We start from the raw sequence: 72,089 nt of genomic DNA, 5'->3' as shown, positions 1-72,089 counted from the left end.
ATGGGAGTCACAATGGTTGTGTCGTTTTATAAATATACAGATGCTACAAGTGTGTGATTTTTGTGTTAGAGGGAAGACAAAAATGTTTTTAGATTCAGTATCTTGATTTACAAGTAGACCAGGCTCTCTTTGTAAAGGCCACTTAAAAATGTCAGACTGAGAAGGTAGTGCTATACGTCGTTTGAACAGCTAAACTGAATTCTCTCTAGCGGTGTCAGAATACTTGTACTTGCATCCCAAATAGAATGCTTTGTGTGTATGCTAAAATATAATGTTTTACAGTAGGTGAAAATTGGAATATTGAGTATGCTTTAAATGCCAGGATATCATACTCATTCCTGCTTTTCATCTACTAAACTAATTATATTTTCAGACCCACGTGTGTTTGGACAACAGCTAATAATTAGATATGGGAACTTACTTAGTCCTCTTCATACCTATGTGGAACATAAGGGGAGAAAATGAACGAATTCGGGGAACAACCCAATTGCGCATTACAGGACCCATTCTCAGTATGGACGAGCCAGTATGCTGATATTTGACGCTTGCTGCATACATTTGTACTAAACAGTATGTTCTAAATAGAATAAGTGCATACTGTTATTTAAGTAAGCAGTAGGCAAGAACGATTTCAGATACTGCCTCTGACACATTATGTACAGTATGTACTCACTTCATTATCACGATTGTAGCTAACGAAAATGTGTGAATTACAAAGAGAGTGACTCTGTCAAACATGATATACCTCTGAATCCAAGATTGCCATTCACAATTATATTCAAGTCAACATAGGCTATGTGCCAATGTCCATTACTTCATTCTTAGTAGTATGCGAGTGTAAACACTGAACCAGAGGCTAGAGGCTAGATACCCTTCATTAAGTGAAGAACACTCCATGAAGGTGATAGTCAAATCATCCCTGGTGTGGTCGGGATATCTCTAGTGCTTGACACTTTACATTAAACCTCTGAACATGGTTTGCAGATATACTGTATCACCACCACACATGGTAAATTGGAGAGGTGTTACGCTGTAGCTCTTATCATGATTGGCAAGGAACAGTGAGTGGGTGGGTAATGCATCGATTCAGTTGTCACTATTCATCCGTTGTATGCCAATCAACTCATCTTTTCCATCTGCGATCTGCCCTACAGTTTCCAATTACCCTAACATCTTTCAGTGGAGATCAACTATTTCAAACCAAGTGTCATACAATTGTAGACTAAACAGCTTACTTTTTAGCACAAACAGACAAATTATTAGACGGAAGATTTCGAACAAGGGTAGGAAATTAAGCTCACACACACACAGCAGTATTCAGCCATATCACTGCCACGAAGATGATCCCCAAGGGATCTCCCAAAAATGCTTTTTTCCTAATCAATCTGCATGATGGGGTGATTATGTGTTTGTTTGTTGACATCTTTACTTATTTATGGGTGTTCCTAGTGCAATGGAGGATGACAAGAAACTTCCTGATGTAAATTACAGAATCAATATTTGGTTTTAGCTGCCAGTATTTCCTCTGTGGAGACTTGGTTTCCTGCCATACAGTTTACCTACACTACACTGATATGAGATGCACCAAACCCCCACTCCAAAACCCCCACACAATACTAACACACAAAGGGAAAGAATAGGCTATCTGTCATGTATGAAGTTATTTATCATCATACAGTGTGTGTGGCCACAAGCTATAGGCATGCACTCTACCACTGAGCTGTGACGTTTTGTCTTGAAATGTGTTTGCAGTTATAATCTCTAATAGCAAATTTTAGAGCACGAACAATGTTTGGGCTGCCTCAGTACAAAAGCTGAAGAACATACGCACATCCAGGCACTTTTTTGCAGGTGCTGGAGTTATAGGTGAACTCATTAAATATAAAAAATAAAAACGCTGCACACTCCTCATTAAGGCCAAGAGGAGACAGTGTGTTGAGCCTGTGGATCCAGAAAGATTCCCTTTGAAAAGTTTCCTCTCAATGGCCCCTCTCCTGCGTGACATCTTGACCATTTCTATTCCAATGTATATCAGACAGCTAATAGGATGTCCAGCTTGTGCAAAATGAACATCAACAGTGGTTTTTGGCTCACCTGTCCGTATATTGCTGCGGTGCTCACTGATCCGTGTCTTAGCTCTTCTGCAGGTTTCGCCTATTTAGGACAGACCACAGGGACATTTCAACATGTAAACATTGGTGGACATGCAGGTCTGCCACAGTGACACGAGAGCGTTCTCCAAAACTTCTCACAACAACTAAACATCAAAGAATGATCATCCAAAAGATTCAGATTAAATTTATATGAATTCAGTTGTCATTTTTATTAACTATGAATGTGCCTTACCATTGGGCACATACTGATTGAACATTGTTTCCACGTCATTTCAGTTAAATTACGTTGAACCAACATGGAATTGACGTCTGTGCTCAGTGGGTAGTCAACTGGAAAAAACAATGGATGTAATATGCATGTGTAATCATCTCATGCTCTCACTTCACTAAATTCACTGTTCACATTTCCATTAAAGGTTTCATATTATTTTCATGTATGGTTTAAGAATAGGGATAGCTAAAAACATATTGACACATTACCTCTGGCTCCCACTATCCCTGAACCACCACTCCCCTTTACCAACCTCTAGCAACCCATCTATCTGTCTCTCCCTCTCTCTGTGGCCCTTAGGATTCAAAGTCCAATATAGCCCCTGCCGCGAGGCCAGACGCATACACCTCCATTCCTCAAACTCAGCAGGAAGCAGACACCACATTCACCGAGGCCTGCTGGGAGCCTGAGCTAGCTCAAATTCGAACATTTTATTACGAGAAAGCTACCTGCCACCCTCCCAGGGTGTTTAACAAAATTTAACACACTTCCAGGCGAGTTGAACAAGTGAAGTGGGGGCCTTTATTGTTCGCATGCCCTTTTCTCTTTCAGTGCTACTGCTTTATCACACATTTCAGTGTTGCTGTGGGATTCTGACATTAAACTGCATAGTAAAAATGATGTAAAAATACCTTCTATAAATATCGCAAGACCAGTTCTTTATGTCCATTACAAGCACACTGCCTACCGTATTTCATGTAGTTCTTATTGTATCCCATCTTTGCCTTCCACTTGATCCAAACCTGATTTTAAGTCCACATAGTCCAATGTTCCATATTGCCTAAGTAAAAAAAATCATACCCATTTCGCCTTCCCATAAGTCCAACATAATTTTAAGTCCATATAGTCCACGGTTCCATACTGCATGAATAAAACGTCTTTAAAAAAATGAGTCCATCATTTATAAAAAAATTGGAGGAAAAAAATCTAATAAAAATGAAAAAATAATCCATAATCGCAATGTGTAATGTGGTGCAATGTGTATCGGGGACTACCTCAGCAGGATGTAGCTATCACTCACAGCCACGTTGTAATCTTCAAGTCTTTCAACACTTGGTTTATCTAAGGTTTGTGTGGTTGTTGGTTTAGATTTCTGTAACTTTGTAGCAATAAGCGGAGGATCAACTTTCCTTAACCCATTGAGTCCCACCATAACGCCGGCACGTTTTGGACATCTAACCCCTTCTTACCCCACCTTGTGTTTGAGCTACAAACCTCTGCGGGGTAGGCTACACAAACTCAAAACTTCACACAGTTGTCACTGACTAGTTGGATATGCATTTCCCGATGAGCAAACCATTTCATTCATATACATTTTTTGTTGTTGCTTTGGCTGACCTTGTTTTTATTGACATTTGTCAATGAAACCCTTTGAATGCAACTGTTTATGTCCAATCTACTTGTAGCCCTGGTTGTCCTGAAAAGAAAATGGTAAAACACTTCATTGTGAGTCTAAATATAAGGGCTGGACATGCAGATTAATGAAAGTCAGATAAATGAAAAGCGATTATTGCTGGGGTCTCGGGACTGATAGCTGATGTTAACCTATCTGAGAAACTGCCGTAAAAGCAAGGTCACATCCCACAAGAAATAAGTCTACTAATCCACTGCTCAAGCCATTACTCTCTGAGCAGCACTGACCCCCAGAGCAAAGCATAGTAAGAAACGAAGAAAGCAAAGGTTGAACCAAAATTACCACCAGAAGGATTACAGGCCTCCAGTGGCTTCCTCACGGCAGTTCAAAGGCTTGAGCACACACGGACAGGGCCAAGGGGCCAGCTATGAAGTATTCATCTCCTCCCCTGCTCGTTTTGACAAGTTTTGACCCAAGGTATAAAGCGACAGTTATCAAAGAAACTAGCTGAAACCCACTTATCTGCAGGAGTGAAGGGACACGTGGAATTCCATTTCAGCTCGTCGCAACAAGCCTAAACCTGCAATGATGAGTGCAGATTATCTATTGATAAATGCGATTATGAATGTGATTATATCTCAATAAAATAATTTTGGGTTTTCCCCCATAGGCTGACGAATGATTGAACCTATATAGGATCTCAGATATGAGAATAATATCCTCAAATATCTCTAATATAATGTAATCTATATGAGAATATTATTACAAGGCATGTTTAATATTGATAGTTTCTTTCTTCCCCGCATAAGTGATAGTGATCCTGAAATCAATGATAGACTTTAACATTGACATCAGGCAACTGGAATGACATCAGGCAACTGGGGTTCATGCAGTTTTAGTGGAACCGAAGATTAGCTAAAGTAGACCCGAATTGATTTTTTTTTCTTATCTTTTATGAAGATATTTGTTTTAGAATGCTTCACAAAGAGCCATTGTTTTAAACCCGTGATAAAGCAAGTCTAAGGGGAAAAAGACTAGAAAAGAATCCATTAAAGTGAGTCCGGTAAAAAACTTCAAATGAACCAAACACATACAGAGAGACCACCCTCATCTGGTCCTGTATTCACAGTGTCTCAGAGTAGGAGTGCAGATCTAGGATCAGGTTGCCCATGTCCATATAATCTTATTTATAATATTTAAATGGAAAAACGGATCCTAGATCAGCACTCCTACTCTGAGACACTTTGTGAATACGGGAAGGCAGGCATTTAGCTAAGTAGTGAGAAGCCTGAGTAGTAGGAAGAAGTCTTTATCACCATCTATTTTTAGAACCCACATTTGCAAGAACCTTTGCCTACTGTATAAAGTTCTGGCACGTTCACATGGCATCAGCTGATATTGCACCAAATAGATCACTATAAGTTAATATGACAGTCTATTTAGTCCACCAGGTTCTGCACACACTTCTCTGATGGCTGCCACACGCAAGCTATGTGCTGGTGTTCTTGGTGATGTGCTACTGCTGTTTTCTGTTTTATTTTCTTTGCAAATGCTCGGCTAGCCGTGTTTGAACATCACCTGCGTCGTTCTTATGCTTCGCGTGCAATGTTTGGTGGCTTCATGTGTAATGTAAGGGAGGACGTCACTAAATGATGAACTAATTGCTCGCACCTGTGCCTGCTTGCAAGACTCTGCCCGGGACTCAGAGAAACTGATATAAGGCAGAGTGGAGAGCCAGGCAGGGTTTGGCGGGATTGCTGTGCTTGATGAACTTTGGGCTTGTAGCCTTTGCAGTTATCTGCATTGCACTCACCTTAACAGGGAGGTGTTGTCGTTCGCTGCTGGGTAGGGCAGCCGGCGACGAAGAACAGTAGTGAGGTTAGAATTTGGGGAACCAGATAAAATCGTGGGTTTGCTAGGGGTGTGCCGTCTCCCGGCTTTTGGGAAAAGACCGTACTGTGCTTTGTAGGGTGTTCTTGGACATGCAAAGGCTATACCCCCATGGGGGGGTCGCGACAGCTGGGATAGCATTTTTTTTTTAAATGTTCAATAATATGTCGCCTTTCATTGGCCTAGTCTTGTAAAAAAAAATTGAATGTATGTGTATGTGGGGCGAACAGAACGGGATTGCAGACTTGGTAACTCAGTGGGTTCTATGACTTTATTATCAAGCATGGATCTTGAGACCATGCGTAGGCTATTACGCCCCTGTGTGCAGTGAATTTGCAAGTTCGTAAAATTGCGTTTCATTGAGCTAGGCCCGGTTTGCATTGAAGTAGTAGTAGACCCTTGGATGTTCAGTTCTCTTTAACTGCATATCTCACTAGTGTGTGTAGTGTGACCTTTAAATGAGTTATCACATTTAAGTGCCTTACACCTTCTTTGGGGTCATTGCAGACCTCCTGATTGAGTTACAGAGACTGCAGGAATTTACTAGGTCGCCTAGCATTTCGTGCACACTGTCTTATGAAATTGTGTATTTAATAAAGATAATTGTTGGCTATATCTTTTTTTTATTTTTTATTTTTATCCCCTTTTCTCCCCAATTTTCGTGGTATCCAATCGCTAGTAATTACTATCTTGTCTCATCGCTACAACTCCCGTACGGGCTCGGGAGAGACGAAGGTCGAAAGCCACGCGTCCTCCGAAGCACAACCCAACCAAGCCGCACTGCTTCTTAACACAGCGCGCCTCCAACCCGGAAGCCAGCAGCACCAATGTGTCGGAGGAAACACCGTGCACCTGGCCTCCTTGGTTAGCGCGCACTGCGCCCGGCCCGCCACAGGAGTCGCTGGAGCGCGATGAGACAAGGATATCCCTACCGGCCAAACCCTCCCTAACCCGGACGACGCTAGCCCAATTGTGCGTCGCCCCACGGACCCCACGACAGAGCCTGGGCGCGAACCCAGAGACTCTGGTGGCGCAGCTAGCACTGCGATGCAGTGCCCTAGACCACTGCGCCACCCGGGAGGCTATTGTTGGCTATATCTATGAGTTTTGGTGTGTCCTATCCTCTGATGCAGGACCATACCGGTCAAACAAAGGTGGTGGCAGCACCATGCTATTCTGCTCAATCCAGTACTTGGCCCACCTCTTGGGTGGTCTAGCAAGCTTTATTACAGTATTGTAGCTATGCCAGTTTCGGGCAGAGTCTGTGCACTTGGGTACACAGAGAAATCACCCCCTATCCATACAAGGAGGAAGTATGTTAGACCATATATGTCGATACAAAGTAATTTGTCAATGTTTCGATAGTATTTAGCCTCTTTGCGGCCGCTTTTTCGTTCAGTGCAGCAACATTAATATTGATAGTAGCCTATGTTTACTGTGTGTCGTACAGCTCACGAGACAGGTGCAAGACACACTATTAGCGATACGTTTAACATATGATTCAATGGTATAATTTCAGTAGCGTTGTTAGTGTATAACTTCAGCATTATCTGCAGCAGTAGGTTTAGACTTTGCATTTCATCTATGTTTTTACTCATGTTTCATGCATATTACATGGGTAGTCCCTCGCTGTCGGTCCATCTGTTGGTTCTACCAGTAGTAGGCTAATTATTCTATTGACATAGTGACAATTATTGTATCCATGTGCTATTGTATTGTAAGCTAGTGTAACAATGTTAACTTGTATTCCCAATTTTCTTCATATAACTTCAACACAATTAAATTCCCATAACGAGCACCCAACTAACTTATTATTCTTCTTTGGATTTTAATGGCGGTGTACAGACCAATTTTAGTTGCATTACCGCCACCAGTGTTGGGGAGTAATGAACTACATCAGTGTGGATGAGGCTTGGCTTGGAGAGTCATCATGTCATGCATTGAACGTGGAACGAGAGCGAGCTCGGTTTGTTGTTTTGAAGGTCTCTAAAAAAGTGTTCTATTGAAAAAGTTTGGTTACTAGCTACCTGTTGTTTTTTGGATCCCGCAACGTGGTTAGCCTCAGCTGCTGGGACGACTTTATCTGTCTAGGGAAAGCTTTATCTGCCAACCAAAAGTTTGAAGAGCTGCTTGGCGTAGCAGCTAGCCTTGCTGCTAATTAGCTATCAAGTTAGCAAGATTTCCTTGACAGCTTGAACACAACACACGCACCTGTAATATGACCCAGATTATCACTCAACCAACTAGAGTGCATATTTGTGACATCCACTTGTATTCATCATATATTCACTAATGCGGCCGAGCTTTGCTCCAAAGCAATATCAGTTCCCATTTTACTGTAGTGACCATAACATTGTGGCAATAAGAAGAAAAGCCAAAGTGCCAAAGATCATACAAAATGTTTTCTCAGGTTTCTTTTGTTGAAGATGTTAAAACATGTATTTTTGTCTGATGTGTATGTGGAAGTGAAGCCAGATGCAGCACTGGAAGTATTTGTAAAATGTTTCATTCCAATTGTTAACAAGCATGCACCTGTTAAGAAACTAACTGTGAGAACAGTTAGAGCCCCCTGGATTGATGATGAATTGAAAAATTGTATGCTTCAAAGAAATTATGCAAAAGAGGTGGCTCAGCTAATTGTTTGACATGAATTGAAAAATATTGTGACTGAACTGAACAAAATGAAGAATAAATTGTATTACTCAACCAAGATAAATTATATAAAACACAATGGAAAAATACTTTTGAGTACCTTCAATTATTATAATGCGCAGAAAACTCAATTAATCTCCATCGTTCATTAAAGTTGATGGGTCATTTGTAACAAAACCTTTTGATATTGCCAATCATTTAAATGACTAAATAATACTTCTCATAAAAACCAGAACAGAGGCAGTTAAATTCTTGTCAACCCTCAACCAGGAAAGATTGGCATGCATGTTGTTGATCTTAGTTCTGTATGTGCAGATAAGGGCTGCAGATTTGCTAGGTCTTTCTTTGCAACACTTGCCCATATTACTGGACAGTAAGCAAGATGGAACAAAACCAAAGCCTGAACAACTACTACAGTTGATTTGTGTCAAAAACACAAAACAGCTTTTTATAAACACCCATACCACTCCCCATCTTCACAACAACGTTGTCAATACAACTTCAACATAATAATTTACCATCCAATGTTACACCTAGGAGTTTAGCTTCCTCAACTTGCTCAATGATCACACCCTTTATACACAACTCCAGCTGAGGTTAAGGTCTTAGAGAATGTTTTGAACCAAAAACAATGCTTTTAGTTTTAGATGTATTTAAGCAGTTTATTATTAATTCCTATACTGACTGTAACTCCATATTTACAAGACATGCCACCAGGGGTCTCTTCACAGTCCCCGAGTCCATAATGAATTCACAGCAACGCACAGTTTAATACAGAGCGATGATCACATGGAACTCCTTTTCAGCTCCAATTACTCAAGCAAAGAACAAAATTACCTTTAAATAACAGATAAAGAGGACACACACTAACACACACCTAATTGTTATTGTTGTTGTGTTTGTATACTTTTTCTGTTGCATTTGTATATTGTTGTATTTTAAATATTTGTGTAGCAGTGTTTTGTGGGGGGGGGGGGGGGGGTTTGTGGACCACAGGACGAGTTGCTGGGGGATCCAAATAAACAGTAGTTCACCTAGTAATTTAACTGCATTTTGCAGTAGCTTTGTGGTAGTTGAACTAAATTAAAATCTTGGTTGTGTTTTCAGTAGTTAACTTTTTATGGCTGCAGGGGCAGTATTGAGTAGCTCTGATTAAAGGTGCCCATTTCAAACGGCCTCGTACTCAATTCTTGCTCGTACAATATGCATATTATTATTACTATTGGATAGAAAACACTCTCTAGTTTCTAAAACCGTTTGAATTATATCTGTGAGTCAAACAGAACTCATTTGGCACAAACTTCCTGACCAGGAAGTGGAAAGTCTGAAATCGAGGCTCTGTTCTTCTTCCTGCCTATACATGGGCATGATACGTAAGAGTATACGTGCACTTCATAGACCTTCCCCTGGATGTCAAGAGGCTGTGAGAGAAGAAATTTAGTGTTTATCTTGGTCTGAAGTGGAATACAAGCTCTTTGTATGACGTGTCCCTCATTTCCGGTACTCTGGGGAGCGCGAGGTGGAGAGTGGGATTGCCTTCTGTTTAGCTGCCGTTATAGGCGACTACTATCTCCGGCTTTGATTTTATTTGATACATGTGACCATATCATCGTAAAGTATGTTTTTTCAATATAGTTTAATCAGATTATTGAAATTTTTTCGGGAGTTTTGCCGTGTTCCGTTCTCTGACTTTGTTGACGTTGGAGAGATCCGTGCCACTTGGCTAGTGCGCATGCTAAATGAAGAGGGAAAGTTGCCGTTCTAAATCCAAACAACGATTGTTCTGGACAAAGGACACCTTGTCCAACATTCTGATGAAAGATCAGCAAAAGTAAGAAACATTTTATGATGCTATTTCATATATCTGTCGTACATGTGAACTAGTCGTGGGCGCCCAACGTTTGGGTACTCTAGCTATACCGAAGCTGCATATCGTAATGAAGTTATTTTTAGAATTCTAACACTGCGATTTCATTAAGAACTAATGGATCTATCATTTCCTATACAACATGTATTTTTTAGTTATGTTTATGAATAGCTATTTGGTCAGAATATGTGTGTCAGAAAAAGTGTCAGGAAAAATCCGGACGTAGTGGGAAAAAGTAGCTAAGTTAGCACAATGTGTAACCATTGATTTCAGCTCTAAATATGCACATTTTCGAACAAAACATAAGTGTATGTATAACCTGATGTTATAGGACTGTCATCTGAGGAAGAAAATCAAGGTTAGTCAAAAATTATATATCTTTTGCTTGTTTGTTACGATCGCTTACTTTTGCTACTGGGAAATTGCTTGTGTTTTTGGCTATTGTGGTAAGCTAATATAACGCTATATTGTGTTTTCGCTGTAAAACACTTGATAAATTGGAAATATTGTCTGGAATCACAAGATGCCTGTCTTTCATTTGCTGTACACTATGTATTTTTCAGAAATGTTTTATGATGAGTATTTAGGTATTTGGCGTTGGTGTCTGTAATTATTCTGTCTGCTTTCGGTGCAATTTCTGATTGTAGCTGCAATGTAAACTATGATTTATACCTGAAATATGCACATTTTTCTAACAAAACATATGCTATACAATAAATATGTTATCAGACTGTCATCTGATGAAGTTGTTTCTTGGTTAGTGGCTATTTATATCTTTATTTGGTCGAATTTGTGATAGCTACTGATGGAGTAAAAAACGTGGTGTCTTTTGCTAACGTGGTTAGCTAATAGATTTACATATTGTGTCTTCCCTGTAAAACATTTTAAAAATCGGACATGTTGGCTGGATTCACAAGATGTGTACCTTTCATATGCTGTATTGGACTTGTTAATGTGTGAAAGTTAAATATTTAAAAAAAATATATTTTGAATTTCGCGCCCTGCACTTGAGCTGGCTGTTGTCATAAGTGTACCGACGTCGGGCTTGCAGCCATAAGAAGTTAATTGCTTTTTTTCCCCGTGTAGCTAACTACTGGAACTACACACTACCTTTTTTTGCAAAGGAAAAGCAAATATGGAGGAATTAGGCAGTCATGTATTAAATTGTTCAGCTAATTCATGTATTAGCCTTTTTATGGCTGAGATCCCGCTAACGGAATCGATATGACAACAGCCAGTGAAAGTGCAGGGCGCCAAATTCAAACAGAAATCTCATAATTAAAATTCCTCAAACATACAAGTATCTTATACCATTTTAAAGGTAATCTTGTTGTGAATCCATCACAGTGTCTGATTTCAAAAAGGCTTTACAGCGAAAGCACCACAAACGATTATGTTAGGTCACCGCCAAGTCACAGAAAAACACAGCCATTTTTCCAGCCAAAGACAGGAGTCATAAAAAGCAGAAATAGAGTAAAAATGAATCACTAACCTTTGATAATCTTCATCAGATGACACTCATAGCGCTTCATGTTACACAATACATGTATGTTTTGTTCGTTAAAGTTCATATTTATATAAAAAAATCTCAGTATACATTGGCGCCTTATGTTCAGTAGTTCCAAAAACATCCGGTGATTTTGCAGAGAGCCACATCAATTTCCAGAAATACTCATAAAAAACGTTGATTAACGATACAAGTGAATTTTAGATCCACTTCTCAGTAATGCAACCGCTGTGTCAGATTTCAAAAAAGCTTTACGGAAAAAGCAAACCATGCAATAATCTGAGTACGGCCCTCAGAGCCCAAACCAGCCAAAAAGATATCCGCCATATTGTGCAGTCAACAGAAGTCAGAAATAACATGATAAATATTCACTTACCTTTGATGATCTTCATCAGAATGCACTCCCAGGAATCCCAGTTCGACAATAAATGTTTGTTTTGTTCGATAATGTCCATAATTTATGTCCAAATAGCTACTTTTGTTAGCGCGTTTTCTAAACAAATCCAAAGTCACGAATCGCATTCACTAGGAGCAGATGAAATATCAAAAAGTTCAGTTACAGTCCGTAGAAACATGTCAAACGATGTATAGAATCAATCTTTAGGATGTTGTTAACATAAATCTTCAATAATGTTCCAACCGGAGAATTCCTTTTTTTCTTCAGAAGTGCGATGGAACAGAGCTCCACCTCATGTGAACGCACATGGTCAGAACATGGTCAGCTCATGGCAGACCTTACTCATTCCCTTCTCCTTCGGTCCCACTTCACAGTAGAAGCATCAGACAAGGTTCTAAAGACTGTTGACATCTAGTGGAAGCCTTAGGAAGTGCAACATTACCAATATCCCACTGTATCTTCAATAGGAGCTGAGTTGAAAATCGGCCAACCTCAGATTTCCCACTTCCTGGTTGGATTTTTTCTCAGGGTTTTGCCTGCCATATGAGTTCTGTTATACTCACAGACATCATTCAAACAGTTTTCGAAACTTCAGAGTGTTTTCTATCCAGATCTACTAATAATATGCATATTCTAGCTTTTATGGCTTTGTAGCAGGCCGTTTACTCTGGGCATGCTTTTCATCCGGACGTGAAAATACTGCCCCCTACCCCAAAAAAGATAACAGAACTGGCAGGCGAAAACCCGAGGACAATCCATCCAGAAAAAAAGTAATTCAGCTCACTCTTGATTACTATGGCTGTCAATGGGAATATAAAAGGAAGACCTCCCAGATTGCAGTTCCTAGGTCTTCCACTAGATGTCAACAGTCTTTAAAAAGAGTTTCAGGCTTGTTTTTTGAAAAATTTGCTAGAATTTGTAGTTTTAGTAAGTGGCTCCCATTTTGGCTGTAGTGTTTGTAGCGTGTTCCGGTGAGTGTGCGCACTTCGTTATTTATCTCCGGTAATGGTCTCCGGTATTCTCCGTCTTAAATTTGATTGTTTATTTACATATTAGGGTACCTGAGGATTGATTAGGAACGTTGTTTGAAATGTTTGGAAGAAGTTTATAGAAGTTTGTAGAAAAAGCAATGGAACGCGAGCTACCTTTCACGTGAACGAGCGTCACGAGCCTGTGGCACTCTGCCAGACCACTGACTCAAAGAACCCTTATGAGCCCCTCCTTTACAGTAGAAGCCTCAAACAAGTTTCTAAAGACTGTTGACATCTAGTGGAAGCCGTAGGAAGTGCAACATGACCAATATCCCACTGTATCTTCAATAGGGAATGAGTTGAAAAACGACCAACCTCAGATTTCCCACGAAGTGCGCACACTCAGGTTTTTGCCTGCCATATGAGTTCTGTTATACTCACAGACATCATTCAAACAGTTTTAGAAACGTCAGATTGTTTTCCATCCAAATATACTGATAATATGCATATATTAGCAACTGGGACTGAGTAGCAGGCCGTTTACTCTGGGCACCTTATTCATCCAAGCTACTCAATACTGCCCCCAGCCATAAAAATATATTATTCCCTGTATCATCTGCACATTATTGTCATAGCATGTTGCTTGTATCCCTGGCAGAACATACGTTGAGGTCGTGGTGCTACAAGTATATTTATGAATGCTTTGTTCTTTCACTACTGGAACACCTTCCTAATATTGAGTTGCACCCCGTTCTGCCCTCAGAATATCCTCAATTCATCAGGGCATGGACTCTACAAGATGTCAAAAGCATTCCACAGGGATGCTGGCCAATTGTTGACTCCAATGCTTCTCATAGTATTGTTGAAAGTTGGCTGGAAGTCCTTTGGGTGGTGGACCATTCTTGATACACATGGGAAACTGTTGAGTGTGAAAAACCCAGCAGCGTTGCAGTTCTTGACACACTCAAACTGTTGCGCCTGGCACCTACTGCCATACCCCGTTCAAAGGCACTTACATATTTTGTCTTGCCCATTCACCATCTGAATGGCACACATACACAATCCATTTGTCAATTGTCTCAAGGCTTAAAAATCCTTCTTTAATTAAAACCTATTCACGTGTGAATTTTTCAAATATTGCTAACAGTCACACCAGAGTGAGGTTTCTATGCGTGTGATGTCAGAATGCACTCACTATTCCAAAATATGATTGTTAGTCAGCAGGACAGTTAACCCGCACTGCCCTAAAACCAAGGCACGCTGCCTGCTAATTATCTACAGGCTATGTTTCAACTTGTCAATATCAAATGTTGAATGTTCTAACAACAGTTTGAATTAAGGTGGTTTGAATTTGGTGGTGGACCATTCTTGATACAAATTGGAAACTGTTGAGTGTGAAAAACCCAGCAGCGTTGCAGTTCTTGACACACTCAAACTGTTGCGCCTGGCACCTACTGTCATACCCCGTTCAAAGGCACTTACATATTTTGTCTTGCCCATTCACCACCTGAATGGCACACATACAGAATCCATTTGTCAATTGTCTCAAGGCTTAAAAATCCTTCATTAAAACCTTTTCACTTTTCACTCCTCCCACATTCCACTGAAAAGGCAGAGCACGAAATTCAAAAGATATTTTTTAGAAATATTTAACTTTCACACATTAACAAGTCCAATACAGCAAATGAAAGATACACATCTTGTGAATCCAGTCAACATGTCCGATTTTTAAAATGTTTTACAGCGAAAACACCACATATATTTATGTTAGCTCACCACCAAATACAAAAAAGGACAGACATTTTTCACAGCACAGGTAGCATGCACAAAGCCAACCTAACTAACCAAGAACCAACCAAACTAACCAAGAAACAACTTCATCAGATGACAGTCTTATAACATGTTATACAATAAATCTATGTTTTGTTCGAAAAATGTGCATATTTGAGGTATAAATCAGTTTTACATTGCAGCTACCATCACAGCTACCGTCAGAAATAGAACCGAAGCAGCCAGAGTAATTACAGACACCAACGTCAAATGCCTAAATACTCATCATAAAACATTTCTGAAAAATCGATGGTGTACAGCAAATTAAAGACAAACATCTTGTGAATCCAGCCAATATTTCCGATTTTTTAAGTGTTTTACAGCGAAAACACAATATAGCATTATATTAGCTTACTACAATAGCCTACCACACTACCGCATTCATTCATCAAGGCACGTTAGCGATAGCAATAGGCATGTTAGCGATAGGGAATAAACCAGCAAAAGATATATAATTTTCACTAACCTTCATAAACCTTCATCAGATGACAGTCCTATAACATCAGGTTATACATACACTTATGTTTTGTTCGAAAATGTGCATATTTAGAGCTGAAATCAGTGGTTATACATTGTGCTAACGTAGCATCTTTTTCCCAGAATGTGCGGATATTTTTATGACACTCAACTATTCTGACCAAATAACTATTCATAAACGTTACTAGAAAATACATGTTGTATAGGAAATGATAGATACATTAGTTCTTAATGCAATCGCCGTGTTAGAATTCTAAAAATAACTTCATTACGACATCCAGCTTAGTTATAGCGAGAGAGTACCCAAAATCTGGGCGCAAACGACTATTTCACATGTTCGACAGATATATGAAATAGCATCATAAAATGGGTCCTACTTTTGATGATCTTTCATCAGAATGTTGTACAAGGGGTCCTTTGTCCAGAACAATCGTTGTTTGGTTTTAGAATGTCCTCTTCTCCAGTCAATTAGCACGGAAAGCTAGCAAAGTAGCACGAAGCTCTCCTTCCTGAACAAAGGCACACAACGCAACACGCCTAACGTCCCGAATAAATTTCAATAATCTAATAAAACTATATTGAAAAAACATACTTTACGATGATATTGTCACATGTATCAAATAAAATCAAAGCCGAAGATATTAGTCGTCTATAACGGCAGCTTTTCAGAAGGCAAAACCAGGTCCCTTCACGCGCTCTCCAGAAAACAGGAAAATGGTGACACGTCATGCCGAGAGCTTTTATTCGACCCCAGATCAAGTTATTCACTCCATTTCTTCTCTCACTGCCTGTCGACATCTAGTGGAAGACGTATGAAGTGCATGTATACTGATATATATGAAGCCCATTTATAGGCAGGCCCTAGAACAGAGCATCGATTTCAGATTTTCCACTTCCTGTCAGGAAGTTTGCTGCAAAAGGAGTTCTGTTTTACTCACAGATATAATTCAAACGGTTTTAGAAACTAGAGAGTGTTTTCTATCCAATAGTAATAATAATATGCATATTGTACGAGCAAGAATTGAGTACGAGGCCGTTTAAATTGGGCACGATTTTCCCCCAAAGTGAAAACAGCGCCCTCTGTCCTCAACAGGTTAAGCCGCACTGCCCTAAAACCAAGGTACGCTGCCTGCTAATTATCTATAGGCTATGTTTCAACTTGTCAATATCAAATGTTTTATGTTCTAACAGTTTGAATTGAGGAATGTTCCGCCTCCTCATTAATTCACGTTGAAGCAGCCCATTTCACTGTTGCGGACAATTTATGTTTGAGACTTTACTGAGCTGGACAAACTTCTCTCTTTGACTAGAGCCCAAGGACTTCCCCAGTGTTTCCTCAGATCAAGCATGCATACATTTGCGCATCTCCACTCAGAAAAGAACTTGCACATACTTTTCCCCTCTAGCACATTTTCCAGCTGGCACCCGGAAAATGTGCTAGATGTGTTTCCCTTACTAATAAAAACTTTGGAAATGTGTGCGTTCCTATCAAAGTAAGTACCTTATTTTTATTTTTTTATGTATTTTTTTTTACGGGCTAGATTCGTTTTAATATTGCAGATAGATGGGGGCTTCCATCAATGTAATTGTCTGCATAATTTCCAATCCCCAATAAAGATTTTTGTAAATATATATATAATTTATTTGTTTTATTATATTTTCCTTTATTATTGTCCCCTAACCCTACCATCCCTCCCCTAATTGGAGTAAACTAAAGGACAACAGCACTTAGGCTTCTCAATCAAATCAAAGTTTATTTGTCACGTGCGCCGAATACAACACTTGTAGACCTTACAGTGAAATGCTTACGTACAGGGTCTAACCAATAGTACAAAAAAGGTATTAGGTGAACAATAGGTAAGTAAAGAAACAACAGTAAAAGGACATTGAAAAAAAACAGTAGCGAGGCTATATACAGTAGCGAGGCTATAAAAGTAGCGAGGTTACATACAGACACCGGTTAGTCAGGCTGATTGAGGTAGTATGTACATGTAGATATGGTTAAAGTGACTATGCATATATGATGAACAGAGAGTAGCAGTAGCGTAAAAGAGGGGTTGGCGGGACACAGTGCAGATAGCCCGGTTAGCCAATGTGAGGGAGCACTGGTTGGTCGGCCCAATTGAGGTAGTATGTACATGAATGTATAGTTAAAGTGACTATGCATATATGATAAACAGAGAGCAGCAACAGCATAAAAGAGGGGTTGGGGGGGCACACAATGCAAATAGTCCGGGTAGCCATTTGATTACCTGTTCAGGAGTCTTATGGCTTGGGGGTAAAACCTGTTGAGGAGCCTTTTTGTCCTAGACTTGGCACTCCGGTACCGCTTGCCATGCGGTAGTAGAGATAAGTCTATGACTGGGGTGGTTGGGGCCTTTGACAATTTTTAAGGCCTTCCTCTGACACCGCCTGGTGTAGCGGTCCTGGATGGCAGGCAGCTTAGCCCCAGTGATGTACTGGGCCGTACGCAGTACCCTCTGTAGTGCCTTGCGGTCTTGAGGCCGAGCAATTGCCGTACCAGGCAGTGATGCAACCAGTCAGGATGCTCTCGATGTTGCAGCTGTAGAACCTTTTGAGGATCTGAGGACCTATTCCAAATCTTTTTAGTTTCCTGAGGGGAAATAGGCTTTGTCGTGCCCTCTTCACGACTGTCTTGTGCGGCCCAGTACATCACAACATCACATACATCTGACACTGTGAGGACGATCAGCTGTCCGTCCTGTCTCCCTGTAGCGCTGTCTTAGTCGTCTCACAGTATGGACATTACAATTTATTGCCCTGGCCACATTTGCAGTCCTCATGCCTCCTTGCAGCATGCCTAAGGGACGTTCACGCAGATGAGCAGGGACCCTGGGCATCTTTCTTTTGGTGTTTTTCAGTCAGTAAAAAGGCCTCTTTAGTGTCCTACGTTTTCATAACTGTGACCTTAATTGCCTACCGTCTGTAAGCTGTTAGTGTCTTAACGACCGTTCCACAGGTGCATGTTCATTAATTGTTTATGGTTCATTGAACAAGCATGGGAAACAGTGTTTAAACCCTTTACAATGAAGATCTGTGAAGTTATTTGGATTTTAAAGAATTATCTTTGAAAGACAGGGTCCTGAAAAAGGGACGTTTCTTTTTTTGCTGAGTTTATTTAGGGTTCTGATGGGGAATGACAGTTGATCTAAGCTCATGAGGCATTTATAAGTTATATTCCTCAAGAACCAATGGGTGCATATCAATAATTTACAAGTCCAAAAATGGATGTAGCAACTGCTGATTGCCCCTTTAAAGCCTAATGGCACTCATCTGCCATACACATAGTTTTTTGTCTGGTAGTTCTGCTGTTTTGGGGATTGGTATAGCTTACCTTGCTCTTTACCTGTAATTATTATTATTATCTTAACATTATGCATGTATCTATAGCAATCTTTTCTAATAAACGGTTAAATGAACATGTGGCGTTTCCTGTCTGAAATCAATTACAGAGTACAGACAGGAAACCCGGGTGTTGCATCATCACTCTGTTAGTATGGTGGTCTTTTTAGTCCACCAGGTTCTGCACACACTGATGGCTGCCGTGTGCAAGCTAGATGTATGCGGTGGTGTTACTCGCATGCATGTTTGTATTCTGCTTTCCTGCCGCACACCCCAGCCATCACCTGTTTGGTTCTGCGTTTCCTTCCTGCAGGGGGATTGGTATCATATACCTTGCTCTCTGCCTGTAAGTATTATTATCTTAACAAAATGAATGCTCTGGCAGTGAAGGAGCAGAGCGTAACGGCAAGACGAACGTATTGCATGTATTGTAATATTTCCTAATAAATGGTTAAACGAACACGTAGCGTTTCCTGTCTGAACCAACAGGTTGATAAAACAAGTTGGTTGAAGATAGAGGAAGGAAGAGGAGGAGAGGATTACAGTCAATAGCAGGGGGATGGAACAAGGGTTGGAGGGAGGAAGGAGGAAGGAGATGGGGGGGCAGGTCTCTTGATTATATGATTATCGCCATGTAGACTACTTCCATGCAATTTGCTAAGACTAACACATTTTGAAAGTGTCTTGGCTGTGCATAGTAATGTGGCTAGTCGCCCGGGGACTCAGAATGATGTAGGAGGTCAATGGAAGAAAGTGCTGTTGGCGCTGCCAAGCCTCTCACATAATAAGAAAACACTATGTTCCAAATGCCACCTCCAGGTGTTAAATTGTATGGGGGTTTCAGATGATAGCGAAATATACAAATACAACAACCAGAGCTGAATAATACGACTTAGACGGATACATTTCTTTCTGAAAATATTCAGACCCTTTCACTTTTTCCACATTTTGTTACGCTACAGCCTTATTCGAAAATGTATAAAATCATTTTTTTCGTCATCATTCTACACTCATTACTCCACAATGACAAAGCAAAAACAGGTTTTTAGACATTTTTGCAAAAAATAAACAAATTAAATATCACACTCAGTACATTGTTGAAGCACCTTTCACAGCGATTACAGCATTGAGTCTTCTTGGGTATGATGCTACAAGCATGGCACACCTGTATTTGGGGAGTTTCTCCTATATCTCTCTGCAGATCCTCTCAAGCTAGGTCAGGCTGTTTGGGGAGAGTTGCAGCTATATTCAGATCTCTCCAGAGATGTTCGATCGGGTTCAAGTCTACGCTCTGGCTGGGCCACTCAAGGACATTCAGAGACTTGTCACCAAACCACTCCTGCATTGTCTTGGCTGTGTGCTTAGGGTCATTGTGCTTTATGGTAGTGGCCAGATGGAAACAACCACTCAGTAAAGGCCTGATTGGTGGAGTGCTGCAGAAGGTTCTCCCATCTCAATAGAGGAGCTCTGGAGCTCTGTCAGAGTAACCAGCGGGTTCTTGGTCACCTCCCTGACCAAGGCCCTTCTCCACCGATTGCCATGTTTGGCCGTGCGGCTAGCTCTAGGAAGAGTCTGGTGGTTCCAAACTTCTTCCATTTAAGAATGATGGAGTCCACTGTGTTCTTGGGGACCTTCGATCCTGAAGAATTTTTTTGGTACCCATCCCCAGATCTTTGCCTCGACACAATCCTGTCTCGGCGCGCTACGGACAATTCCTTTGACCTCATGGGTTGGTTTTTGCTCTAACATGCACGGTCAACTGTGGGACCTTATATACAGTATCAGTCAAAAGTTTGGACACACCTACTCATTCAAGGGTTTTTCTTAATTTTTTACTATGTTCTACATTGTTGAATAATAGTGAAGACATCAAAACTATGGAATCGTGTAGTAACCAAAAAAGGGTCAAACAAATATATTTTTTATTTTAGATTCTTCAAAGTAGCTAGCCTTTGCCTTGATGACAGCACACTCTTGGCATTCTCTCAATCAGATTCACCTGTAATACTTTTCCAAAAGTCTTGAAGAAGTTCCAACATGTGCTGAGCACTTGTTGGCTGATTTTCCTTCACTCTGCAGTCCAACTCATCCCAAAGCATCTCAATTGAGGCCAGGTCATCTGATGCAGCACTCCATCACTCTCCTTCTTGGGCGAATAGCCCTTACACAGCCTGGAGGTGTGTTGGGTCATTGTCCTGTTGAAAAACAAATGAAGAGTGGCTACTTTGAAGAATCTCAAATATAAAATATATTTTGATTTGTTTAACACTTTTTTGGTTACTACATGATTCCATATGTGTTGTTTCATAGTTTTGATGTCTTCACTATTATTCTACAATGTAGATAATAGTAAGAAAAACCCTTGAAATTGTAGGTGTGTCCATTCTTTTGACTGGAACTATAGATAGGTGTGTGCTCAATTTTATCAATGTAATTTACCACAGGTGGACTCCAATATAGTTGTAGAAACATCTCAAGGATGATCAATGGAAAAAGGATGCAATTGAACTCAATGTCGAGTCTCATAGCAAAAGGTCTGAATACATGTATTTATTTGGTATAAATTTGTAAAATTGTCTACTAACCTGTTTTCACTTTCTTATTATGGGCTATTGTGTGTAGATTGATGAGGAAATGTTTTTATTTAATCCGTTTTAGAATAAGGCTGTAACTTAACAAAATGTGGGAAAAGTGATGGGTCTGAATACTTTCCGTATGCACTGTATGCACCGTAGTTGGCAACGTTAATTTGCAAGTGAGGGATTTGTGTTTGTCGGTTTGTGTTATAGGGTTAGAGGGCATATTCCTTTTGATAATTGATATTGCTATTTGGAAATTCTTACACTTTGAATACTGACCATGACTTCCAATACAAATATTTTAATATATATAAAAATACTAGGTCCGGTCACATTAGAACAGTGCTGATTACTGCCAATGTTTTGAACCAGATAACTTAAGAGGAAATAAGATGAGCACTACCAAGTTTTCCCACCAAGCCATAATCACAATAAAATTGATTTGAATAGGACCACCAGCCTTCGTCCACTGTCACAGAATTGCAGCTGAACAGAGCTAAGAACGTTGACATGTGGTAGAAGGAGGCACAGGATGAAGCAGCTGCATGACTCTGAACACACACGCATGCACACAAAACCAGTTGGGTGGGACTGGTGTGCATTCACAGTGACTGGTCTCCCATCTTATTGCCCACAGCACACTCCTGGCACATCATGAAACACTGTGACCAAATCCAACTCGCTCCATTTTTTCATAAAATAAAGTGTCTATCTCATAAATGTCCAATGATTTTTGAAAATGAGGATATCTAGTCTCCTAGTTAGCAGTTTAAAATCTGGGTGAGTGAAAAGCCAAGTAAAAAGCAGAGTGGACTGGAAAAAAAGTGAATTCATTAGAGATTGGCATTGGCAATCATTACACATTCTATGTTATATGTTATATCTGCTTGTATTGGACGCTAAATAGTGAATGGAGCATACCCATGCCTGCTAAAACTACTACTACATACACACACACACACACACACACACACACACACACACACACACACACACACACACACACACACACACACACACACACACACACACACACACACACACACACACACACACACTACCATAATGAATTAAAGCCCATGAGATGAGTCACAAATGCCACTTTTCAATTAAGGGAATATGCCTACTAAGTGAGCGTAACCTGCTTCCTGTTGACTTCCTGTTGAAGTCAGAGAGAGGAAGTCATATTCATATCACGTGGGTGTGCTCCACTCACTCTCACACCTCTAGGCATTAGCATCACTTATTCATCAAGCCAAAGACTAACCAAGCACAACACAAAGACGCACGCACACACACACTTTCTATCTCTTTTCTACTTCCAGTACAACATTGCAACCTGCCTAACAAACTTTCACACACTCATGAATGGACACGTGTACATTGCACACACGCATACACCCATACAGTACACGCAAATATGGCCACTCACCATGAAGACTTAAATACTAACTAGTGTGACAGGGTTGATATTCAGTATTTTACTGGTGTTTAATGTGCTCTGGGTTTGATTACGTTTGTCCGGTTACTTTCATGTTAATGAGCTGATTTATCGCTTGTGGGGATATTTAATATTTGAACGATGCCTGACAGACAACACTGTCTCCCAGGCCGCATACCGTCTCCAAAACCTCTGCTGATCACATGCAAGGAACAACGCAGCTAACTTGGCTAGTCTTGTGAGATAGCTAGTTAGGTAGCTAGTCCTGTTAGCTAGCTAGCAAGCTAGCATGTAACCTTTGCAGGTTGTTAGCTTGCATAACTGATACAGTTGAAGTCGGAAGTTTACATACAGTTAGGTTGGATTCATTAATTAAAATTCGTTTTTCAACCACTCCACATATTTCTTGTTAAGGACAAAAAAGTCAAGGTATTGGAGTGGCCATCATAAAGCCCTGACCGCAAGCCTATAGAACATTTGTGGGCAGAACTGAAAAAGCGTGTGCGAGCAAGGAGGCCTACAAACCTGACTCAATTACACCAGCTCTGTCAGGAGGAATGGGCCAAAAGCTTGAGGAAGGCTACCGGAAACATTTGACCCAAGTTAAACAAGTTAACTTCTTCTGGCTGCAAGCCCGACGTCGGTACACTTATGACAACAGCCAGCTCAAGTGCAGGGCGCGAAATTCAAAATATATATTTTTTAAATATTTAACTTTCACACATTAAGAAGTCCAATACAGCATATGAAAGGTACACATCTTGTGAATCCAGCCAACATGTCCTATTTTTAAAATGTTTTACAGCGAAAACACCACGTATATTTATGTTAGCTCAACACCAAATACAAAAAAGGACAGACATTTTTCACAGCACAGGTAGCATGCACAAAGCCAACCTAACTAACCAAGAACCAACCAAACTAACCAACAAACAACTTCATCAGATGACAGTCTTATAACATGTTATTCAATAAATCTATGTTTTGTTCGAAAAATGTGCATATTTCAGGTATAAATCATAGTTTACATTGCAGCTACAATCAGAAATTGCACCGAAAGCAGACAGAATAATTACAGACACCAACGCCAAATACCTAAATACTCATCATAAAACATTTCTGAAAAATACATAGTGTACAGCAAATGAAAGACAGGCATCTTGTGATTCCAGACAATATTTCCGATTTATCAAGTGTTTTACAGCGAAAACACAATATAGCGTTATATTAGCTTACCACAATAGCCAAAAACACAAGCCCTTCCCCAGCAGTAAAAGTTAGCGATCGTAACAAACCAGTAAAAGATATATAATTTTTGACTAACCTTGATTTTCTTCATCAGATGACAGTCCTATAACATCAGGTTATACATACACTTATGTTTTGTTCGAAAATGTGCATATTTAGAGCTGAAATCAATGGTTATACATTGTGCTAACTTAGCTACTTTTTCCCACAACGCCCGGATTTTTTTCGGACACTTTTTCTGACACACATATTCTGACCAAATAGCTATTCATAAACATAACTAAAACATACATGTTGTATAGGAAATGATAGATCCATTAGTTCTTAATGAAATCGCAGTGTTAGAATTCTAAAAAATAACTTCATTACGACATCCAGCTTCGGTATAGCTAGAGTACCCAAAAGTTGGGCGCCCACGACTAGTTCACATGTACGACAGATATATGAAATAGCATCATAAAATGTTTCTTACTTTTGCTGATCTTTCATCAGAATGTTGGACAAGGGGTCCTTTGTCAAGAACAATCGTTGTTTGGATTTAGAACGGCCACTTTCCCTCTCGATTTAGCAAGCACACTAGCCAAGTGGCACGAATCTCTCCATCGTCAACAAAGTCAGAGAACGGAACACGGCAAAACTCCCGAAAAAATTTCAATAATCTGATTAAACTATATTGAAAAAACATACTTTACGATGATATGGTCAAATGTATCAAATAAAATCAAAGCCGGAGATAGTAGTCGCCTATAACGGCAGCTAAACAGAAGGCAAATCCAAGTCCCTCTTCGCGCTCTACAGAAAACCGGAAATGAGGGACACGTCATACAAAGAGCTTGTATTCCACTTCAGACCAAGATAAACACTAAATTTCTTCTCTCACCGCCTCTTGACATCCAGGGGAAGGTCTATGAAGTGCACGTATACTAATACGTATCATGCCCATTTATAGGCAGGACCTAGAAGAGAGCATCGATTTCAGACTTTCCACTTCCTGGTCAGGAAGTTTGTGCCAAATGAGTTCTGTTTGACTCACAGATATAATTCAAACGGTTTTAGAAACTAGAGTGTTTTCTATCCAATAGTAATAATAATATGCATATTGTACGAGCAAGAATTGAGTACGAGGCCATTTGAAATGGGCACCTTTATCCAAGTTACTCAATACTGCCCCTGCAGCCAGAAGAAGTTAAAGGCAATGCTACCAAATACTAATTGAGTGTATGTAAACTTCTGACTCTCTGGGAATGTGATGAAAGAAATAAAAGCTGAAAAAAATCATTCTCTCTCCTATTATTCTGACATTTCACATCCCTCAAAGAAAGTGGTGATTTTAACTGACCTAAGACAGGGTATTGTTACTAGGATTAAATGTCAGGAATTGTGAAAAACTGAGTTTAAATGTATTTGGCTAAGGTGTACGGTAACTTCCGACTTTAACTGTATGTGTCTAATTGCAAGGGGCACTTCATGTTTTTAGGATACTATTTATTATTACAGAGTGGGTGAGCTCCACCTCTAACAGCTTGATCAGATTCAATTTCAGTCTCAGACCTTGATAAGTGTCATGACGTTGCCTGTTTGGGTACATCAAGCCCCATCCCCCTCTCCCTGCCACTCCCTGCCTCCCCCTTTCCTCCTTCAACCCATGCTGTGGTCACAGAGAGACGTCGTAAATTCCTGAGAATCTCCTCATGGCCAAACAGTATTAGAGAGAGGGTAAACTTTCAGGACAAAGGGATTTCTTCCACCTCACAGAACTTGAGGTACGAACAGATTTCATGTTCCGGAAAAAGTATAAAAGATCGGTGAAGATTCCAGCTATTAACTGGTCCGTTTGTCACAACTTGGGAAACTCATGGGAGACTGTGTGGCTACATTACCATACCGCTGTTTATATAATAAACTCAGATATGAGGTTTACATCTAATTGTTGTATCATACTCACTCATTCATCTTACTGTTTGTATAATTGTGTAATATGATGTTGGACTGTTTAATTAAGAAAAATACAATTCCTTTTGATTTGAACTAAATCCGAGGACCCGCCCCTGAGCCCAGTTGGGTCAGACATCCTGGGACAGCCCCTTTCTGCAATCCTAATAAAAACCCAACTCTGAGAAATTATCACTAGACCATGTTTTTTCTCCATTAGGAGGAGAACGAAGGTTGTGTACCATTGCTGAATCTGTTAACCATACCACGTGGTTAAACTCTTAGACGAATAAGAACAAGTCTTTGATATTGACTACTAGTCTGCAGCTAGGAATTCGGTATCATTGAACGTGAAGAACGACAACCGCCGAAACATCCATTCTATAACGAATGTCACTCTGAACTATCTCCTCTAACCAAGACAGAGAAAGACGGACGAAACTCTCCAACAGAAACTAACTTTTCTCCAGCGATCAAGACGACACACTGAGCGTAAATATATATATATATTGATTGCAATTGTTCCCGAATGAGTGAGCGTTCATGTGTAAAGGATTCACATTTTAATTGTTATTATTATCACTCTGTAGTGACTTCTTAGTCGACTTCCCCTTTTTGTTTAACAAGCCGCCATGCCGGTTCAGCCCACTAGGGCATATTTCTCCTATCATTTCATGTAACCATTTTAAGTTTGTTTGTTTGTTTATGCATTTCTGTGAATTACTTAGTAATAAATAAATGATTTAAGACAATTGATGTATGGATGACTCATAGTGAAGACTGGGTTCGTGCAGATAACCAACCATTTACGATGTTTGGAATGAGACTAACGTGAGGTAAAAATAAATAAATCATTAATCAGAAGACTATTGATCAGATATGAAAATATCTGAAAGGTTATATTGGGAAATTATAACTTTGTAATCTGAACACTTTCCCTGGTGCCCCAAATTCATAGTTAATTAGTTACGTTATTAATCAGTTGATCGCGTAATCCCTAATTACAGGAATCTTTGATAAAAACTAAGTCTTCAATTTAATGATAGCAAAGACACGACATAAGATTCAGTAGGTAAAGCTCCATGCAGGCATATTAAAAACCTCTTGGCAATAGGGGGTGCTATTTGCACTTTGTAATAATTTCGTTTCCAAATTAAACTGCCTCGTACTCAATTCTTGCTTGTACAATATGCATATTATTATTACTATTGGATAGAAAACACTCTCTAGTTTCTAAAACCGTTTGAATTATTTCTCTGAGTGAAACAGAACTCATTCTGCAGCACATTTCCTGTCAGGGAGTGAGATTTCAGAAATCGAGGTCCCTGTTCTGAGGTCAGTTTATAAGTCCCCATGTAAGCCATCGGGCTACATGCACTGCATACGCCTTCCTCTAGATGTCAGTAAGCGGGGAGAATTTGAATGGAGTGGATTGCGCAATCTGGGGCCCTATATAAGACCGTGGAACGGAAGTACCGTTCTTTTCAACGGTGCGCCTGGCGCATCAGGGACATCACAATGGCCTCCTGCAAAGCTTTCGTTTTAGCAGTTCTGTATCTCCGGTCATGTTTTTATTCGTTATAGTTGTTAAAGACATCATAAGGTAGTTACTTTAACCTCTAACGAGCCTCAACCCCGGATCCGGGATCACCCCCCACCCCCCCCACACTGATTAGCATCGCTAGCATAGCGTCACAATTAAATAGTAGCATCTAAATATCATTAAATCACAAGTCCAAGCCACCTAATGAAAGATACAGATCTTGTGAATAAAGCCACCATTTCAGATTTTTAAAATGTTTTACAGGGAAGACACAATATGTAAATCTATTAGCTAACCACGTTAGCAAAGGACACGATTTTTTTACTCCCAACAGCTTTTTCCTGCGTCAGTAGCTATCACTAATTCGACTAGATAAAAATATATATAGCCACTAACCAAGAAACAACTTCATAATATGACAGTCTGATAACATATTTATGGTATAGCATAGTTTTTTTTGGGGAAAAATGTGCATTTTTCAGGTATAAATCACAGTTCTACATTGCAGCTGCAATCTGAAATAGTGCTGACCCAGCCAGAACAATTACAGAGACCAACGTCATATAACGAATTACTCATCTTAAAACATTTCAGAAAAATACACAGCGTACAGATATTGAAAGCCCAACATCTGGTGAATCCAAACAATATTTCAGATTTATTAAATGTTTTATAACGAAAACAAAATGTAGCGCTAAATTAGCATAGCTATACAAGGCAGATTCGGCTAGGCGCCCACGGTCAGTTCACATGCACAACAGATATGATATAACATCGTAAATTGGGTCTTACTATGGCTGATCTTTCATCAGAATGTTGATCAAAGTGTCCTTTGTCAAGATGAGTCGTTGGTTCCGTTCAGAAATCTTCCTTTCCCACTCCATTTAGCACAGGTACCGGTCGAGTGGCACAGATCTCTCAAATGTAAATAAATTGTGACAACGGAACACCGCAAAACTCCCAAAAAAATTCAAATAATCTGATTAAACTATATTGAAAAAACATACATTACGATGATATGGTCACATGTATCAAACAAAATTCGACACGGAGATAGTTTTCATCCATAACGCCAGCAAAACAGTACACAATCGCAGCTCCAACTCGTGCGAATCAGCAAACCGGAAGTTGTCGGTCACGCCAAAGAAATAGGTCTTATTTCACGTCAGTACCAGATAAACAAAGAATTTCTCCTCTGACGTCTTCTTGACACCCAGAGGAAGGCGAATGAGGTGTGTTTCGGGTCATAGGGGGCACGACCATATATAGGCAGAGCTTTGAAGCCAGCATAACACATCTTGATTTTATGTTCTTGGTCATGGAAAGTGCTGTGAAATGACTTCTGTATCACTCAGAGACAAAATTGAAACGGTTTTAGAAACTAGAGATTGTTTTCTTTCCAATGGTATTATTTATATGCATGTAGTAAGAGCAATAATTGAATAAGAGGCAGTTTAATCTGTTGAGCAAATTATGCTAATGGGAAAATAGCACCCCCTGTATTCTCAAGAAGTTAAACCGATTTATAGCAGTTTATATCAGTTTATTGCAATTTTCCTGGATTTCTTTGTGATGCGCTTTCACGAGTTGGACACCTCTCCAGTGGGTGGCTAACGTTAGCGGCTATTTCGACAGGACAAGAGGACATCTTTCAACCAAAAGACGATTGTTCTGGAGAAAGGACACCTTGCCCAAGATTCTGATGGAAGCTCAGCTAATAGTAAGCAGTCTTTATGCTGTTAATTCGTACTTATGTTGACAAATGTCAAATAATTATTCCGCCATGAATTATGGTGCGGTCTCGCTTTAGCGCACGCTGTATTGCGCAGTAACGTTAATTTTAAAAATCTAACACAGCGATTGCATTAAGAACTAATTTATCTTTCATTTGCTGTCCAATCTGTATTTTTTTGTCAAGTTTATGAATAGTTTTCGATTAGAATAGGTGCCTCTCCAAGATGGCGCCGGACAGATTGCTTGAAGTTTTGGCCACTAATCACATTGTATAACCACGATTTGTGCCGCTAAATATGCACATTTTCGAACAAACTCTATATGCATTGTGTAATATGATGTTATAGGACTGTCATCTGAAGAATTCTGAGAAGGTTAGTGAAAAAATTAATATATTTTGGTGGTTTATACGTTATCGCTATTTTTAGCTTGAATCAATGCTGTTGTGATGTTTGCTATTGTCGTAAGCTAATATAACGCTATATTGTGTTTTCGCTGTAAAACACTTAGAAAATCTGAAATATTGTCTGGATTCACAAGATCTGTGTCTTTCATTTGCTGTACGCTGTGTATTTTTAAGAAATGTTTTATGATGAGTAATTGGGTAATACACGTTGCTCTCTGTAGTTATTCTAGTCGCTTTGGTGAGAGTTGTGATGGTGGCTGCAATGGTAAACTATGATTTATACCTGAAATATGCACATTTTTCTAACAAAACATATGCTATACAATAGATATGTTATCAGACTGTCATCTGATGAAGTTGTTTCTTGGTTAGTGGCTATTTATATCTTTATTTGGTCGAATTTGTGATAGCTACTGATGGAGTAAAAAAGTGGTGGAGTAAAAAAAGTGGTGTCTTTTGCTAACGTGGTTAGCTAATAGATTTACATATTGTGTCTTCCCTGTAAAACATTTTAAAAATCAGAAATGATGGCTGGATTCACAAGATGTGTATCTTTCATCTGGTGTCTTGGACTTGTGATTTCATGATATTTAGATGCTAGTATTTACTTGTGACGCTATGCTAGGCTATGCTAGTCAGCTTTTTTACTGATGGGGGTGCTCCCGGATCCGGGTTTGGGAGGAATTAGAGGTTAACAGTCAGTGCATTATAGGCTGATACAAATTATCCAGAGTGGGTGAGCTCTATTCCTGGCAGGTTGATCAGATTCAATAGCAAACTCAGAGGCTGATGTCAGGATGGTGCCATGTAGGCTGTTTCATAGGTCAAGCTCCTTGCAGGCAGATTAGCCTTATAGAGAGAGAGTGCAGAAAGTCTACAAGGCATCCTGACTAATATCAGCCTCTGAGTCTGCTATTGAATCTATATTCCAGCCTGCCAGGAATATGGCTCACCCACTCTGGATCATATGCATTAGTCTATAAGGCACTGACTGCTTGGCCCCAGTGATGTGCTGGGCCGTACGCACTACCCTCTGTAGAGCCTTACGGTCGGTCAGATGCCGAGCAGTTGCCATACCAGGCGGTGATGCAACCGGTCAGGATGCTCTCGATGGTGCAGCTGTAGAACGTTTTGAGGATCTGGGGACCCATGCCATATCGTTTTGGTCTCCTGAGGGGCAAAAGTCTTCATTACTGTCTTGGTGTGTTTGAACCATGATAGTTCGTTGGTGATGTGAACACCAAGGAACTTGAAACTCTCGACCCGCTCCACTACAGCCCCGTCAATGTTAACCTTTTCTCAATAGGGGGGGCGCTGTTTTCACTTTGTAAAAAATCGTTCCCAAATTAAACTGCCTCGTACTCAATTCTTGCTCGTACAATATGCATATTATTATTACTATTGGATAGAAAACACTCTCTAGTTTCTAAAACCGTTTGAATTATATCTGTGAGTAAAACAGAACTCATTTTGCAGCAAACTTCCTGTCAGGAAGTGAGAAATCTGAAATCGAGGGCTCTGTTCCAGGGTCAGTTTATTAATTTGCATGGAATCTATGGGTCTACATGCACTGCATACGCCTTCCACTATATGTCAGTAGGCAGTGAGAGTTGGAATGGGGTGTCTAGCTAGATCTGAGGCCGAACAAGACGTCTTGGAACGGAAGGTCTGGTCTTTTCACCGTTTGGCCTGACGCAAGAGGGACCTCAGCATTGCGTTCAGAAAAGCTTTCGTTTTAGAAGTTAGATACATCCGGCTCTGATTTTATTTGATATATGTGTTAAAAACATCATAAGGTAGTTATTTTAAACCGAGTTATATCAGTTTATATCAGTATACTGCGATTTTCGGTATTTCCTTTGTTAAGCGTTATTGTGAGTTGGGCACTTCCATGCCGCATGGCCATCTTTGTTAGCTAAATTGACAGATGAAGACGACATTCTACAACCAAACAACAATTATTCTGGAAAAAGGACACCTTGTACAATATTCTGATGGAAGCTCATCAAATAGTAGGAACCATTTATGATATTATTTCGTATTTCTGTCGAAAATGTTTAGACTATATTCCGCCCAGATTTCGGGCGCTGTCTCACTATAACGTAAGCTGTATGTCGTAATAAGGTTATTTTTAAAAATCTAACACAGCGGTTGCATTAAGAACCAGTGTATCTTTCATTTGCTGTCCAACCTGTAATTTTTACTAAAGTATATGATTAGTTATTTGATTAGATGATGTGAGTGTCAGAAATATATCCGGATTATTTTGTGCTGTTTGGCTAGTATTCACATTGTTCAACCACGAATTGTACCGCTAAATATGCACATTTTCGAACAAACCATATATGTATTGTGTAATATGATGTTATAGGACTGTCATCTGATGAAGTTTGAGAAGGTTAGTGAAAAAATTTATATCTTTTGCTGGTTTATTCGCTATCGCTAACGTGCCTTGAATGAATGCGGCTGTGTGGTAGGCTATTGTAGTAAGCTAATATAATGCTATATTGTGTTTTCGCTGTAAAACACTTAAAAAATCTGAAATATTGGCTGGATTCACAAGATGTTTGTCTTTCATTTGCTGTACACCGTGTATTTTTCATAAATGTTTTATGATGAGTATTTAACGTTGGTTTCTGTAGTTATTCTAGCTGCTTTGGTGAGACTACTGCAATGTAAAACTATGATTTATACCTGAAATATGCACAATTTTCGAACAAAACATATGCTATACAATAAATATGTTATCAGACTGTCATCTGATGAAGTTGTTTCTTGGTTAGTGACTATTTATATCTTTATTTGGTCGAATTTGTGATAGCTACCTATGCAGTAAAAAAATGGTGAAAATATGCGGTTGGGTCTTTTGCTATCGTGGTTAGCTAATAGAAATACATATTGTGTTTTCCCTGTAAAACATTAAAAAAATCGGAAATGATGGCTGGATTCACAAGATGTGTATCTTTCATCTGGTGTCTTGGACTTGTGATTTCATGATATTTAGATGCTAGTATTTACTTGTGGCGCTATGCTAGGCTATGCTAGTCAGCTTCTTTACTGATGAGGGTGCTCCCGGATCCGGGATGAGTACCAAGTAGAAATTAATGTGGGCCTGTTCGGACCACTTTTTCTTGTTGTCCACGAACAGCTCCTTTGTCTTGCTCACATTGAGGGACAGGTTGTTGTCCTGGCACAACAATGCCAGTTCTCTGACGTCCTCCCTTTTGGCTGTCTCATCGTTGTCTGTGATCAGGCCTACCACTATTGTGTTGTCAGCAAACTTAATGGTGGTGTTGGAGTCGTGTTTGGCCACGCAGTCGTGGGTGAACAAAGAGTACATGGGGGACTGAGCACACACCGTTGAGGGGCCCCCGTGTTGAGGATCAGCATGGCAGACATGTCGTTGCCTACCCTTACCACCTGGGGGCGGCCCATCAGGAAGTCCAGGATGTTCAGTCCCAGGGTCCTTAGCTTGGTGATGAGCTTTGAGGGTACTATGATGTTGAATGCTGAGCTGTAGTCAATTAACCTGTTTGGGCTGCAGGGGCAGTATTGAGTAGCCGGATAAAAGGTGCCCATTTCAAACGGCCTCGTACTCAATTCTTGCTCGTACAATATGCATATTATTATTACTATTGGATAGAAAACACTCTCTAGTTTCTAAAACTGTTTGAATTATATCTGTGAGTAAAACAGAACTCATTTTGCAGCAAACTTCCTGACAGGAAGTGGAAAATCTGAAATCGATGCTCTCTTCTAGGGGCTGCCTATAAAGGTCCTTGATATTTATTAAAATACATGCACTTCATACGTCTTCCACCAGATGTCGACAAGCAGTGAGAGAAGAAATGAAGTGTGTAACTTGATCTGGGCTCGAATAATAGCTCTCGGCATGACGTGTCACCAGTTTCCTGTTTTCTGGAGAGCGCGTGAAGGGACCTGGTATTGCCTTCTGTAAAGCTGTCGTTATGGACGACTAATATCTCCGGCTTTGATTTTATTTGATACATGTGACAATATCATCGTAAAGTATGTTTTTTCAATATAGTTTTATTAGATTATTGAAATTTATTCGGGACGTTAGGCGTGTTGCGTTGTGTGCCTTTGTTCAGGAAGGAGAGCTTAGCTGTCACGTTCCTGACCTGTTTTCTGTTGTTTGGTATGTGTTTAATTGGTCAGGGCGTGAGTTTGGGTGGGTAGTCTATGTTATGTGTTTTCTATGTTGGGTTTATGGGTTGCCTGGTATGGCTCTCAATTAGAGGCAGGTGTTTGGCGTTTCCTCTGATTGAGAGTCATATTAAGGTAGGTTGTTCTCACTGTTTGTTTGTGGGTGATTGTTCCTGTGTCAGTGTATTCCACATGGGACTGTTTCGTTTGTCCGTTCGTTTAAGGTAGTCTGTTCCTGTTCTTGCGTCCTTCGTCTATATGTAAGTTCGTTTGTTTCAGGTCTGTTGCCTTCGTTTATTGTTTTGTAGTTTGTTCTAGTGTTTTGTCAGTGTTTCGTCTGTTTGTAATAAAGTCAGTATGTATTCATCACCCGCTGCGCCTTGGTCCGTTAATACACCACCAGACGAACGTTACATTAGCGCCACTTTGCTAGCTTTCCATGCTAATTGACTGGAGAAGAGGACATTCTAAATCCAAACAACGATTGTTCCCGGCAAAGGACCCCTTGTACAACATTCTGATGAAAGCTCATCAAAAGTAGGACCCATTTTATGATGTTATTTCATATATCTGTCGAACATGTTGTACTAGTAGGTTGCGCCCAGAGTTTGGGCACTCTCTCGCTATAACTAAGCTGGATGTCGTAATGAAGTTATTTTTTAGAATTCTAACACGGCGATTGCATTAAGAACTAGTGTATCTATCATTTCCTATACAATATGTATTTTTTAGTAATGTTTATGAATAGTTATTTGGTCAGAATATGTGGGTGTCAGAAAAATATCCGGACGTTGTGGGAAAAAGATGCTACGTTAGCACAATGTATAACCACTGATTTCAGCTCTAAATATGCACATTTTCGAACAAAACATAAGTGTATGTATAACCTGATGTTATAGGACTGTCATCTGATGAAGCTTATCAAGGTTAGTCAAAAATTATATATCTTTTGCTGGTTTGTTACGATCGCTAACTTTTGCTGCTGGGGAACGGCTTGTGTTTCTGGCTATTGTGGTAAGCTAATATAACGCTATATTGTGTTTTCGCTGTAAAACACTTAATAGTATTCTCACATAGTTGTTCCTTTTGTCCAGGTGGGAAAGGGCAATATTGATTGCAATAGAGATTCCATCATCTGTCGATCTGTTGGGGCGGTATGCAAATTGGAGGGGGTCAGGGTTTCTGGGATAATGGTGTTGTTGTGAGCCATGACCAGCATTTCAAAGCATTTCATGGCTACAGACGTGAGTGCTACGGGTCGGTAGTCATTTAGGCAGGTTACCTTAACTTCTCACGAGTCACCATCCCGGATCCGGGAGCACCCTCATCAGTAAAAAAGCTGACTAGCATAGCCTAGCATAGCGCCACAAGTAAATACTAGCATCTAAATATCATGAAATCCCAAGTCCAAGACACCAGATGAAAGATACACATCTTGTGAATCCAGCCATCATTTCTGATTTTTAAAATGTTTTACAGGGAAGACACAATATGTATTTCTATTAGCTAACCACGATAGCAAAAGACCCAACTTTTTTTTCCCACCATTTTTTTACTGCATAGGTAGCTATCACAAATTCGACCAAATAAAGATATAAATTGCCACTAACCAAGAAACAACTTCATCAGATGACAGTCTGATAACATATTTATTGTATAGCATATGTTTTGTTCGAAAATTGTGCATATTTCAGGTATAAATCATAGTTTTACATTGCAGCCACCATCACAACTCTCACCAAAACAACTAGAATAACTACAGAGAGCAACATGAATTACCTAAATACTCATCATAAAACATTTATGAAAAATACACGGTGTACAGCAAATGAAAGACAAAGATCTTGTGAATCCAGCCAATATTTCAGATTTTTTAAGTGTTTTACAGCGAAAACACAATATAGCATTATATTAGCTTACTACAATAGCCTACCACACAGCCCCATTCATTCAACATAACGTTGGCGATAGCGAATAAATCAGCAAAATATATTAATATTTTCACTAACCTTCTCAAAACTTCTCAAACTTCATCAGATGACAGTCCTATAACATCATATTACACAATACATATATGGTTTGTTCGAAAATGTGCATATTTAGCGGCACAAATCGTGGTTTTACAATGTGACTAGTAGCCAAACTGCAAACAAAATGTCGGGAGAAATCTTGGGAGAGGCACCTAATCTAATCAATAACTAATCATAAACTTGACTAAAAAATACAGGTTGGACAGCAAATTAAAGATACATTAGTTTTTAATGCAACCGCTGTGTTAGATTTTTAAAATTAACGTTACTACGACACACAGCGTACGTTAAAGCGAGACCGCGCCGAAATTATTGGCGGAATAATAGTTTAACATTTTTCTACAGAAATACGAATTAACATCATAAATAGTTCTTACTATTTGATGAGCTTCCATCAGAATCTTGTACAAGTTGTCCTTTGTCCAGAAAAATCGTTGCTCGGTTGTAGAATGTCGTCTTCAACTGTGGAATTAGCAGCAAACGTTAGCCATGTGGCGCAGACGTGTCCAAATCCCCAGAACGCAGCACAAAGAAAATACCAAAAATCGCAATATACTGATATAAACTGATATAACTCGGTTTAAAATAACTACATTATGATGTTTTTAACTTCTTATGGCTGCAGGGGCAGTATTGAGTAACTTGGATAAAGGTGCCCATTTCAAACGGCCTCGTACTCAATTCTTGCTCGTACAATATGCATATTATTATTACTATTGGATAGAAAACACTCTCTAGTTTCTAAAACCGTTTGAATTATATCTGTGAGTAAAATAGAACTCATTTTGCAGCAAACTTCCTGACAGGAAGTGGAAAATCTGAAATCGATGCTCTGTTCTAGGGCCTGCCTATAAATGTGCTTGATATTTATTAGTATACATGCACTTCATACGCCTTCCACTAGATGTGAGAGGCAGTGAGAGAAGAAATGGAGTGTATAACATGATCTGAGGTCGAATAAAAGCTCTTGGCATGACGTGACCCCAATTTCCTGTTTTCTGGAACGCGCGAGAAGTGACCTGGTATTGCCTTCTGTAAAGCTGTCGTTATAGACGACTAATATCTCCGGCTTTGATTTTATTTGATACATGTGACAATATCATCGTAAAGTATGTTTTTTCAATATAGTTTTATTAGATTATTGAAATTTTTTCGGGACGTTAGGCGTGTTGCTTTGTCTGCGTATGTTCAGGAAGGAGAGCTTCGCGCCACTTTGCTAGCTTTCCGTGCTAATTGACTGGAGAAGAGGACATTCTAAATCCAAACAACGATTGTTCTGGACAAAGGACCCCTTGTCCAACATTCTGATGGAAGCTCATCAAAAGTATGACCCATTTTATGATGCTATTTCATATATCTGTCGAACATGTGAACTAGTAGTTTGCGCCCAGATTTTGGGCACGCTCTCGCCATAACGTAAACTGCATGTCGTAATGAAGTTATTTTTAGAATTCTAACACGGCGATTGCATTAAGAACTAGTGTATCTATCATTTCCTATACAACATGTATTTTTTAGTAATGTTTATGAATAGTTATTTGGTCAGAATATGTGAGTGTCAGAAAAATATCCGGACATTGTGGGAAAAAGATGCTACGTTAGCACAATGTATAACCACTGATTTCAGCTCTAAATATGCACATTTTCGAACAAAACATAAGTGTATGTATAACCTGATGTTATAGGACTGTCATCTGATGAAGCTTATCAAGGTTAGTCAAAAATTATATATATTTTGCTGGTTTGTTACGATCGCTAACTTTTGCTGCTGGTAAATGGCTTGTGTTTCTGGCTATTGTGGTAAGCTAATATAATGCTATATTGTGTTTTCGCTGTAAAACACTTAAGAAATCGGAAATATTGGCTGGAATCACAAGATGCCTGTCTTTCATTTGCTGTACACCATGTATTTTTCATAAATGTTTTATGATGAGTATTTAGGTATTTGACGTTGGTGTCTGTAATTACTCTGGCTGCTTCGGTGCTATTTCTGACGGTAGCTGTGATGGTAGCTGCAATGTAAAACTGATTTATAGCTCAAATATGCACATTTTTCGAACAAAACATAGATTTATTGAATAACATGTTATAAGACTGTCATCTGATGAAGTTGTTTCTTGGTTAGTTTGGTTGGTTCTTGGTTAGTTAGGTTGTTTTTTTTGCATGCTACCTGTGCTGTGAAAAATGTCTGTCCTTTTTTGTATTTGGTGGTGAGCTAACATAAATATACGTGGTGTTTTCGCTGTAAAACATTTTAAAAATCGGACATGTTGGCTGGATTCACAAGATGTGTACCTTTCATATGCTGTATTGGACTTGTTAATGTGTGAAAGTTAAATATTTCTAAAAAATATATTTTGAATTTCGCGCCCTGCACTTGAAGTGGCTGTTGTCATATTGTGCCCGGCTTCGGGCTTGCAGCCCAAAGAAGTTAACACATATATCGAATGAAATCAGAGACGGATATATATAACGCATATAACGACAGCTTTTCAGAACGCTATCCTGAGGTCTGCCTCGCGCCATGACGAACGTTGAAAAGACTGCACCCCCGGTTCCAAGAGCTCTTGTTCGGCCTCAGATCTAGCTAGACACCCCATTCCAATTCTCACTGCCTACTGACATCTAGGGAAAGGCGTATGCAGTGCATGTCGACCCATAGATTACATGCAAATTTATAAACTGACCATGGAACAGAGCCCCCGATTTGAGATTTTTCAGTTCCTGACAGGAAGTTTGCTGCAAAATGAGTTCTGTTTTACTCTCAGATATAATTCAAACGGTTTTAGAAACTAGAGAGTGTTTTTTATCCAATAGTAATAATAATATGCATATTGTACGAGCAAGAATTGAGTACGAGGCAGTTTAATTTGGGAACAAATTTTTACAAAGTGAAAACAGCGTCCCCATATTGACAAAAGGTTAATGTTCTTGAGCGCAGAGATCATGCTTGAAACATTGCTTCCTCAACAGAGGTTGAAAATGTCAGTGAAATCACTTGCCAGTTGGTCCGCGCATGCTTTGAGTACATGTCCTGGTAATCCATCTGGCCCCGCGGCTTTGTGAATGCTAACCTGCTTATTAAAGGTCTTGCTCACATCGGCTACCGAAAGAGTTATCACACAGTCGTCCGGAACAACTGGTTCTCTCATACATGCTTCAGTGTTGCTTGCCTCGAAGCGAGCATAAAATGCATTTAGCTCATCTGGTAGGCTCTCGTCACTGGGCAGCTCACGTCTGGGTTTCCCTTTGTAGTCCGTAATAGTTTTCAAGCCCTGCCACATCCGACGAGTGTCAGAGCCAGTGTCGTAGGATTCAATCTTTATCCTATATTGGCGCTTTGCCTGTTTGATGGTTCGTCTGAGGGCGTAGCAGGATTTATTATAAGCGTCCGGATTAGTGTCCCGCTCCTTGAAAGCGGCAGCTCTAGCCTTTACCTCGATGCGGATGTTGCCTGTAATCCATGGCTTTTGGTTGGGATATGTACGTACGGTCACAGTGGGGACGTTGTCGTCAATGCACTTATTGATGAAGCCGATGACTGAGGTGGTATACTCCTCAATGCCATTGGATGAATCCCGGAACATTTTCCAGTCTGTGCTAGCAAAACAGTCCTGAAGTGTGACATGTATCAAATAAAATCAAAGCCGGAGATAGTAGTCGCCTATTACGGCAGCTAAAGAGAAGGCAATCCCACTGTCCACGTCGCGCTCTTCAGAGTACCGAAAATGGGGGACACGTCATTCCAAGATGATGTGTTCCATCTCAGACCAAGATAATCACCTCATTTCTTCTCTCACAGCCTCTTGACATCCAGGGGAAGGTGTATGACGTGCATGTATACTAATAGATCTCATGACCATTTATAGGCAGGAAGTAGAAGAGAGCCTCGGTTTCAGACTTTCCACTTCCTGGTCAGGAAGTGTGCTGCAGAATGACTTCTGTTTCACTCAGAGAAATAATTCAAACGGTTTTAGAAACTAGAGAGTGTTTTCTATCCAATAGTAATAATAATATGCATATTGTACGAGCAAGAATTGAGTACGAGGCCGTTTGAAATGGGCACCTTTTATCTGGCTACTCAATACTGCCCCTTGCAGCCCAAACAGGTTAAAAACCTCTTGACGCTAGGGGTCAGATTTTTCTTTTATTTTTAAATAACGTTCCCAAGGTAAACGGACTATTTCTCAGGTCCAGATCGTAGAATATGCATATAATTTACAGATTAGGATAGAAAACACTCCAAAGTTTCCAAAATTTTAAAAATATTGTCTGTGAGTATAACAAAACTGATTCTGCAGGCGAAAACCTGAGGAAATCTAACCCGGAAGTGATGTTTTTTAAATCTGTGTTTCCTGGCCCGTCTTTCTTCCATTTAAAGGGGTATCAACCAGATTCCTTTTCCAATGGCTTCCTCAGGCTGTGACCAGGCTTTAGACATAGTTTCAGGCTTTTATTTTGAAAAATGAGCGAGATTTAAAAAAAATTGTCAGGTGTCCTCTGACTACTTCCTGCGCGCGAGAGGGGTAGCCCCCCATTTTCTTTTTCTCTCTTATTGAATAGGTTACGGTCCGGTTGAAATATTATCGATTATGTTTTTTAAAAACAACCTGAGGATTGATTATAAAAAACATTTGACATGTTTCTACGAACATTACGGATACTTTTTGTAATTTTCGTCGAACGGAACGAGGCTTTGGTTTTCTGAACATAACGCGCAACCCAAATAGCGTTTTTTTTGTTATAAAAGTAATATTTATCGAACAAAAATAACATTTGTTGTGTAACTGGGAGTCTCGTGAGTGCAAACATCCGAAGATTATCAAAGGTAAGCGATTAATTTTATTGCTTTTCTAACTTTCGTGACCATGCTAATTTGGGGCTAGCTGTTCTAGCATTGATTGATACACTCACAAAAGCTTGGATTTCTTTCTCTGTAAAGCATATTTTCAAAATCTGACACGATAGGTGGATTAACAACAAGCTAAGCTGTGTTTTGGTATATTTCACTTGTGATTGCATGATTATAAATATTTTTAGTAATATTTTGCGCCCTGCAATTCAGCGGTCGTTTAGGAAAATGATCCCGTAAAAGGGATCCGTAGCGCAGAGAAGTGAATATATTACCTTACCAGAAATCAAACTCAAATGTGGATTGTTGAACAAATTTGACCTATACAGTACAAAACTTTTGACGAGAGCCCCAACGGGCTATAAAGGGAATATGGTGCAATTTGGGTTGCAGTCAAGGTACAGGGGCATACTTAACTTTGCCTCGAGGCTGACATCTCTCAGAAGCACTTTGCAATGCAACCAACATCCTTGAACAAGCTCTAAATAAACATGTGAGATCCATTCTCAAGGGATTTAATACTGTTCAAAACCGAACCCAACGAATGACTAATTTGAAAATGCAAACTGACTCGTTTTGTCAAAGTTCATGTCGAAATCACGGTTAACAAGCGCCGTGGTGAATTCTGCCAGCTGACATGCTTAATTATCACAAACACACAACAGTAATGTATTTTCTCAGCGATAAAAGAGCGCGTGAGAGTGTGCACAAGAGAAAGTGTGGAGGGGACTCAAGCTTATGCAGCTTCATGTACGTGTTTGGAGAAAGTACGAGTGTTTATTGAAGAGGGTATTACCTGTATATTTAGTACACGGTTTCACAAACTTGGTCCTGCCCCCCGGATGAATGTTTTGGTTTGTGCCCTAGCACTACACAGCTGATTAAAATAACTAACTCATCATCAAGCTCTGTTTATTTGAATCAGCTGTGTAGTGCTAAGGCAAAACCCAAAACGTGTGCCTGGGGTGGGCCCTGATTTAGTACATTAGTACACCTGCATAGGCAGTGTGACACTTTAGGTAGACTGTACACAAAGAACCACCGGTACAGAGACCTGCTTAAAAACCCTGTCAGTTGTTTTCTCTGGAGCTCGATCTCTTTGTGTAGCAATCTCTCTGTAAATGCCATATGTTTGTAGATCTCTTGTGTAGTTTAGGATACATGTCACTTCGTCCCCACCTGTGAGTATTGGTTTTGTTATGGTGTTTGAGGGTTTGTTTGATGGTGGGAAAAGGGGGTAACCAGACAGGTCGCCCATGGGCATACACTACCCGTAGGTAAACTTTGTTAAATACACTAGTTAGAACTGGGCGGACCACCCACTGTATTTTTGGTTAGTTAGCTGTTGTTGAAATAGGCTAGTCTAGCTTAGGGGTGTTTTTGGATACTTATTATTTATTTCCTTGGGTCCAGCTCAGCCCCTTTTCCTGCTCCCCCATTACCGTGTGTTTAGAAATAAACCCTGTGTGTTTGACGGTAGAATTTAAGTTGTCGTGGTTATTTGTTCTCACTCTTACTTTTTCACTATTACACTTTGCGTGAGTTATGTTACGGGTCTCGATACCATCCCCCCTAGACTGCCGGGCCATAGGGATTCGTAACACCTTACTTTTGATGATCTTCATCAGAATGCACTCCCAGGAATCCTAGTTACACAATAAATCGTTGTTTTGTTTGATAATGTCCATTACTTATGTCCAAGTAGCTACTTTTGCTAGCATGTTTAGTACACATGTCCAAACGCTGGCGCAGATGCAGGCGAACGTCGGACGAAAACTTCAAAAAGTTATATTACAGGTCGAATAAACTTGTCAAACTAAGTAGAGAATCAATCTTCAGGATGTTGTTATCATACATATCCAATAACGTTCCAACCGGAGCATTCCTTTGTCTACAGAAATAATGGAACGCAAGGCGATATCATTTGGAATGCGCATGACTAAGAACTGGCACTCTGCCAGACCACTGACTGAAACACCTCCCATCCGGTCCCACATCACAGTATAGGCTTCATTCAGCATTCTACAGACTATTGACATCTAGTGGAAGGCGTAGGAAGTGCAAACCGATCCATGTCTTACAGGGATTTGAATAGGCGATGAGTTGAACATCGACCAGCCTCAGAATTCTCACTTCCTGTTTGGATTTTTTCTCAGGTTTTTGCCTGCCATATTAGTTCTGTTATACTCACAGACATCATTCAAACAGTTTTAGAAACTTCAGAGTGTTTTCTATCCAATAGTAATAATAATATGCATATATTAGCATCTGGGACAGAGTAGGAGGCATTTCACTCTGGGCATGCTATTCATCCAAAAGTGAAAATGCTGCCCCCTATCACAAAGAAGTTTAAACAAGGATGTGTGTTTCACCTACTAAGTACAAGCTATTTTCCATAAAAGAGCTTCGAGTGACTGTAGTAACAATTTGATGAATACTATTGTCCGCCCACCCAAACACACTCTCTCTCTCTGTCTCACCACCATCCATTGCTTCATTTTATTTAATGATTTTAATGGCGACACTATGATTAAAGTAAAAAGGGACCCTTTGTCCTCATTATATCAAAGTGAATGGAGAATTCATTAGCTCATAGGAAACATGAAAGGTGCACGGAGTGGAAAATGCCCTTTAAACTTAATTTCTGTATTTGCAGCCATAGATCAGATAATTACATGTTTTACCACGACGTCCGTGTGTTTATGGACGTATAATTGCTTCATGCTTCAAAAATGTCTGTTTTGTTTCGACGCCTTGACTTCTGTAAAAAGAGCAGATGCCTCGTCCTTCGCCAGCGTTCTCTGAAATCTTCCATTATACTTGTTTGATGTCGATGTTGTTCAGTTAAAAAAATACACAGGTATGATAATGCACCTCTGTTCAAAATTCACTGGTGTACCACAAACAAACTTCATCACACTACGATAGGAGCATCTACCTCCACCACGGTAGAAGTGTATACCTAGACTAAAAACTGTGAGAGCAAAATCTACCTTCAAAATCAATTTGGACCAAAACATATGCCCTGAAAAATGACCAGAGCTGTGTTCGAATACCCATACTAACATACAGTATACTACATACTTAATGAATATATACTACATACTATTAGTTCATTTTAGTAACGTAAACTCACCCCATTCCGTACAAATGTGCGCAACCGCAACATTCAAACGAGGCTACAAAGAAAACTAATGGGACTGTAGCGACTGTGTCTACTTCAAAATCTGGGGTGTGAACAACGTTTCTATTCAAGCGTTGATCGACATGGTAATGGCTCTATAGTATTTGAGAAAAGTTGAAAAAACGGACCCTCCATTACATAGTGAGGTGTCATGCTGTAATGTATAGCACGCATAAAGCAACTATTTTTGTCTTACAATCTCTCTCCACCAGGTGTAGCACTTCTCTCATCCTTTAAAAACAAGAAATGGACAGTGACGGGGGTAAGGGGGATACCTAGTAATTTTTTGCGTCATCACTGCATGCGATCAACATTCTCAAAGCCGCAGTTTACTTCTAAGATCACTTTAGCACCGCCCTAAAAAAACGATTCAAATTCGACACAAACTTTCAAATAGGTATGTAATGACACATTATAAAAACTCTTTATAGTGTTTTATTTACATTTTAGAGGCGATAAGGTTATAAGTTGGACAGATCGAGTGAAAAAAAGCAATTTTCCCACAACATCTCTCCTTCTCACTATCACGCATTAGTTTCACTTCCCCACCCACCATTTTAAAAAAGACCCAACGGGGCTCATTGCCTTCTTGAATCATGCAGAAACGGGCAGCGTGGGGTCATGTAATTGATTCTGTTGGAAAAGGGAGAAATTGTGCTTTACAATGGTATTGACATTACAGTTGATCCGGAAGTTTTACGTTTTTGGGGCGCTAAAATAAGGTCAATTGTACGGACCAAGGCGATGTACAAAAGTGAGTGAGTTTACGTTTTACTATAAATGAACGGTATCCTTTCAGTTGAGTGTACTAGCTCTTAAGCTGTCTACCGGAAGTTGATGCTGTTGCTGTGCAACCTCTTGCTAGCTAGTTGGCGTAACACATTACTAGTTAGACGTTTTACGACTTCGGGTGTGTTCTTAAATTCAATCTGGAGTGCCAGATTGCACTGTAAATTCAGAACGTTGTCAAATTGTCCATTTGTAAATTCAGAGCGTTTCACTCTCGGAGTGCACACTGGACGCTCGGGCCGAGGAGTAGGGGTGATTTGAGCGTTCTGACCTAACAATGGCAGTCAAGCACCCAAGGTAATGTTGGCTAGCTTGCTAGCTACTTCCAGACATAAATGAGACCACTCTGAAAATGTTACTTGTCCTAGCATAGCTGGTTAGGCAGTTTTCATGTTATCAAGAGCGTTGGTGACTGTAACTGCTGCTGGCAACAATTTAATTATGCTTTTTTGCCGACGTTTACTGACACCGGCCATATTCAATGGGTGCTGAGCTCTTGTAAATTCATTATTCTGAGCTCTGGTACACTCAGACGAGAGTGATCAGAAATCGGATGAAATAGCCAAAGCGAATTTACGAAAGCACCCGAATGTCCATTGATAACGCACAACGACTATACCATTTAGCTAAGATAAGAATGACGGGAATAATCAAGTCAATAAACATTGGGTAGTTAGATAGCCTATAGTTAATATATTGGCAAGTTTGATGTATAAGCAGCTAGCTAACATACCGGTACATACTGTAATGATATGCTATGTGGTTCGTAAGGACAGCATAGCTAACAAATTGTCAGCCAACATAACGTGTAAGGTAACTTATTTGAAAGTCATTACTTTATTACATTGCTAAACATTTTCTTAACATTTGTCATAATTAGTTAAAGCAATACATTTCTATCTGTTTTCATTGTACTTTGACTGCATATTTTCCGCCATTTTCTTCAAATCTGAAAACGATGTGAAGCCACGACCATTTCCTGAAGAACTGCATTATGGGCCCTAAAACAGTGTTTGGCGAATTTAGTACGACATCCGGGAACTTTTGGCATACTAACTGTATCCATATTTTGACCAATAACCACACTACATACTCAATTCACAACGCAAATAGTACAGATAGTGTTGTTAGTATGAGTATTCGGACACAGTTCCTGATATTCTGCTTTTACATCTCACTTCATAATTAAAATCTAGCAATTTTCTTTATATCCCCAATATCTGATGAGTCATCCCAGGGGAATCATGCACCCCAAAAATCTGAGATTCACAAAGTACCTGATGATGACTGGGGGTGGTACTTAAAAGGTAGCCCCCTATCCTAAAGTTAGAGAATTTAGCATTATTCAAACACCTGAAACAGCCTTTTCCTGCCATCTACTGCCACAATCATTATGCTTAATTACATATCTAAATAGGTATTTCTGCATGTCTAAGCATACCTCTTGAGCTGTTTGTATCATCCTGACTGGTGGTTCTTATCTTAAAGAAACAAAATATGCTTCTCTGCATCTCTGCTAAAAGATTGAAAGAATGAGTCTTTTTCAGTACTTTTAGTTATTACTTGCTTTTCTAAAGTCTACCAACCTTGCCAGCAGGCATAGCCGCGGGAATTAGGGGTGCTGAGGGTGCTGCAGCACCCCCTGAAGAATATTTACTGTGCCAGTCAAAGGTTTGGACACACCTACTCATTCAAAGGTGTTTTCTTTATTTGTACTATTTTCTAAATCGTAGAATAATAGTGAAGACATCAAAACTATGAAATAACACATACGGAATCATGTAGTAACCAAAGAAGTGTTAAACAAATCAAAATAAATGTAATATTTTAGATTCTTCAAAGTAGCCACCCTTTGCCTTGATGAAAGCTTTGCACACTCTTGGCATTCTCTCAACCAGCTTAATGAGGAATGCTTTTCCAACAGTCTTGAAGAAGTTCTCACATATGCTGAGCACTTGTTGGCTGCTTTTCCTTCATCCGTTCACCTACTCATCCGTCTTACAAAGACACAGCGGTTGGAAGTGAAACTCTTCAGACCAAAGGACAGATTTCCACCGGTCTAATGTCTATTGCTCGTGTTTCTTGGCCAAAGCAAGTCTGTTCTTTTTATTGGTGTCCATTAGTAGTTGTTTATTTGCAGCAATTCGACCATGAAGGCCTGATTCACGCAGTCTCTGAACAGTTGATGTGTCTGTTACTTGAACTCTGTGAAGCATTTAGTTGGGCTGCAATGTGAGGTGCAGTGAACTCTAATGAACTTATCCTCTGCAGCAGAGGTAACTCTGGGTCTTCCTTTCCTATGGCGGTCCTCATGAGAGCCAGTTTCATCATAGTGCTTGAAGGGTTTTGCGACTGCCCTTGAAAAAACTTTCAAAGTTCTTGAAATTTTCCACATTGACTGACCTTCATGTCTTAAATTAATGATGGACTGTTGTTTCTCTTTGCATATTTGAGCTGTTCTTGCCATAATATGGACTTGGTCTTTTACCAAATAGGGCTATCTTCTGCATACCACCTCTAACTTGTCACAACACAACTGATTGGCTCAAGCGCATTGACTTTGCTAGGCCCCTTTTTTCTCCACTTCCTGTCTGAATGATGTGCATGAAGTAAACTGCCTCTAGCTCAGGCCCTGAAGCCAGGATATGCATATAATTGGTACCATTGGAAAGAAAAAACTTTGAAGTTTGTAGAAATGTTAAAATAATGTAGGCGAATATAACACAATAGATATGGTAGGAGAAAATCCAAAGAAAAACCAACCAGAATTTTCTTTGTGAGAGACCATCTTCGTAGAAATGCAAGAGTAAGGTCATACTGAAGAGTAAGGTCATATTTTGCTCCCTGGATGCAATTCCTATGGGTTCCACAGGATTTCAACAGTCTATATTCAAGGTTTGAGGCTTGTAACTTCAAAAACAAATAAGTAATATCAGTTTTAGCAGAAGGACACAGTCTTAGAAATTCGTGTTTGCGTGCGTGTTGAAGACATTACGCACCTGCTAAAATCGGTTTGCTATTGAACATACTTCTTTCCGTAAGACATATTATAGTTTGATTACATTTTAGGGTACCTGAGGAGTAAATAGAAATGTATTTTGACTTGTTGAAACAAAGTTTAGTGGTAGATTTTCGGATTCCTTTCTCTGCAAGTTGAACGGGTGGATTACTCAAATCGATTGCCAACTAAACAGACTTTTTGGGAAATAAAGAACTATTTTATCTAACAAAACAACACTACATGTTATAGCTGGGACCCTTTGGATGACAAATCAGAGGAAGATTTTCAAAAGGTAAGTGAAAATTTAGTCATTATATGTGAATTTATGAAACCTGTGCTGGTGGAAAAATATTTTGATGTGGGGTGCTGTCCTCAAACAATCGTATGGCATGTTTTCGCTGTAATAGCTACTGTAAATCGGACAATGCAGTTAGATTAACAACAATTTAAGCTTTAAGCCGATATAAGACACTTATAATAACATAAATGTTTAAATCCAAAATATTTATGATTATTTATTTGAATTGCGTCCCCTCCAGTTTCACCGGAAGTTGTCCCGACTCCTAACCCTAAGAAGTATTAAGAAGGAAAGCAATTCCACAAATTAACTTTTAACAAGGAATACCTGTTAATTCAAATGCATTCCAGGTGACTACATCATGAATTTGGTTGAGAGACTGCCAAGAGTTTGCAAAGCTGTCATCAGGGCATAGGGTGACTACTTTGAATAATCTCAAATATAAAATAAACAAAATATAAAACACTTTTTTGGTTACTACATGATTTGTTATGTGTTATATCATAGTTTTGATGTCTCAACTGTTGTTCTACAATGTAGAAAATAGTAAAAATAAAGAAAAAGCCTGTAATGAGTAGGTGTGTCAAACTTTTGACTGGTACTGAATATATTTTTTATTTAAAAAAAATACATTTTACAAAATTTGTGAACTAAGCCTTTATTACTTCTGTATGAGCAGAGAAAAATACTCCACCCAAAAACATCTTCCACGGCCATGCCAGCAGGCATGCCAGCTAAGATAATTAGAAAAGCTAGCTACTCTAATTTGATCTATAGCTTGAAATGGCTTCTTGGTAGCTAGTTATGAGGTTGGGAGAGAGAGTCCCAATCTGGGCAAGCTAAAAGATTACTTGGTAAAACTGCTAAATGGCTCGTAGCATTACAGAGATCAGGAACCCCTTTTCAAAACATGTCCAGTTGCATGTAATGAGTTTCTACAGCCATTATAGGGCTTTTCAGGAGGGTCACCAAATAGCCTGTCTGTCACTCTGTGAATTGTAATTAGAAATTCAGAGGTCGAGACAGCATGTGCAGTAGAGCGAGAGACAGAGAGAGAGAGTTGAAAACAGCAGTTCCGGGACAAGGTAGCACTTCCGGTGAAGAGGTCAGCACGACCAGGTGGACTGGGGACAGGCAGGAGTCATCAGGCCATGTAGTCCTGAGGCATGGTCCTATGGTTCAGGTCCTCCGGGAGGGGAGGAAGAGAGGGAGAGAGAGAGAATTGGATGGAGCATACTTAAATTCACACAGGACACCAGATAAGGAGAATGACAACATATATAACAGACTGACCCTAGCCCCCCGACACAGACTATTGCAGCATAGATACTGTAGGCTGAGACAGGGGGGGTCAGGGGACACTGTGGCCCCATCCGACGATACCCCCGGATATAACCCCATCCACTTTGCCAAAGCACAGCCCCCACACCACTTGAGAGATATCAATAGACCACCAACTTACTACCCTGAGACAAGGCTGAATATAGCCAACGAAGATCTCCTCCACTGCACGAGCCCCAGGGGGCGCAAAACCGGACGAAGATCACGTCAGTGACCCATCCCACTCAAGTGACGTACCCCTCCTGGGGACGGCATGGAAGAGCAGTAGTAAGCCAGTGACTCAGCCCCCGTAATAGGGTCAGAGGCAGTGGATCCCAGTGGAGAGCGGGGAGCCAGTCAGGCACTTTTGCACCCCTGGGCCAGACTACACTCAATCGTATGACCTACTGAAGAGATGAATCTTCAGTAAAGACTTAAAGTTCGAGAACGAGTTTGCGTCTCTCACATGGATAGGCAGACCATACCATAAAAATGTAGCTCTATAGGAGAAAGTCCTGCCTCCAGCTGTTTGATTTGAAATTCTAGGCACAATAAGGAGGCCAGCGTCTTGTGACCGTAGAGTACTTGTAGGTATGTATGGCAGAGCCAAATTGGAGAGAGATGTAAGAGCAAACCCATGTAATGCTTTATAGGTTAGCAGTGAAACCTTGAAATCAGCCCTAGCCATAACAGGAGGCCAGTGTAGAGAGGCTAGCACTGAAGAAATATGATACAATTTGGGTGTTCTAGTCAAGATTCTAGCAGCCGTGTTTAGCACTAACTCAAGTTTATTTAGTGCTTTGCAGGAGTCTAATCAAGAAGTGGAAAATGCATGGATCAGCAATTCTGCATGATTTTTTGACAAAAAGTTAGATTTTTGCAATGTTACGAAGATGAAAAAAAGCTGCCCTTTAAATATTCTTGATATGTTCGTCAAAAGAGAGATCAGGGTCCAGAATAACGCCAAGGTCCTTGCCAATTTAATTTGAGACGAATGTACAACCATCTAGATTGTCAGATCCAAAAGCAAATCTCTTTGTTTCTTGGGACCTAGAACTAGCATCTCTTTTGTCCGAGTTTAAAAGTTAAACATTTTCTGCCAACTACCTCATTATGTCTGAAACACATTCTTCCAGGGCAGGCAATTTTGGTGCTTCACCATGTTTCATCAAAATGTACAGCTGTGTCCGCATATCAGTGAAAGTTGACATTGTGTTTCCGAATGACATCTACCAAGAGGTAGAATATATAGTGAAAAAAAATAGAGGTCCTAAAATGGAACCTTGAGGAACACTGAAACGTTCAAATGATTTGTCAGATGACAAACCATCCACAGAGACGAACTGCTAAATAAATGTACACATACATGTTATTCAAAACATGTTACCACAAAGCTCTCCAGAGGGTGGTGCGGTCTGCCCAACGCATTCCCGGGGTCAAACTTCCCGCCATCCTGGACACCTACAGCACCAGATGCCACAGGAAGGCCAAAAAGAATATCAAGAACATCAACCACCCGAGCCGCTGCTTGTTCACCCCGCTATCATCCAGAAGGCGAGGTCGGTACAGGTGCATCAAAGCAGGGACCGAGAGACTGAAACACAGCTTCTATCTCAAGGCCATCAGACTGCTAAACAGCCATCACTAGCACACCAGAGGCGGCTGCCTAGATTAGGAATCATTGGCCACTTTTAAAAATGGATCACTAGCCACTTGAATAATGTTTCCGTATCTAGCATTACTCATCTCATATGTATGAACTGCACTCCACACTATTCTACGGTATCTTAGTCACTTAAAAGGTAATGTACCACCTTCACGAGTGCAGTCTCAGTACTATGATGGGGTCTAAAACCAGACTGAAGTATTTTGTATTTATTATTTGTCTTCAGGAAGGCAGTGTGTTGCTACGCAGCAGCTTTTTCAAACATTTTGGAGAGGAATAGGAGATTTGATTTAGGCTGATCGTTTTTTTTACATTTTCCAGGTCAAGGTTATGCTTTTTCAGGAGAGGCTTTATTACCTCCACTTTTTGTCACACCCTGATTTGTTTCACCTGTCCTTGTACTTGTCTCCACACCCCTTCACGTGTCACCCATCTTCCCCATCATCCCCTGTGTATTTATACCTGTGTTTTCTGTCTGTCTGTGCCAGTTGGTCTTGTTTGCCAAGTCAACAAGCGTTTTTCTCCTAGCTCTTGTTTTTCCCAGTCTCTGTTTTTCTCGTCCTCCTGGTTCTGACCCTTGCCTGTCCTGACTCTGTGCCCACCTGCCTGACCATTCTGCCTGCCCCTGACCTCGAGCCTGCCTGCCGCCCTGTACCGTTTTGGACTCTGACCTGGTTATGAACTCTTGCCTGTCCCAAACCTGCCTTTTGCCTACCCCTTGGACTATAATAAATATCAGAGCTTAAACCATCTGCCTCCCGTGCCTGCATCTGGGACTCGCCTTGTGTCGTTATACTTTTAGTGAGTTTGGTATATATCCGGAGGATAGGGAGCTGTTTATTATGTTCAACATAGCAGGGCCAAGCACAAGAAGTAGCTCTTTCTGTAGTTTAATTGGAAAAGGGTCCAGTATGCAGCTGAAAGTTTTAGAGGCCGTGAATATTTTCTTGAATGGGTAAAGAGATGCACGATTATAAAACTTGAGTGTCTCCATTGATCCTAGGTCCTTGCAGTTCTGTGCAGACTCAGGACAATTGAGCTTTGGAGAAATATTCAGATTCAAAGAGTCCATCATTTTCTTTCTAATGATCATGATCTTTTCATATAAGAAGTTCAAGAATTAATCACTGCTGAAGTGAAAGCCATCCACTCTTGGATAATTCAGCTTTTTAGCTTTGCAACAGTAAAGGGGGGATTGAAGCAACATTTTGGGGGGATTGTTCTTATTCTCCTCAATTAGGTTGGAAAAATAGGCTGATCGAGAAGCAGTGAAGGCTCTTCGATATTGCACGGTACTGTCTTTCCAAGCTACTCAGAAGACTTCCAGTTTTGTGGAACGCCATTTCCGTTCCAATATTCAGGGCTCTGGTATTTTCTGTATACCAGGGAGCTAATTTCTTGTGACAAATGTAAAAAAAAAATAACTATTATGGGTGCAATTGCATCTAGGGTATTATGCAAAGTTAAGTTTAGATCCTCATTTAGGTGGTTAACCGATTGTAATTTTATTTAATTTTTGTCTTCATTTTTTTTATTTTAGTCTTTTTTTTGTACTCTGACGTTCTGTCTGGGTAGGTGGAGGTAGTCTGGAAGGGCATCTAGGAATCTTTGGGTTGTCCAAAATGTATAGGGTTACTTTTGATGATCCTTGGTTGGGGTCTGAGCAGATTATTTGTTGCAATTGCAAACATAATAAAATGGTGGTCAGATAGTCCAGGATTATGAGGAAAAACATTTAGATCCACAATAATAATTCCATGGGACAAAACTAGATCCAGGGTATGACTGGAGCAATGCTTAGGTACATCGACATGTTGGACAAAACCCCCTGAGTCTGATGGCTCCGAAAGCCTTTTGGAGTGAGGCTGTGGACTTTTCTATGTGAATATTAAAGTCACCAAAATGTAAATATTATCTGCCATGACTACAAGGTCCGATAGGAATTCAGGGAACTCAGTGAGGAATGCCGTATACAGCCCAGGAGGCCTGTAAAACAGTAGCTATACAAAGTGATTGAGTAGGCTGCATAGATTTTATGACTAAAACAAAAACGCAGTCATTTTTTGGGGGATACATTTTAATTTGTTGTAAATGTTAGCAACACCTCTGCCTTTGCGGGATGCGCAGGTGATATTGTCACTAGTGTAACCAGAAGGAGAGGCCTCATTTAACACAGTAAATTCATCAGTCTTGAGTCATGTTTCAGTCAGACTAATCACATCAAGGTTGTGATCAGTGATTAGTTAATTGACTATGACTGCCTTGGAAGTGAGGGATCTAACATTAAGTAGCCCTATTTTGAGATTTTGAGATGTGAGATATCACGATCTCTTTCAATAATTACAAGAATGGAGGAGGTCTTTACTCCAGTGAGATTGCTAAAGCGACCACCGCCATGTTAAGTTTTGCCCAACCTAGATTGAGGCACAGACACTGTCTCAATGGGGATAGCTGAGCAGACTCCACTAAGCTGGCAGGCTGGCTAATGCTCCAAATTCTGATGCTAATGGGGAGGTACCTTCCAAGCGCCAGACACAGACCTCCACGAATACCTTATCAGACAGCTGCCCATTAGTATAGCATACAGTTACTAACCCACAGTACATTAAGGCTGCACTGGCTTAGTAATGTACTGGCTTTGGGTAGTGTAATGCTGCTGTTAAGGTATTCAAAATGTACAGTATGAACTTCTAACATCTGCACTGTGCAAGTGGAAAAGAAAAGTATGTGTGTACTCTGTGATTGAGTGAGCGGGTACCTGTGTTTGAATAAATTAAGGATTCTTTCTCTCTGAAGACAGCCTTGAGGAAGCTGCCATTGCTTGAGAGAGCCGAACATTGCTCAAATTGCTATCACACCCACCCGCAACCACACACACACACACCTTGAGAGGTAAAAGATCCATGCTGGAGGCTAGACAAGACAACACTTCCCCCATGTCCTCATAAGACCCATAGTGCAATAAACCATTTGAGACCCACACAAACACCCCATCCCTGCTGGCCATCATCAACTCTTGATGGTAGGCACAGTGCACAGCACCCTCTCTCCCAAATGGAGGCATACTGTACACCACCTATGCTCCCTGCATAGACTATACATTGTGACACACACACACACACACACACACACACACACACACACACACACACACACACACACACACACACACACACACACACACACACACACACACACACACACACACACACACACACACATACAGATATTACTGGCTCCTGTGGCTCAGTGACCAAGTGGGGGAGCTGGCAGACCACTCTCCAAATTAAAATGTATAGGTTAGAAAGAGGAAAGATCATATCAAGTCCATCCAGTTTCAGGTGACAGACTCCAAGGGAGTCAAATTGCAGGTGCTGTCTTTTTGCCTACATGACAGATAATTTAATCTATCACTGTCAGTCACTCACAAACAAATTACAAGGTCCAGAGATTCCCTCAGGCTCAGTTTTGGACACTAAGTCAAATACATTTTTGTTGTTAATAATAGGAAAATGAGATGCTCATGGGGAGAGACCACCCTGCCTACTCACTACTTGTTATTAAAATTAGAGACACCCCACCTGCAAAATACATCCTTAATGGGAATACTTTTAAACTGTTGTTATATTTCACTGGATGCAATGAAGGCGTTTGATCGTCTTGAATGGACATAACTATAGTCTGTTTTTGTGGCTATGGGCTTTGGTACCGGATTCATTTTAATGATAAAGGTGCTCTATGCCAATCCAACAGCAATGGTTTCGACAGGAAAAAATTGCTCTCCTCTACAGGAAATCACCAGGGATGACCACTCTCCCCTCTGCTTTTCACCCTCTCTCTTGAACCTGTAGCTCAGACTGTACGTCAGTCTACCCTTGTCTGGCCGATAACAATTACAATACTCATCCTCATATCTCTCTATCTGTTATCAATATTTATATAAATATTATTTTGGTAGTTAAAGATCAATTGGGTGAAATCCACTCTATTGTCACTCAATGAGTCTGCCAGTTTTCCTGCTTCATCCCAGTAGTTCAGCATTTCAAATATTGGTATTGAAATCTTCCCCTCCTTATATGTTATTGCTAAGAGCAACTACAGGCACTATCAATAAGCTTAATAGTGATCTAGATAGATTGTCTAGCTTGACAAATTCCCCACGAGCTTGCATTGCTATTATTAAGATGAATGTGCATCCCCAAGTTTATTTTGTCAACTCATTGTTCCTGACAGCGCCCCCTGTGGGATACTGGAGTAAACTGCATTCAGTTATCTCCAAGTTCATTTGGAAGGGCAAAAGCCTGCATATCAAATTATCAACAATACAAAAAAGGGGTAACCTAGATGGAGGTTTATCTCTTCTAAATGTTTAACTTTCTCACTGGCCTTTTAGCTTACGCCCTCTAGTCACTTGGTTTGATTCTTTCTCTATTGTGTGATGGTGTGCTTTGGAGGAAAGTTTGTTGCAGCTTTAAAGACTCCAAGATCTCCTATTTTTTGCGTATTTCTATCAAAGAATGTAAGCTAAGTTTTGGTCCCATTGTAATAAAGCTGGTTACTACCTGATGCACGGCAGAACAATTCTGTAATATCTTGTGTAAATGGCATGTGGATTCCACTATTTTCAGCAACTCAGGTCTTTTAGTTGGTCATCAACCAATACGTTTTCCTCAATGGAAGGATAGGGAAATCTATCTACGGGGGTGATGGTCTTCGTTCATTCCAAGATCTTAAAGACAGTTTTAATCTACCTGGCTCATAATTTGTATTTTATTTACAACATAGGTCTGCCCTTAAGGCTCATGGTGTTCGTTAGCAGTTATCTTTGACGCCATCCTCAGCATAAGATTATACATTTAAGGAGCAAAAAAAGATCTAGTTTATAAACCTCTTCCTCTTAAAAATGTGTGGAAAAGACACCTTCCAGGTATGGATTAGTGTTTTAGTTGGTACTGTGTGTGGTCTAATATTCAACAATCTTCTCAGAATACTGATCACCAACAGATACATTACAAATGTCTTCATAAGACTTATCTAAACTGAGTGTACAAAACATTAAGAACATGTTCCTGATATTGAGTTGCATCCCCCTCTTTTGCCCTCAGAACAGCCTTAACTTGTCAGGGCATGGACTCTGCAAGATGTCGAAAGCATTCAACAGGGATGCTGGCCCATGTTGACTCCAATGCTTCGAACAGTTGTGTCAATTTGGCTGGATGTCCTTCGGGTTGTGACCCATTCTTGATACACATGGGAAACAGTTGAGCGTGGAAAAACCCAGCAGCATTGCAGTTCTAGACACAAACCGCTGCACCTGGCACCTACCACTATACCCCGTTCAAAGGCACTTACATTTTTTGTCTTGCCTATTCACCCTCTGAATGGCACACTAACAAATCCATGTCTCAATTGTCAATTGTAGCTTGTACTTAGTAGGCTTACAAATCCTTCTTTAACTTTTTAGGGATAGGGGGCAGCATTTTCACTTTGGATGAATAGCGTGCCCATAGTGAACTGCCCCAGATGTCCCAGATGCTAATATATGCATATTATTATTACTATTGGATAGAAAACACTCTGAAGTTTCTAAACTGTTTGAATTATGTCTGTGAGTATAACATAACTCATATGGCAGGCAAACTTCCAAACAGGAAGTGGAAATTCTGAGGCTGGTTGATTTTCAACTCATCGCCTATTCACATCCCAGTAAGATATTGATCTATTTGCACTTCCTACACCTTCCACTAGATGTCAACAGTCTGTAGAACGTTACATGAAGCCTCTAGTGTGATCTGGGGCCGGATGGCAGCTATTTGAGTCAGTGGTCTGGCAGAATGCCAGCTCCTGGTCACGCACATTCCTCATGATATCGCCATGCGTTCCATTACTTCTGTAGACAAAAAGGAATGCTCCGGTTGGAACGTTATTGGATATATATGATAACAACATCCTGAAGATTGATTCTCTACTTAGTTTGACCAGTTTATTCGACCTGGAATATAGCTTTTTGAAGTTTTCGTCCGCGTTCACCTGGACCGGCGCCAGCGTTTGGACATGTGAACTAAAGGTGCTAGCAAAAGCAGCTACTTGGACATAAATATTTGACATTATCGAACAAAACAACAATTTATTGTGGAACTAGGATTCCTGGGAGTGCATTCTGATGAAGATCATCAAAGGTAAGGGAATATTTATGATGTAATTTCGTATTTCTGTTGACTCCAACATGGCAGAGAAATGTTGTGTATTTCTGAGCACCGTCTCAGATTATTGCATGGTGTGCTTTTTCCGTAAAGTTTTTTTGAACTCTAACACAGCGGTTGCATTAAGGACAAGTGTATCTTTAATTCTAAGTACAACATTTATCTTTCATCAAAGTTTATGATGAGTTTTTCCCGTTATTTGATGTGGCTCTCTACAATTTCTCCGGATATTTTGGAGGCATTTCTGAACATGGCGCCAATGTAAACTGAGATTTTTGGATATAAATATGCACATTATCAACAAAACATACATGTATTGTGTAACATGAAGTCCTATGAGTGTCATCTGATGAAGATCATCAAAGGTTAGTGATTCATTTTATCTCTATTTCTGCTTTTTGTGACTATCTTTGGCTGGGAAAAATGGCTGTGTGTTTTTTGGACTTGGCGGTGATCTAACATGAATATATGTTGTGTTTTCGCTGTAATTTTTTTATTTTTTTTTATCGGACACGATGGGTAGATTAACAAGATGTTTATCTTTCATTTGCTGTATTGGACTTGTTAATGTGTGAAAGTTAAATATTAAAAAAAAATATTTTTGAATTTCCCGCGCTGCCTTTTCAGCGGAATGTTGTGGGGGGGGGGGGGGGGGGTCCGCTAGCGGAACGTGTGTCCTAGAAACGTTAACCTGTCTCCTCCCCTTCATCAACACTGATTGAAGTAGATTTCAACAAGTGACCTCAATAAGGGACCATAGCTTTCACCTAGTCAGTCTGTCATAAAAATATTCTTAATATTTTTTGCACTCAGTGTATAGGGAACTATAGTGCCTTCCGAAAATATTCCCACCCCTTTACTTTTTCCACATTGTGTTGTGTTACTGCCTGAATTTAAAATGGATTAAACTGAGAAGTGGCGATGTGTCACTGGCCTACACACAATACCTCATAATGTCAAAGTGGGATTATGTTTTCAGAAATTTTTACAAATTAATAAAAAAATTAAGCTGAAATGGTTGACTTAATAAGTATTCAACCCCTTTGTTAAGGCAAGCCTAAATGAGTTCAGGAGTAAAAAAATGGCTTAATAAGTTCAATGGACATGTGTTTAACCTCTAGGGGGCAGTATTTTCATGTCCGGTTGAAAAGCGTGCACAAATTAAACTGCCTGTTACTCAGGCCCAGAAGCTAGGCTATGCATATAATTGGTAGAGTTGGATAGAAAACTCTAAAGTTTGTAAAACTGTTACAATAATGTCTGTGAGTATAACAGAACTGATATGGCATGCGAAACCCCGAGGACAAACCATCCCCCCCAAAAAATTCAGCCTACCACTATTTTCAATGGCTGTCACTTTTATGATACGGCGAAGTCCTCCCAGAATGCAGTTCCTAGGGATTCCATTAGATGTCAACAGTCTTTAGAAAGAGTTTCAGGCTGGTTTTTGGAAAAATGAGCCAGAAGTTGTAATTTTTTGTAATTAAATTGTATCATTTATTTACGTATTATGGTACCTAAGGTTTGATTATAAATTGTTTGGAAAAGTGTATTAGTAACGTTTGGGATGCATTTTGTATGCAGTTTGATGGAGGGGAACTGGGTGGATTATTGACTGAAGCACGCCAGCTAAACTGAGTTTCTATGGATATAAAGAAGGACATTATCGAACAAAAGGACCATTTGAGATGTAACTCGGACCTTTTGGAGTGCCAACAGAAGAAGATCATCAAAGGTAAGGCATTTATTATATCGCAATTTCTGACTTTCGTGTCGCACCTGCCTGGTTGAAATATGTTTTTCATGGTTTTGTATGTGGGGCGCTGTCCTCAGATAACCGCATGGTGTGCTTTCGCCATAAAGCCTTTTTGATATCTGACGCAGATATCACTTGTGATTTTATGAAAGTTAAATATTTATTATTCTGTAGTTTGAATTTCGCGCCTTGCAATTTCACCGGATGTTGGCCAGAAATTGTAGTCACTACAAAATAACCAGTGTCCTTCCTAACTCAGTTGCTGATAAAGAAGGAAACCACTCAGGGATTTCACCATGAGGCCAATGATGATTTCGAAAAAGTCAGAGTTTAATGGCTGTGAAAGTAGAAAACTGAGGATGGATTAACAACATTGTAGTTACTCCACAATACTAACAGAGTGAAAAGAAGACTTTCAGAATAAAATATTCCAAAACATGCATCCTGTTTGCAATAAAGCACTAAAGTAAAACTGCAAAAAAAGTGGCAAAGAAATTAACTTAATGTCCTGAATAGGAAGCGTTATGTTTTGGGAAAACTCAACACGTCACTGAGTACCACTCTTCATATTTTCAAGTATAGTGTTGGCTGCATCATGTTACGGGTATGCTTGTCATCGACAAGGACTGGAGAGTTTTTTTTAGGATAAAAAGAAACAGAATAGAGCTAAGCAAAGGCAAAATCCTTGTGGAAAACTTGATTTATTCTGCTTTCCAACATACACTGGGAGACAAATTCACCTTTCAGCAGGACAATAATCAAAAACACGATGCCAAATACACATTGGAGTTGCTTACCAAGACAACATTGAATGTTCCTGAGTGGCCTAGTTACAGTTTTGACTTAAATCGACTTGAAAATCTATTGCAAGACTTGGAAATGGCTGTCTGGCAATGATCAACAACGAACTTCACAGCACTTAAAGAATATTAACAAAATAATAATGTGCAGATATTGTACAATCTAGATGTGCAAAGCTCTTAGATACTTACCCAGAAAGACTCACACGTGTCAATACTTTGCCCTTTGTTAACCAGCGCACTTCTGTATGTTGTAAAAGCGTTACATGGTCGCTGCCCATATCATTGCATAGTGCGGAAAATACAAAAGAGTTCAAGGGCCTTGCTTTAACAAAGTTAAACATGTAGAGTCCAAAACTTCTTTCAAGCTGTCAGGCATTCCTTTGGCAGCAAGAGCCTCTCGTGGATGCTGCAGTGTCCCCAAGTGGCGTCTGGAGTAACTGCTTGCACGCGCGTTACCACTCCACTATGTCTCCCTCTCATGGATTTTGCGCCATCAGTACAGATACCAACACATCTTGACCACCAAAGTCCATTTAATGTCACAAAGCTGTCCAGTACTTTTAAAATATCCTCTCTTGTTGTCCAGGTTTCCAGTGGTTTGCAGAAGAGGATGTCTTCCTTAAAACTTCTTGTCAATAGGGGGGCGCTGTTTTCACTTTGGAAGAAATCGTGCCCAAATTAAACGGCCTCGTACTCTGTTCTAGATCATACAATATGCATATTATTATTACTATTGGATAGAAAACCCTCAGAAGTTTCTAAAACTGTTTGAATTATATCTGTGAGTAAAACAGAACTCATTTGGCAGCAAACTTCCATACAGGAAGTGAAAAATCTGAAAATGAGGCTGTTTCAGGGCCTGCCTATTCAACTGGCTTTTATTTATCGATATGTATGCACTTCATACGCCTTCCACTAGATGTCAACAGGCAGTGGAAGGTTGAATGGGGTGTCTAGCTTGATCTGAGGCCGAATAAGAGCTTTTGGAGTGGCAGGTCCGGTATTTTGTTTGTTGTCAACGGCGCGCGGGGGACCTCGACATTGTCTTCTGAAGAGCGTTCGGTATACACGGCGAATTGCTCCGGCTCTGATTTTATTTGATACATATGAGAAAAACATCATAAAGTAGGATTTTTCAACCGAGTTGTATCAGTTTACTCAACGTTTATTGGGACTTTTGGAATTTTCCGTTCTTTGAACCAAGAGTTGATGGGCATGTTCGCGCCACATGGCTAGCCAAGGTTGCTAATTCGACAGAAGAAATGGACATTCTAAAGCCAAACAACGATTTATTCTGGACCAAGGACTCCTTGCACAACATTCTGATGGAAGCTCAGCAAAAGTAAGACACAATTTATGATGTTATTTTGTATTTCTGTGGAATATGTTGACCCTAACAGGGCGGAGAATATGTGAGCGCTGTCTCACAATAATGCATTTTGTATGTTGTAGTAAAGTTATTTTTAAAAATCTAACACAGCGGTTGCATTAAGAACCAGTGTATCTTTCATTTGCTGTACAACATGTATTTTTTAGTAAAGTTTATGATGAGTTCTTTGAATAGATTACGTGACTGTCCAAAATATCTCCGGAGATTTTGGTGAATTGTTGCTACATATTCACAATGTATAACCACGATTTGCAGCTCTAAATATGCACATTTTCGAACAAAACATAAATGTATTGTATGACATGATGTTATAAGACTGTCATCTGATGAAGTTGTCCAAAGGTTAGTGATAAATTTTATCTATATTGCTGTTTTTGTGAAATCTATGCTGGCGGTGGATAAATAGCTTTGTGTGTTTGGCTATTGTGATGAGCTAATATAATTCTATATTGTGTTTTCGCTGTAAAACACTTAAAAAATAGGAAATATTGGCTGGATTCACAAGATATTTATCTTTCATTTGCTGTACACCATGTATTTTACATAAATGTTTTATGATGAGTATTTATGTATTTCACGTTGCTCTCTGTAATTATTCTGGCTGCTTTGGTGCTATTTGTGATGTTGGCTGCAATGTAAAACCAGGATTTGTAGCTATAAATATGCACATTTTCGAACAAAACATAAATGTATTGTATAACATGATGTTATAAGACTGTCATCTGATGAAGTTGTTCAAGGTTAGTGATACATTTTATCTCTATTTGTGGGTTTTGTGAAGGCTACCTATGCGGTGGAAACATGGTGAAAATATGCCGTTGTGTGTTTGGCTATTGTGGTTAGCTAATATAAATACATATTGTGTTTTCGCTGTAAAACATTTAAAAAATCGGAAATGATGGCTTGATTCACAAGATGTTTATCTTTCATTTGCTGTATTGGACTTGTGATTTCATGAAATTATATTATATGATATCCTTGTCCCCTTAGGCTAGGCTATGCTAGTCAGCTTTTTTGATGAGGATGCTCCCGGATCCGGGATGGGTATGAAGTAAAGGTTAATTGACCCCCAGAAACGTAACGGACATATGCCAGGAGCTGTGCCAGGACCGCCACGCTTGTTTACTCATCCAGCTGTGACGCATAGAATTCACTGGCTTGTATGTGAACCAGTAATTGTTTCAAAACATCTCCTGCCATGTCACTGATGCATCATGAAACAGTGCTGTTTGATGAAGTTATTGTCTGTATAGTTTTTTGGGACTTTTCCCCCAGCATTGTCCCAGCCATATCTGCAGCAGCAGGAATTAAGTCCTCCACAATAGTATGGGGCTTGCCTGTCCTAGCCCCATACTCACTATATAAGATGCTCACCATATAAGATGCTCACCATATAAGATGCTCCTAGCCTCTTCTTATTTATGGTATCTGTCTTACTACTCGAAAGTTGTCTTAATTTTCGCTCAAAAAACTCCTGTGGCTTTTTTTTCAAATTGGCATGTTTTGTTTTTAAATGTCTGCGCAAGAGTGAAGCTTTCATCGAGTTGTGAGATATTACTTTTGCACATATAAAACACTGTGGTTGAGGAAAGGCAATACTCCCAATATAAGTTAACCCCAAATCAATGTAGTTCTCATCATATTTGTGCCTCTTCAATGGTCCAACTTCCCTGTCTGTTGTTCGGTGCTTTCCCAGGTAAGGGAAAGTAGCTCTTCGGCTGCATCAGATCCACAAATGTCAGTATACATGCTAGCTGGGCTAACAACACATTTAGAATTACTACCAGTACAGCTGGTATGTGTCTCTATGGATGCGGGCCTTTTTTTAATCATTTACCCATTTTCGAGCAAATGGAATGAGCAGCAGCTACGTTTGGCTACATACAGACCTTTAGTGGAATTCACGCGAGAGAGTAACGGTTAATGTGATTGGATGTTAATTATTTGACTAGGCTACCTGTATTTGACATTGTGTTGTTATTTCGCTGAAAACTAGATGGTTTAATAATTCTTTGGGCAGTGAAACGAGGCTACTCAGCTGAGAAAAAAAACACACCCAAATGTCAGGCCCCGTTGGAAAATATAAATGGACTGTTTGAAAACGTGAGAAAAAAAAAATATATATTATAATAAAAAGTAATGTTTTATCACATTTTTATTTGGCGTACCCCAGACGGCGGAAATGCGTGTACATACAGTTGAAGTCGGATGTTTACATGCACTTTTACATACACGAGTCATTAAAACTCGTTTTTCAACCACTCCACATATGTCTTGTTAACAAACTATATTTTTGGCAAGTCGGTTAGGACATCTACTTTGTGCATGACACAAGTCATTTATCCAACAATTAATTACAGACAGATTATTTCACTTATAATTCACTGTATCACATTTCCAGTGGGTCAGAAGTTTACATACACTAAGTTGACTGTGCCTTTAAACAGCTTGGAAAATTCCAGAAAATGATGTCATGGCTTTAGAAGCTAAAGGCTAATTGACATAATTTGAGTCAATTGGAGGTGTACCTGTGGATGTATTTCAAGAACTACCTTCAAACTCAGTGCCTCTTTGCATGACATCATGGGAAAATCAAATGAAATCAGCCAAGACCTCAGAAAAAAATTGTAGAGTCTGGTTCATCCTTGGGAGCAATTTCTAAAAGCATGAAGGTACCACATTCATCTGTACAATCAATATTATGCAAGTATAAACACCATGGAACCACGCAGCCGTCATACCGCTCAGGAAGGAGACGCGTTCTGTCTCCTAGAGATTAACGTACTTTGGTGCGAGAAGTGCAAATCAATCCCAAAACAACAGCAAAGGACCTTGTGAAGATGCTGGAGGAAACAGGTAAAAAGTATCTATATCCACAGTAAAACGAGTCCTATATCGACATAACCTGAAAGGCAGCTCAGCAAGGAAGAAGCCACTGCTCCAAAACCGCCATAAAAAAAGCCAGACTACGGTTTGCAACTGCACATGGAGACAAAGATCGTACTTTTTGGAGAAATGTGGCCGAACAGAAACTGTTTGGCCATAATGACCATCATTATGTTTGGAGGAAAAAGGGGGACGCTTGCAAGCTAAAGACAACATCCCAACCGTGAAGCACGGGGTGGCAGCATCATGTTGTGGGGGTGCTTTGCTGCAGGAGGGACTGGTGCACATAATAGATGGCAGAACAATTATGTGGATATATTGAAGCAACATCTCAAGACATCAGTAAGGAAGTTAAAGCTTCGTCACAAATGAGTCTTCCAAATGGACAATGACCCCAAGCATACTTCCAAAGTTGTGGAATAATGACTTAAGGACAACAAAGTCAAGGTATTGGAGTGGCCATCACAAAGCCCTGACCTCAATCCCATATAAAATGTGTGGGATGAACTGAATTTTGGGGCCAAAATTCACCCAACTAATTGTAAGAAGCTTGTGGAAGGCTACCCGAAACATTTGACCCAAGATAAACAATTTAAAGGCAATGCTACCAAATCCTAATTGAGTGCATGTAAACTTCTGACCCACTGGGAATGTGATGAAAGAAATAAAAGCTGAAATAAATAATTCTCTCTACTATTATTCTAACATTTCACATTCTTAAAATAAAGTGGTAATCCTAACTGACCTAAGACAGGGAAAAAACTGAGTTTAAATGTATTTGGCTAAGGTTAATGTAAACTTCCGACCTCAACTGTACCCCAGTTTGGGAATACCTGGTCTACACCCATTCAACATCGTTCACACACTCTTAAGCCTTAGCCCTACCCATCTCTTTAAGTATTCAAATGTAAGGCCATGTGCTAAACAGTGAATATGGTAGTATACAACCAAAGATTTCAAGACTACTGCGATGTCTGGTTTAAACTACATCTATCAGCAAGTCTGTGTACAGTTGTCGCAGTGACATCATGAACATTCTCTTGTCTTCTAACATCAAACTTTTGGCTGTCGTTTTGAAGAAGTTTAACTTCTTATGGCTGCAGCCTGAGGCCGCCCACAATATGACAACAGCCAGCTCAAGTGCAGAGCGCGAAATTCTAAATATATATTTTTTTAATATTTAACTTTCACACATTAACAAGTCCAATACAGCAAATGAAAGGTACACATCTTGTGAATCCAGCCAACATGTCCGATTTTTAAAATGTTTTACAGCGAAAACAGCACGTATATTTATGTTAGCTCACCACCAAATACAAAAAAGGACAGACATTTTTCACAGCACAGGTAGCATGCACAAAGCCAACCTAACTAACCAAGAACCAACCAAACTAACCAAGAAACAACTTCATCAGATGACAGTCTTATAACATGTTACACAATAAATCTATGTTTTGTTCGAAAAATGTGCATATTTCAGGTATAAATCATAGTTTACATTGCAGCTACAATCAGAAATTGCACCGAAAGCAGCCATAATAATTACAGACACCAACGTCAAATACCTAATTACTCATCATAAAACATTTCTGAAAAATACATAGTGTACAGCAAATGAAAGACAGGCATCTTGTGATTCCAGCCAATATTTCCGATTTATTAAGTGTTTTACAGCGAAAACACAATATAGCGTTATATTAGCTTACCACAATAGCCAGAAACACATGCCATTTCCCAGTAGCAAAAGGTTAGCGATCGTAACAAACCAGTAAAAGATATATAATTTTTGACTAACCTTGATATTCTTCATCAGATGACAGTCCTATAACATCAGGTTATACATACACTTATGTTTTGTTCGAAAATGTGCATATTTAGAGCTGAAATCAGTGGTTATACATTCTGCTAACGTAGCTACTATTTCCCACAACGTTCGGATATTTTTCTGACACTTTTTCTGACACACATATTCTGACCAAATAGCTATTCATAAACATAACTAAAAAATACATGTTGTATAGGAAATGATAGATCCATTAGTTCTTAATGAAATCGCAGTGTTAGAATTCTAAAAAATAACTTCATTACGACATCCAGCTTCGGTATAGCTAGAGTACCCAAAAGTTGGGCGCCGACGACTAGTTCACATCTACGACAGATATATGAAATAGCATCATAAAATGTTTCTTACTTTTGCTGATCTTTCATCAGAATGTTGGACAAGGGGTCCTTTGTCAAGAACAATCGTTGTTTGGATTTAGAACGTCCATTTTCCCTCTTGAATTAGCAAGCGCACTAGCCAAGTGGCGCGAATCTCTCCATCGTCAACAAAGTCAGAGAACGGAACACGGCAAAACTCCCGAAAAAATTTCAATAATCTGATTAAACTATATTGAAAAAACATACTTTACCATGATATGGTCACATGTATCAAATAAAATCAAAGCCGGAGATAGTAGTCGCCTATAACGGCAGCTAAACAGAAGGCAAATCCAGGTACCTCCTCGCGCTCTCCAGAAAACAGGAAATGGGGGACACGTCATACAAAGAGCTTGTATTCCACTTCAGACCAAGATAAACACTAAATTTCTTCTCTCACCGCCTCTTGACATCCAGGGGAAGGTCTATGAAGTGCATGTATACTAATACGTATCATGCCCATTTATAGGCAGGAAGTAGAACAGAGCCTCGATTTCAGACTTTCCACTTCCTGGTCAGGAAGTTTGTGCCAAATGAGTTCTGTTTGACTCACAGATATAATTCAAACGGTTTTAGAAACCAGAGAGTGTTTTCTATCCAATGGTAATAATAATATGCATATTGTAAGAGCAAGAATTGAGTACGAGGCCGTTTGAAATTGGCACCTTTTATCTGGCTACTCAATACTGCCCCTGCAGCCCAAACAGGTTAAACACAAAAATGACAGGCTTCATGACATCAGCAGCCTGATGGTCCAAAATAGCATAACTGGTGTATTTTAACACCAATAAACCCACAGCAATCTAGCAAACCAGGCGACTAAAAGCAACTTTATTTAAAAAAAGTTTAGTTTCTAGGTTGTTAGCTAGCTAGCTAACGTTATATTAGCTGTAATAATGAATTCAAATTTGCTAAAGTTAAGGATTTGTCAGTTACAGTGGGGCAAAAAAGTATTTAGTCAGCCACCAATTGTGCAAGTTCTCCCACTTAAAAAGATGAGAGAGGCCTGTCATTTTCATCATAGGTACACTTCAACTATGACAGGCAAAATGAGAGAAAAAAATCCAGAAAATCACATTGTAGGATTTTTAATGAATTTATTTGCAAATTATGGTGGAAAATAAGTATTTGGTCACCTACAAACAAGCAAGATTTCTGGCTCTCACAGACCTGTAACTTCTTCTTTAAGAGGCTCCTCTGTCCTCCACTCGTTACCTGTATTAATGGCAGCTGTTTGAACTTGTTATCAGTATAAAAGACACCTGTCCACAACCTCAAGCAGTCACACTCCAAACTCCACTATGGCCTAGACCAAAGAGCTGTCAAAGGACACCAGAAACAAAATTGTAGACCTGCACCAGGCTGGGAAGACTGAATCTGCAATAGGTAAGCAGCTTGGTTTGAAGAAATCAACTGTGGGAGCAATTATTAGGAAATGAAAGACATACAAGACCACTGATAATCTCCCTCGATCTGGGGCTCCACGCAAGATCTCACCCCGTGGGGTCAAAATGATCACAAGAACGGTGAGCAAAAATCCCAGAACCACACAGGGGGACCTAGTGAAAGACCTGCAGAGAGCTGGGTCCAAAGTAACAAAGCCTACCATCAGTAACACACTACGCCTCCAGGGACTCAAATCCTGCAGTGCCAGACGAGTCCCCCTGCTTAAGCCAGTACATGTCCAGGCCCATCTGAAGTTTGCTAGAGAGCATTTGGATGATCCAGAAGAAGATTGGGAGAATGTCATATGGTCAGATGAAACCAAAATAGAACTTTTTGGTAAAAACTCAACTCGTCGTGTTTGGAGGACAAAGAATGCTGAGTTGCATCCAAAGAACACCATACCTACTGTGAAGCATGGGGGTGGAAACATCATGCTTTGGGGCTGTTTTTCTGCAAAGGGACCAGGACGACTGATCCGTGTAAAGGACAGAATGAATGGGGCCATGTATCGTCTGATTTTGAGTGAAAACCTCCTTCCATCAGCAAGGGCATTGAAGATGAAACGTGGCTGGGTCTTTCAGCATGACAATGATCCCAAACACACCGCCCGGGCAACGAAGGAGTGGCTTCGTAAGAAGCATTTCAAGTTCCTGGAGTGGCCTAGCCAGTCTCCAGATTTTAACCCCATAGAAAATCTTTGGAGGGAGTTGAAAGTCCGTGTTGCCCAGCAACAGCCCAAAAACATCACTGCTCTAGAGGAGATCTGCATGGAGGAATGGGCCAAAATACCAGCAACAGTGTGTGAAAACCTTGTGAAGACTTACAGAAAACGTTTGACCTCTGTCATTGCCAACAAAGGGTATATAACAAAGTATTGAGATAAACTTTTGTTATTGACCAAATACTTATTTTCCACCATAATTTGCAAATAAATTCATTAAAAATCCCACAATGTGATTTTCTGGATTTTTTCCCCCTCATTTTGTCTGTCATAGTTGAAGTGTACCTATGATGAAAATGACAGGCCTCTCTCATCTTTTTAAGTGGGAGAACTTGCACAATTGGTGGCTGACTAAATACTTTTTTGCCCCACTGTATATGGTTATTATTTGAACTGGCTAGCTCAAATAATGTCCAGATAGCTGACAATGTCTTAACTTTAGCTAATTTGTATTCATTATTACATGAAAATCAACTCACAACAAGATCATTATTTACAATTGGAAAAAATGATTACGGTTGTGAGTGTGACGAAATAAAAGCAGGGCATTCTACCAGAGAATTTTAGAACTTGGACACTGTCTCGTTGGCCTAAAGTTATATCCTAATTTGACTTTGGTGCAGGTCATTACTGTCTCTGGTAAACACACACTATAGAAAATCAAATCAACATTTATTTGTCACATGCACAGGATACAGAAGGTGTAAACAGTACAGTGAAAGGGTTACTTGCATAGTGGAGTCTTTTGTTTAGACATGTAGCTAGCTAGCTAGCTAGCTAAAACAATGAACCATAAGCTAACCAACTAGCTACGTCCCATGTTAGCTAGCTAGCTAGCTATAACTAGCAATGCAAATGGCTCTGAGATACAAATAATATTACTACACAGATCTTACACGTAACATTTGCTAGCGATCCAGCCAGCCAGCGTTAGCTACTGTTGAAGGAAATAGTTTCCTATATGTTCGTTAACCAATTAAATTATAACAAAGCAAACACTCTGTCAGTTTCTAAGAATTTGTAAGATTCTTATTCGCATAAAATAGACAAAGACCAGTCTCCAACTTAACCAATAGCGTTTATTCTCGAGAGATCTCTGACGTGCATATACATACCCACTTTATTTGGATTATCCCCTGAAGTCTCACCACAGTTTATTACCACCTAGCTGACAGTTCCAGTCCCCCCCCCCCCCCCCCCCCCCCCCCCCCCCAGATAAGGAAAACCCGGAGGGGCTCTCGCTGTCTTGTCTTATCTCCACAGAGTTATAGCTGGATCGGTTCAAACATAGGTTAATGATCCACTTAGTTTCCTTTAGGCACACACATACATTCCTCTCTTCCCATGTACATGCTACATAACCTCCAATCCTAATGGTTAAGTTTCTGTGTATAATTATTTAATCATTTATCTTAAACCTTGATAAAATATCTTAACAGCTACCTAGCTCACAGTATGCTTTAACTTGCATTGAAATTATTATCTGACAAAATTAGAAACTTATATCTGAAATTGTAGCTAGCTAGACTCTCTATCCGTATACATGGATGAATGCTTCTACCTTTCTGTCACAGAAGCCATGGTTGCCCCTAGTTTGAAGATGTAATCCGGAGATAGGTATTTTTGGTTCCCTCTGCATTTGCAATCAAATGCATGCATTTTCTACATTTCCTTAGCTATCATACTCTGCTTCCACTGATTTCAAAACTCAGTCCTCCAGAAAGTGGAGAGCCTTAGCAACACTTTTGCAGGTCTTTGTGATATCTTTCAAAAAAGCCACTTTAGAAAGGATTACCTACACATACTAAGCAGCTCATGTTATAGACAGAAGCATACTACATGGTAGACCAATTCGAACTCATCTCTCGGCATGTCCAGCCCGTCCATTATCTCAGCCAATTATGGCTAGCGGGAAGGTTCCTTTCTTTTTTCCGTGGCTAAACTAACTAAGCTCGTAATTTAACAATTTTATTTACAGATGCCACTGGAGTTAGTTATTAAAGGTACATGACAGTTCACATGTTCCAGAAGGCATTTCTGTAAAACGATTAAAAAATATATATGTTTACATTCAAATGCGTCTCCTGTGAGGTAGGGATGCGTGACACAAGGCTAGTTTCATGAAACGAGTCACATCTGAGATGGAAGGGGAGTTCCATGCACTCATGGCTTTGTATTACATTTACATTTAAGTCATTTAGCAGACGCTCTTATCCAGAGCGACTTACAAATTGGTGCATTCACCTTATGACATCCAGTGGAACAGCCACTTTACAATAGTGCATCTAAATCTTTTAAGGGGGGGGGGGGGGGGGGGGGGGTCAGAAGGATTGCTTTATCCTATCCTAGGTATTCCTTAAAGAGGTGGGGTTTCAGGTGTCTCCGGAAGGTGGTGATTGACTCCGCTGTCCTGGCGTCGTGAGGGAGTTTGTTCCACCATTGGGGTGCCAGAGCAGCGAACACCTTGTATAATACTGTATGTTTCCTTGAATTTGTTCTGGACCTGGGGACTGTGAAAAGACCTCTGGTGGCATGTCTGGTGGGGTAAGTGTTTGTGTCAGTGCTGTGTGTAAGTTGACTATGCAAACAATTTGGAATTTCCAACACATTGTTTCATATAAAAACAAGAAGTGACGCAGTCAGTCTTTCCTCAACTCTCAGCCGAGAGACTGGCATGCATAGTAGTAATATTAGCCCTCTGATTACAATGAAGAGCAAGACATGCCGCTCTGTTCTGGGCCAGCTGCAGCTTAACTGGGTCTTTCTTTATAGCACTTGACCATATTACTTGACAATAATCAAGATAAGATAAAACTACAGCCTGCACGTGTTTGGTGTCAAAAAGACTTCTCCCCATCTTTACAACCATTGAATCTATACTGAAAAAATATAGAAATGCAACATGTAATGTGTTGGTCCCATGTTTCATGAGCAGAAATAAAAGATTTCAGAAACTTTCCATTCACACAAACAGCAAATTTCTCTCAAATTTTGTGCACAAATTTGTTTCCATCCCTGTTAATGAGCATTTCTCTTTTGCCTAGATAATCCATCCACCTGACAGGTGTGGCATATCAAGAAGCTGATTAAACAGCAAGATCATTACACAGGTGCACCTTGTGCTGGGTAAAATAAAAGGCTGCTCTAAAATGTGCAGTTATGTCACACAACAGGGAGTGTGCAATTGGCATGCTGACTGCAGGAATGTCCACCAGAGCTGAAGCCAGATACTTTTATGTTAATTTCTCTGACCTTAAACCGAGGTTGTTTAACCTCTAACACCTCCCAAACCCGGATCCGGGATCCCCCCCATCACAAAAGCTGACTAGCATAGCCTAGCCTAAAGCCACAGGGATATCATATAATAAAATGTTCATGAAATCACAAGTCCAAGACACCAAATGAAAGATACACATCTTGTGAATAAAGCCATCATTTCTGATTTTTAAAATGTTTTACAGGGAAGACACAATATGTAAATCTATTAGCTAACCACGTTAGCAAAATACACCACTTCCATACTCCACCATTTTCTTACTGCATCAGTAGCTATCACAAATTCGACCAAATAAAGATATAAATAGCCACTAACCAAGAAACAACCTCATCAGATGACAGTCTGATAACATATTTATTGTATAGCATAGGTTTTGTTAGAAAAATGTGCATATTTCAGGTATAAATCATAGTTTACCATTGCAGCCCCCATCACAACTCTCACTAAAATGACTAGAATAACTACAGAGAGCAACGTGTATTAGCTAATTACTCATCATAAAACATTTCTTAAAAATACACAGCG

Source organism: Salvelinus namaycush, chromosome 19, assembly GCF_016432855.1.
Source record: "Salvelinus namaycush isolate Seneca chromosome 19, SaNama_1.0, whole genome shotgun sequence".
NCBI lineage: Eukaryota > Metazoa > Chordata > Actinopteri > Salmoniformes > Salmonidae > Salvelinus > Salvelinus namaycush.
The sequence above is the reverse complement of the archived record's forward strand: the minus strand, read 5'-3'. Positions refer to the sequence as shown.